Below are 72,089 nucleotides of genomic sequence, written 5' to 3'. Positions count from 1 at the left end.
GAAAATGTTTTACTTCTTTTAAAATCAGAAGAAAAAATAAACATAACCCTGCCTTTATTACATATATATATTATCTTTAGTTTTTAGTTTTTGGTATTTTTGAGCAGGAGCTCTGGCGCCCAGGCTGGAGTACAGTGGCACAATCATGGTTCACTGCAGCCTTGACCCCCTGGGCTCAGGCAGTCTTCCCACCTCAGCCTCCCGAGGAGCTGGGACCACAGGTACATGCCACCACTTCTGGCTAATTTTTATTTTTTTTAATTTTTTGTAGAGAAAGGGTCTTGCCATGTTGCCCAGGCTGTTCTTGAACTCTTGGGATGAAGTAATTCTCCCACCTTGGCCTCCCAAAGTGCTGGGATTTCAGGCATGAGCCACTGCACCAGGCCTTGTTATATTCATCCTTATACTAACACGGTCATAAAATATGATTTAAAACACTTTTTTCTTATGGAGGAAGGAACCCACCAAAAAAATCCATGTGACTGAGTGTGGTGCCGGGTGCCTGTAGTCCCAGCTACCAGGAGGCTGAGGCAGGAGAATCACTTGAACCTGGGAAGCGGAGGTTGCAGTGAGCCAAGATCATGCCACTGCACTTCAGCCTGGGTGACAAAGTAAGACTCTGTCTCAAAAAAAAAAAAAAAAAAAAAAAAGGCCAGCAGTGGCTCACACTTGTAATCCCAGCACTTTGGGAGACCAAGACGGGTGGACCACCTGAGGTCAGGAGTTCGAGACCAGCCTGGCCAACATGGTGAAACCCTGACTCTACTAAAAATACAAAAAATTAGCTGGGCATGGTGGCGGGTGCCTGTAATCCCAGCTACTCGGGAGGCTGAAGCAGGAAAAATCATTTGAACCCAGGAGGCGGAGGTTGTAGTGAACCAAGACTGTGCCACTGTACTCCAGCCTGGGCAATAAGAGCAAAACTCTGTCTCAAAAAGAAAAAAAAAAAGAAAAAAAAAATCATAATGTGGCCAAACCAGCAACCCTATGACATGGGTACTATTGCTATGCAGTTTATCCAAGGGAGGAAACTAAAGTCTGAGAAGTGATTTAGCCCAGGTCAGGTGGCTGGAAGGGGTGGGAACACGGACTTGAACCCAAGCCTAGTGACTCTAAAGCTCTTATGCTGGGCCACTCAGCTGAAGAGACTCCAGTCAGCACTTTCCTATGGAAGGGACGTGTTTGGTCACAACTGGGAAGTTGTACCCCACAAAAAGAAGGCTCTGGGGAAATGTGATACAGTCTTCACATATTTTAAGGGCTGTCATGTGGAAAAGGATTAGCTCTTTTGTGTTACTTCCCAGGGCTGAGCTAGGATAGGTGGGGTGTGTTGCAGGAAAGGTAGGGTGTGTGTGTGTGTGTGTGTGTGTGCGCGTGTGCGTGTGCGTGTGTGTGTGTCTCGCTCTGTTACCCAGACTGGAGTGCAGTGCAGTGATCACCACTCACTGCAACCTCCGCCTCCTGGGTTCAAGTGATTCTCCTGCCTCAGCCTCCCGAGTAGCTGGGACTACAGGCAGGCACTGCCACACCCAGCTAGTTTTTGTATTTATAGTAGAGATGGGGTTTTGCAATGTTGGCCAGGCTGGTCTCTGGCTCCTGACCTTAGGCGATCTGCCCTACTCAGCCTCCCAAAGTCCTGGGATCACAGGCGTGAGCCACCGGGCCCCACCAGGAAAGTAGATTTTGGCCCAGTGATATAACAAACTTACTGGATGTGATAAGCCCACTGTCAGTGGTGGTTTATTCTTAAGATCAAAGATGTGGAGTTTGACCCCAGTCACAGACAAGAGCATTGTAAACAAGGCTGTATTGCAGGGGATTGCTCCCTTGGGAGGGGAGTTGGACAAGAATTTGATGAATTTTTATGTCCCTTTCAACTCTAAGATTCTATGTTTGCAGGGCCCAGCACGGTGGCTCACGCCTGTAATCCCAGCACTTTGGGAAGCCAAGGCGGGCAGATCACCTGAGGTCGGGAATTCGAGACCATCTTGGCCAACATGGTGAAACCCCGTCTCTACTAAAAATACAAAATTAGCTGGGCATGGTGGCGTACTCCTGTAATCCCAGCTAGTCGGGAAGCTGAGGCAGGAGGATCACTTAAAGCCGGGAGGCAAGGGTTGCAGTGAGCCTGGATAGCGCCATTGCACTCCAGTCTGGGTGACAAAGCGAGACTCTGTCTCAGAATAAAAAAAAAAAAAAAAAAAACAAACTATGGTTGCAAATAGCAGCAGCTCAGCAGTGTAGAGTTGAATTCCCCACCAAACCAATTTTACCAATTGTTATTGAGCCTTTTTATGTACCATTGGTGGGAGTATGAATGGATACTCTTTGGGTACTCTTTTGAAAGTGTTATTTGGCAGTATTTATTAAAATTTAGACTGTTTGGGCCGGGCGCAGTGGCTCACGCCTGTGATCCCAGTACTTTGGGAGGCTGAGGCGGGCAGATCAACTAAGGTCAGGAGTTCGAGACCAGCCTGACCAACATGGTGAAACTCTGTCTCTACTAAAAACTACAAAAAGTAGAGCCAGGCGTGGTGGCTCACACCTGTAATTCCAGCACTTTGGGAGGCTGAGGCGGGCAGATCACCTGAGGTCGGTTGTTCGAGACCAGCCTGGCCAACATGGAGAAACCCCGTCTCTACTAAAAATACAAAATTAGCTGGGCGTGGTGGCACATACCTGTAATCCCAGCTATTCGGGAGGCTGAGGCAGGAGGATTACCTGAATCTGGGAAGCGGAGGTTGTGCTGAGCAGAGATGGCGCCATTGTACTACAGCCTGGGAAGCAAGAGCAAAACTCCGTCTCAAAAAGAAAAGAAAAAAAAAAAAAAACTACAAAATGTAGCCAGGCATGGTGGTGGGTGCCTATAATCCCAGCTACTTGGGAGGCTGAGGCAGGAGAATGGCTACAACCTGGGAGGCGGAGGTTGTAGTGGGCTGAGAATGTGCCATTGCATTCCAGCCTGGGCGACAGAGTGAAACTGTTAAAAAAAAAAAAAAATTTCGACTCTTCAGGCAGGGCACGGTGGTTCTTGCCTGTAGTCCCAGCACTTTGGGAGGCCAAGGCGGGCGGATCACGAGGTCAGAAGTTCGAGACCAGCCTGGCCAATATGGTGAAACCCTATCTATACTAAAAATACGAAAAGTTAGCTGGGCATGGTGGTATATGCCTGTAATCCCAGCTACTCGGGAGGCTGAGGCAGGAGAATCGCTTGAACCCAGGAGGCAGAGGTTGCAGTGAGCCGAAACCGTGCCATTGCACTTTAGCGTGGGCAACAGAGCAAGACTTTGTCTCAAAAAAAAGAAAATTTAAACTGTTTATACTTTTTGACTTAGCAATACTTTTTTTTTTTTTTTTGAAACAGAGTCTTGCTCTACCGCCCAGGCTGGAGTACGATGGTGCAATCTCAGCTCACTACAACCTTCCCTCCCAGGTTCAAGCAAATCCCCTGCCTCAGCCTCCTGAGTAGCTGGGACTACAGGCATGCACCACCACACCTGGCTAACTTTTTTGTATTTTTGTAAAGATGGGGTTTCGCCACGTTGGCCAGGCTGGTCTTGAACTCTTGACCTCAGGTGATCCACCTGCTTCAGCCTCCCAAAGTGCTGGGATTATAGGCATGAGCCACTGCACACGGCCTAACAAACATACTTAATAAGTAAATCATGGAGTGTGTAGCAGGTGAGAAAGGCAGTGACGAGAACTTGCGATGCGGGGTGGAGGTGAAGGAGGGTTGCAATTTTAAGCAGAGTGGTCAGGGTAGGCCTCACGGAGAAGGTGATATTTGAGCAAAGCATTAAAGATCATGAATAGGACACCTCCCACTCTTGTTCTAAGTTGGAAATTCACCAGGAGTTACTTTTTCCTTTTTCTTTGTTCTAGAGGCAGAGTTCTCACTATGTTGCCCAGGCTGGTCTTGATCTCCTGAGCTCAAGCGATCCACCCACCTCAGCCTCCCAAAGTGCTGGGATTACAGGTGTGAATCACTGCACCCAGCACTGGGAGACACTTGTGAGGGGCCTGGCATCCAGCAGGCTCTGAAGGACGGTCGCTATTATTGTTCATTTTAGTCCTGAAATGAACAGGAGCTCTCAAAGCGCTTACCTAAGGAAGATGTCTAAGAGCACTGCAGTTTGCAAATGAAGAGTGGGCAGGGTTTGGGTTATGGTAACTGTTTTATGTGCCTCCCCAGAAAGGAAACAAAGTATCTGGTCAGCGGGGAAGGTTTCCACCTGTGCATCCTGTTTGCCAGCGAGCCTGCCGGCCCCTGTGGCAATCCACCCATTGTGTTTCCATCAGCGTAACTGCATGTGGGAGGCTCCTCTGCACTCTCAGTCCTTGAAAAATCCCCCACAGGGCCTCCCCGATTAGGCAATGATAAAGCCATTGGTGTGGTCAGATCCGTCCTGGGACAGGATGTTAACAGCAGCTCCTGAACCATGGGAGCTGGTCCCTGTCAATGTCACAGAAACAGAACAAGAGGAGGCTTCAAAGAAATCAGTTGCCCGCACTCCCTGATTGCAACCAGGCCTTATCTAGTGCCTTTTAAAAATGGCCCTGACCCTTTCTTCTTATTTATTAAATTATTTATTTATTTATTTATTTTTGAGACAGGGTCTTGCTCTGTGGCCTAGGCTGGAGTGCAGTGACTCGATCTCTGCTCATTGCAACCTCCACCTCCCAGATTCAAGCGATTCTCCTGCCTCAGCTTCCCAGTAGCTGCGATTACAGGTGCCTGCCACCACACCCGGCTAATTTCTGTATTTTTAGTAGAGACAGGGTTTTGCCATATTGGCCAGGCTGGTCTCCAACTCTCTGGCCTCAAGTGATCTGGCCGCCTCAGCCTCCAAAAGTGCTGGGATTACAGGCCTGAGTTCCCGTGCTCGGTCTCTTATTACTTTTTAAAATGAGACAAGGCCCCACTCTGGTTTTGCCACGTTGCACAGGCTGGAGTGCAGTGGTGCGATCACGGCTCTCTGCAGCCTCAACTTCCTGGGCTCAGCTGATTCTCCCAACTCAACCTTTCAAGTAGCTGGTACTACAGGCACTCACCACCACGCCTGGCTAATTTTTGTATTTTTTGTAGAGTCGGGGGGCGGTGTCTTGCCATATTGCCCAAGCTGGGCTCAAACTCCTGGGCTCAAGCGATCCGCCCACCTCAACCTCCCCAAATGCTGGGATTACAGGCATGAGCCACCGTGCCTGGGCCCTGACCTCTTCTTCAGGGTAACAGATATCGGCTAGGATCTGCTGTGGCTTCTACGTTCCCTTAAGCAAAGAGACGTGCTTCTTCAAGGGGAGAGGAGAAAAAATAGATTTCAACCCAAAGCCAGTATAAGCACCCCAAGAGAGGTCAATAAAGTCTCAATTTGGAGGTGAGGAAAGCCTTTATTGGCGCCCAGGACATTGGTGTTGGGATTAGAGGACAGACTAGTGGGGTTTTGACACACACAAACGAAGGATGGTGTCTTAGGCACATGGCACAGCAAAGAAAAAGGCTTGCAGGCTGTAACTATGGGACATATTCAAGCTGTCCTAAGCAGTTCCTTTTGTCTGAAGTATCATGATAAAGAAAATAATACATAATAGTAATAACAAACATTCTTTATATGCCTGAGACCACTTTTATAAAAATCATAGTAATAAGGGTAATTTAACACAATTGGCTGGGCACGGTGGCTCACGCCTGTAATCTCAACACTTTGGGAGGCTGAGGCGGGCGGATCACTTGAGGTCAGGGGTTCAAGACCAACCTGGCCAACATGGTGAAACCCTGTCTCTACTAAAAATAGAAAAATAAGCCAAGCATGGTGGTGCACGCCTGTAGTCCCAGCTACTCCGGAGGCTGAGGCACTAGAATTGCTTGAACCATGGGGGCAGAGGCTGCAGTGAGCTGAGATCAAGCCACTGCACTCAAGCCTGGGCAACAGAGCGAGACTCTGTCTCAAAAATACAAATTTAATATTATTGACTCTATCTTGTTTTCACTATGCTAAATTGTTTTTCTTTATTTTTGTATAGAGGCCACAGTACTCTTTTTTTTTAGAAAATGAATTTTTTTGTTATTGTTTAATAATTAAAACCAGCCAGATGTGGTGGCTTAAGCCTGTAATTCCAACACTTTGGGAGGCTGAGGTATGAGGATCACTTGAGGCCAGGAGTTCAAGTCCTGCCTGGGCAACAAAGTGAGACACCATCTCTATAAAAAATTTTTAAAATTAGCTGGGCATGGTGGTGCATGCCTGTAGTCCCAGCAACTCAGGAGGCTGAAGTGAGAGGATCAGTTAAGCCCAGGAATTTGAGGCTACAGTGAGCTATGATTATACAATTGCATTCCAGTCTGGGTGACAGAGTGAGACCTTGTCTCTAATAAATTAATTAATTAATAAAAATTTTAAAATTGACAGAAAGTCTTACAAGTCTATAAGATCTACTTCTGTCTGTTATGTCTATGTTTATATGTGCCATGAATACATAATATTTCGCTACTGAAATATATTTTAAAAGCTCTAATCAGTTGACTTAACCACTTAAATTGAATATTTTATCAAAAAATAAAAACTTTAACTTAAATATCTTTTAGTTCACATGACTTTAATAATCTTTAGTAAATAAAGACAGTTTTTCAATTATTAGTAAAATTAAAACATCTTCAGAATGTGAACATTTGGTGTAAATTAGACAAGTCTGGTATTGTCTTTACTAAGACCTTTCAGGTCCTAAACTACTTTTATAAATTTTTTTCTTAGACTGGGACTCACTCTGTTGCCCAGGCTGGAGTACAGTGGCATGCTCACTGCAGCCTCAACCTCCCTGGGCTCAGGTGATCCTTCCACCTCAGCCTTCCAAGTAGTTGGGACTATAAGCACGTACCACCATGTCTGGCTCATTTGTGTATTTTTAGTGGAGATCGGGTTTTACCATGTTGGCCAGGCTGGTCTCTAACTCCTAGGTTCAAGGCATCCACCAGCCTCTGCTCCCAAAGTGCTAGAATTATAAGCATGAGCCACCGTGCCTGGCCCTTCTATAATATTTTAAATAATTGTTGGACTTGTCTATTTTAAAGCCCTTAGATTGTAGATAAGGCCTGGGGATGTGTAGAATTAACCATGTCCCCTGCCTATCCTAAAAAGCATCATATATTATTGACATATATTATTACTGTCCTAGACTCTGTACCTGGTACATAATTAAAATTGCCTACCTCCTTAGTTTTTCATTAAAAATAAAAGTTAGTAATGGCTGGGTGCAGTGGCTCACGCCTGTAATCCCAGCACTTTGGGAGGCCAAGGCAGACAGATCATCTGAGGTCAGCAGTTTGAGACCAGCCTGGCCAACATGGCGAAACCCTGTCTCTACAAAAAATACAAAAATTAGCTGGGCATGCATGGTGGTGCACACCTGTAGTCTGAGGTACTCGGGAGGCTGAGGCAAGAGAATTGCTTGAACCCGAGAGGCAGAGACTGCCTAAGAGTTAACATTATAATATATGTAATTAAAACTACTAAAGGAACAATTTTACATACAAAGGTAAAATTTAGTTTTTTAAACAAAATTTTCATGTAATATTAAAAAATAGTAAAAAAATTTTTCTTTGCAGGAGAGACAGATTCAGTTAGCCTCATACGGTCTTTATTGGGTCTTTTTTAAAACACTGAGTCTCACATCTGTTGAAAAATAAGTCTTTGCCTCTTGAAAATTTTTGAGTTATCGGCTAGGCGCAGTGGCTCACGCCTGTAATCCCAACACTTTGGGAGGCCAAGGCAGGTGGGTCCCTTGAGGTCGGGAGTTCGAGACCACCCTGGCCAACATAGTGAAACCCCATCTCTACTAAAAGTAAAATAATTTGCTGGGCATGGTTGTGGGCACCTGTAATTCCAGCTACTCAGGAGGCTGAGGCAGGAGGATTGCTTGAACCCAGGAGGTGGAGGTTGCAGTGAGACACGATCACGCCACTGTACTCCAGACTGAGCGACAGAGAGAGACCCTGTCTCAAAAAAAAAAAAAAAAGTTGAAATCATACAAAGTACTTTTGGCCGGGTGCGGTGGCTCACGCCTGTAATCCCAGCACTTTGGGAGGCCGAGGCAGGCGGATCACCTGAGGTCAGGAGTTTGAGACCAGCCTGGCCAACATGGTGAAACCCCATCTCTACTAAAAATACAAAAAGTAGCTGGGTGTGGTGGCGGCTGTCTATAATCCCAGCTACTTGGGAGACTGAGGCAGGAGAATTGCTTGAACCCGGGAGGCGGAGGTTGCAGTGAGCTGAGATCACACCATTGCACTCCAGCCTGGGCGACAGAGAGAGACCCCGCAAAAAAAAAAAAAAAAAAAAAAGGGAATTTCTTCAACCACAACGGAATAAAACTAGAAATCAACAAGAGAAAGAAAATTTTTAGATTCACAAAATACGATTATGTAGAAATTAACATAAACAATGAGTAAAATAAGACATCATAAAAAATTTTTTTAATATTTTGAGATGAATGAAAAAGCAGTACAACTTACCAAAACTTATGAGATGCAGCAAAGACAATGCTCAGAGGGAAATTTATAGCTGTGAACACCTACATCAAAAATGAAAGAGGGCGGGCGCGGTGGCTCACGCCTGTAATTCCAGCATTTTGGGAGGCTGTGGCGGGTGGATCACCTGAGGTCGGGAGTTCAAGACCAGCCTGACCAACATGGAGAAACCCCATCTCCACTAAAAAGACAAAATTAGCTGGGCATGGTGGCACATGCCTGTAGTCCTTGCTACTTAGGAGGCTGAGGCAGGTGGATCACTCGAACCCGTGAGGCGAAGGCTGTGGTGAGCTGAGATCGTGCCATTGCACTCCAGCCTAGGCAACAAGAGTGAAACTCCATCTCAAAAAAAAAAAATGAACACTTGAGGCCAGGAGTTTGAGACCAGCCTCAGTAATATAGCGAGACCTATCTGTATGAAAAATACAAATAAAAAATCTAGCCAGGCATCGTGGCACATGCCTGTGATCTCAGCTACTTGGGAGGCTGAGGCAGGAGGATCACTTGAGCCCAGGAGTTTGAGGCTACAGTGAGCCATGATTGCACCACTACACTCCAGGTTGGACAACAGAGCAAGACCTTGTCTCAAGCAAAAAAAAGAAAGACAGATCTCAAATAAATAATACATTCTTCCAACTTATAGGATTAGAAAAAGATCAAACTATGCCGAAAGCAAGCAGCAGCAAAAAAACAATAAAAATTACAGTGAAGATAAATAAAATATAGTATTCTATAAAAGCAATAGAGTCATCAAAACCAAAAACTGGTTCTTTTACAAATCAGCAAAATTGCTAAACTTTTGGAAATACCGATCCCCCCAAAAGAAGAATGGAGATGACCCAAACCACTAAAATCAGGAACCAAAGATTACTACAACCCTTACAAAAATAAAAGATTATAAGAGAATGCTATAAACAATGACATGTCAATTAATTGAATACACCTGGATGAAATGTAAAAATTTCTAGAAACACACAAATTATCAAGACTAACCCAAGAAAAACTAGGAAGTCAGAATAGATCTATAACAAGGAAAGAGATGGAATTGGTAACAATTTTTTAAAGTTCTGTAAGGAAAAGCTCAGGACCCGATGCCTCCATTGGTGAATTCTACCAGGTATTTGAATAATTAAGGCCAATTCTTATTAAAATCTTCCCAAAACTAGAAGAGGAGGCAACATTTCTGACCCACTCTATGAGGCCAGCATTACCCTGATACCAAAGCCACACAATGACATTACAGGAAAAGGAAACTATAGACCAATGTCCCTTATAAATATAGATGCAGAAATCCTAAAGAAAATACTAGCAAATCAAATCCAGCAGCATAGAAACATATTATACATATGTGTTAACAGATGAGACTTATCCCAAGAATGTAAGGGTGATTCATTATAAGAAAATCAGGGCAGGGCGCAGTGGCTCACAACTGTAGTCCCAGCTACTTGGCATGCTGAGGTGAGAGAATCGCTTGAGCTGGGGAGGTTGAGGCTGCGGTGAACCATGTTTGTGCCACTGCACCCCACCCTGGGTGACAAAGTGAGACCCTGTCTCAAAAAAGAAAAAACTCAGCCAGGCACGGTGGTGCACGCCTGTATTCCCAGCACTTTTGGCAGGCCGAGGCAGGTGGACCATTTGAGGTAAAGAGTTCAAGATCAGCCTGGCCAACACGGTGAAACCCCATCTCTACTAAAAATACAAAAAATAAAAATAAATTAGCTGGGCGTGGTGACACACGCCTGTAATGCCAGGTGTTAGGGAGGCTGAGGTAGGAAAATTGCTTGAACCCAGGAGATGGAGGTTGCAGTGAGCCACTGCCTGGGAGACTGAGTGAGTCTCCATCTCAAAATAAATAAATAAATAAATATTATTCACAACATTAATAGAATTAAGGGATAATGTAGAAAACAGCCTTTGACAAAACCCAACACCTTTTCAGGATTTAAAAACAAAACAAAACAAAACAACAACAACAACAACAACAAAGAATACTGAAATAATAAAGACCAGAAGAGAACTTCTTCAACAGGATAAAGGGCATATATAAAAAACTTACACCAGGCCAGGCATGGTGACTCACTCCTGTAACCCCAGTACTTTGGGAAGATTGCTTGAGCCTAGAAGTTTGAGACCAGCCTGGGCAACATAGTGGGATGCTGGCTCTATTTATTTATTTATTTTTATTTATTTATTTTTTGAGACAGAGTCTCGCTCTGTCGCTCAGGCTGGAGTGCGGTGGCATGATCTCGTCTCACTGCAAGCTCCGCCTTCTGGGTTCAGGCCATTCTCCTGCCTCAGCCTCCCGAGTATCTGGGACTACAGGCGCCCGCCACCACGCCCGGCTAATTTTTTTTTTGTATTTTAGTAGAGATGGGGCTTCACTGTGTTAACCAGGATGGTCTCTATCTCCTGACCTCATGATCCGCCTGCCTCGGCCTCCCAAAGTGCTGGGATTACAGGCTGAGCCAGCGTGCCCGGCCTGCTGTTTCTATTTATAGAAAGAAAGAAAAGAAAGAGAGAAAGAAGGAAGGAAGGAAGAAAGGAAGGAAGGAAGGAAGGAGAAAGAAAGGAAGAGACTCACACCATATGCAACAGTGAAAGGCTTACAAATTTAAACATTTCCCCACAAAGACGAGGAACAACACAAGGATGCCTGCTTTTACCACCTCTTGTCAACACTGCACTTTAATGTTTTATTGATTGATTGATCTATTTTTTATTGATATATGAATGGATTTTTTTTTCTTTTTTTATTATACTTTAACTTCTACGATACATTCGCACGACGTGCAGGTTTGTAACATAGGTATACATGTGCTATGTTGGTTTGCTGCACCCATCAACTCGACATTTACATTAGGTATTTGTCCTAATGCTCTCCCTCCCCGCCCCCACTACCCCCAACAGGCCCCAGTGTGTGAAGTTCCCTGCCCTGTGTCCATGTGTTTTCATTGTTCAGTTCCCACCTATGAGTGAAACATGTGGTGGTTGGTTTTCTGACCTTGTGATAGTTTGCTAAGAATGACGGTTTCCAGCTGCATCCATGTCCTTGCAAAGGACATGAACTCATCCTTTTTTATGGCTGCATAGTATTCCGTGGTGTAGATGTGCCACATTCTCTTAATCCAGTCTATCATTAATGGACATTTGGGTGGCTCCAAGTCTTTGCTATTGTGAATAGTGGCACAATAAACATATGTGTGCGTGTGTCTTTATAGTAGCATGATTTATAATCCTTTGGGTATATACCCAGTGAAGGGATTGCTGGGTCAAATGGTATTTCTGGTTCTAGATCCTTGAGGAATAGCCACACAGTGTGTGGCTATTGAGCAGAATGGTTGAACTAATTTACACTCCCACCAACAGTGTAAAAGCATCCTATTTCTCCACACCCTCTCCAGCATCTGTCGTTTCCTCACTTTTTAATGATCGCCGTGAACTGGCGTGAGATGGTATCTCATTGTGGTTTTGATATGCATTTCTCTGATGACCAGTGATGATGAGTATTTTTTCATGTGTCTGTTGGCTGCATAAATGTCTTCTTTTGAGAAGTGTCTGTTCATATCCTTTGCCCACTTTTTGATGGGGTTGTTTGTTTTTTTCTTGTAAATTTGTTTAAGTTCTTTGTAGATTCTGAATACTAGCCCTTTGTCAGATGGGCAGATTGCAAAAGTTTTCTCCCAATCTGTAGGTTGCCTGTTCAGTCTGATGATAGTTGCTGACCAGGATGCAGCATCACAGGTTGATCTTGGACTGCTTCGCTAGCAGTGACCAAGGCTCTGTGGGCGTGCGACCTGCCGAGCCAGGAACGGGAGAGAATCTCCTGGTCTGCCAGTTGCTAAGACCGTGGGAAAAGCACAGTATTTGGATGGAAGTGTACCATTCCTCCAGGTGCAGTCTGTCACTGCTTCCCTTGCCTAGGAAAGGGAAATCCCCTGAACCCTTGCACTTCCTGGGAGAGGCGACACCCTGCCCTGCTTCAGCTCACCTCTGTGGGCTGCACCCACTGTCCAACCAGTCCCAATGAGATGAACCAGGTACCTCAGTTGGAAATGCAGAAATCACCTGTCTTCTGTGTTGATCTCGCTGGGAGCTACAGACCGGAGCTGCTCCTATTTAGCCATCTTGGAAGTGACTCATCTATTTTTATTTATTTATTTTTGGAGACCGCTCCTCTTTCTGTCACCCAAGCTAGAATGCAGTGGCACGATCTTGGCTCACTGTGGCCTCTGCCTCCTGGGTTCAAGCAATTCTCCTGCCTCAGCCTCCCAAGTAGCTGGGACTACAGGTGTCGGCCACCATGCCCAGGTAATTTTTGTATTTTTAGTAGTCACAGGGTTTCACCATTTTGGCCAGGCTGGTCTCGAACTCCTCACCTCAGGTGATCTGTCCACCTCAGCTTCCCAAAGTGCTGAAATTACAGGCGTGAGCCACTGTGCCTGGCTGAACATTGCCCTTTAATGTTTTAAATTGTAGGTTTTATTATTATCTACCTATGCTGAGGCCAACAAATTAGGAGACAACTGTCATTGAAAAGGTAGTTTGCAGCTGGGCATGGTTGCTCATGCCTGTAATCCTAGCACCTTGGGAGGCCGACGTGGGTGGATCACTTGAGGTCATGAGTTCTAGACCAGCCTGGCCAACATGGTGAAAGCCCATCTCTAGTAAAAAATACAAAAATTAGCTGGGCGTGGTGGGGGCACCTGTAGTTCCAGGTACTTGGGAGGCTGAGGCAGGAGAATCACTTGAACCCAGGAGGTAGAGGTTGCTGTGAGCCAAGAGCATGCCACTGCACTCCAGCCTGGGTGACAGAGCAAGACTCCATCTCAAAAAAAAAAAAAAAAAAAAAAAGAAGATCAACGCACAAACATCAGCCACATTTCCATAAGCTAGCAATAAACAATCAGAAAGTAAAATTAAGAAAACAATTTCACTTCCAATAGAATAAAAATAAATAAATTTAACCAAGTAGGAGTAACACTAGTGCCCTGAAAACTACAAAACGTGGCTGAAAGCAATTACGAAGACCTAAATAAATAGAAAGCCGACGTCACATGTTGATATGGTTTGGCTCTTTGTCCCCACCCAAATCTCATCTTGAATTGTACTCCCATGATTCCCACGTGTTGTGGAAGGGACCCAGTGGGAGATAATTGAATCATGGGGGCAGTTTTTCCCGTACTGTTCTTGTGGTAGTGAATAAGTCTGACAAGATCTGATGGTTTTATAAGGAGAAACCCGTTTCACTTGGCTCTCATTCTCTCTCTTGCCACCGCCATGTAGAAAATGCCTTTCGCCTTCCACCATGATTGTGAGGCCTCCCTAGCCACGTGGAACTGTAAGACCATTAAACCACTTTCTTTTGTAAACTTCCCAGTCTTGGGTATGTCTTTATCAGCAGCATGAAAACAGACTAATACACGTGTTTATGAATTAGAAGACTTAATATTGTTAAGATGATAATACTATCCCAAAGTGATCTATGGACTTGATATAATCCCTATGAAAATCCCAACGTCCTTGTTTGCAGACCTGGAAAATTCAAACCTAATATTCACATGGTATTGCACCCAAGAGCCAATCTTGAAAAATGAGCAGAGTTGGAAGACTCACACTTGGTGATTTCAGAATTTACTACAAAGCCACAATAATCAAAAGGTGTGATACTGGTATGAGGATAGGCATATAGATTAGTGGAATAGAATTGAAAGTCTGGAAATGACCCATACATCTATAGTCAATTGATTTTTTCTTTTGAGACAGCATTTTCTCTGTTGCCCTGGCTGGAGTGCAGTGGCGCAATCACAGTTCATTGTAACCACTACCTCCTGGGCTCAAGCAATCCTCCCACCTCAGCCTCCCACATAGCTAGTAGCTGGGAGTATAGGCACGTGCCACCACACCTGGCTAATGTTTTTTGTTTTTAGTAGAGATGAAGACTCGCCATGTTGCTGAGGCTGGTCTCAAACTCCTGGGCTCAAGCAATCCTCTCACCTTGACCTCCCAAAGTGCTGGGATTACAGTCGTGACCCACTGCACCCAGTGTGGTCAGTTGGCTTTCTGTTGTTGTTTGTTCATTTGTTTGTTTTCGAGATGGAGTCTTGCTCTGTCACCCAGGCTGGAGTGCAGTGTCGAATTCTTGGCTCACTGCAACCTCCACTTCCTGGATTCAAGCAATTCTCCTGCTTCAGCCTCTCAAGTAGCTGGGACTACAGGCACCCACCACCACGCCTGGTTAAGTTTTGTATTTTTAGTACAGATGGGCTTTCACCCTGTTGGCCAGTCTGATCTTGAACTCCTGACCTCAGGTGATCCACCCACCTCGGCCTCTCAAAGTGCTGGGATTACAGGTGTGAGCCACCATGCCCAGCCAGTGAATTGGCTTTTGACAAGCATGCCACGGCCATTCAATAGGCGAAAGAACAGTTTCCCTCTCTCTCTTTTTTTTTTAAATTTCAATAGATTTTGGGGTACAAGTGGGTTTTGGTTACATAGATGAATTATATAGTGGTAAATTTTGAGATTTTAATGCACCCATCATGACCCAAGTAGTTACACATGTACCCAACATGTAGTCTTCATCCATACCCTCCTCTCATCCTCCCCCTTCTGAGACTCCAAAGTCCTTTATATCACTCTGTATGCCTTTGGGTACTCATAGCTTAGCTCCTACTTATAAGTGAGGACATACAATATTTGGTTTTCCATTCCTGAGTTACTTCACTTAGATTAATGGCCTCCAGCTCCATCCAAGTTGCTGAAAAAGACATATTTTTTTTTCTTTTTTTTGAGATGGAGTCTTGTTCTGTCATCCAGGCTGGAGTGCAGTGGCATAATCTTGGCGCACGCAACCTCCACCTCCCGGGTTCAGGCAATTCTCCTGTCTCGGCCTCCCAAGTAGCTGGGACTACAGGTGCACACCACCATGCCTGGCTAATTTTTACACTTTTAATAGAGACAGGGTCTCGCCATGTTGGCCAGGCTGGTCTTGAACTCCTGACTTCTGGTGATCCACCCACCTTGGCCTCCCAAAGTGCTAGGATTACAGGCATGAGCCATCGTGCCCAGCCTAAAAGACATAATTTCATAGAACAGTCTCTTCAACAAATGACCCTGGGACCATGAGATATCCACATGCAAAAAAATGAAATTGGACTTTGAACTCATACCATAATATTAACATCTAAATTATAAAAGTTAAAACTATAAAATACTTAAAAGAGAGCCTAGAGGGAAATCTTCATTATCTTTGGCTTGGCAATGGTTTCTTAAATATGACACCAAAAACACAAGTGACAACAGCAAAGGTTGAGAAACTAGACTTCATCAAAATTAAAACCTTTTATGCATCAAAGAACAGTATCGAAGGACAGAAAAGGCAGTTCACAGAATGAGAGAAAATATTTGCAAATCACATATTTGATAAGGCTCTACTATCTGGAATATGTAAAGAACTTTACAACTCAACAACAAAAAAAACAAAGCACCCAGTTTTAAAAATGGGCCCCAGATTTGAAGACATTTCTCCAAAGAAGATATACAAATGGCCAACAAGCACGTGAATAGATGCTCAACGTCATTCGTTATTAGGGAAATGCAAATAAAAACCACAAAGAGATGCCACTTCACACACAATAGAATGGTTATAATTTTTAAAAATGGAAAATTACAGCCAGGCGCCATGGCTCACGAGGTCAGGAGTTCAAGACAAGCCTGGCCAAGATGGTGAAACCCCATCTCTACTACAAATACAAAAAAATCATCCAGGCACAGTGGCAGGCCCCTGTAATCCCAGCTACTCAGGAGGCTGAGGCAGGAGAATCGCTTGAACCCGGGGGGCAGAGGTTGCAATGAGCCGAGATCACGCCACTGCACTCCAGCCTGGGCGACAGAGTGAGACTCTGTGTCAAAAAAAAAAAAAAAAAAAAAAAAAAAAAGGAAAATTACAAGCCTGATGGGGATATGGAGAAACTGGAAGCCTTGTACATTGCTGCTAGGAATGTAAAATGGTACAGCCTCTATGGAAAACAGTTTGGCAGTTCCTCAAAAAGTTGAACATAGAATTACAATATGACCCAGCAATTTAATGCCTGGGTGTATACTAGTATACAGGTGTTCAAACATTAACTGGCACACAAATGCTCATAGCAGCACTATTCGTAACGGTCCATAAAGTGGAAACAAATCAAATGCCCATCAATTAACGACTGGATAAATAATATTTAGTTTATCTATGCAATGGAATATCATTCAGACATGAAAAGGAAGAAAATACTGATGCATGCTACAACTGGGATGAACCTTGAAAACATCATGCTACAAAAAAGAACCCCAGTCAGGCGCAGTGGCTCATACCGGTAATCCTAGCACTTTGGGAGGCCGAGTTGGGCAGATTGCTTGAGCTCAGGAGTTCCAGACCAGCCCAGGCACCATGGCAACAGCACGTTTCTACAAAAAAAATACAAAAATTAGCCAGGGGTGCTGGTGCACACCTGTAGTCCCAGCTACTTGGGAGGCTGAGGTGGCAGGATCTCTTCAACCTGGGAGGTCAAGGCTGTAGTGAGCCATGATATGAAAGAAAAGAGGAAAGAAAAAGAAAAGGAAAGGAAGAAAGAAAAGAAAGTAGAAAGAAAGAAAGAAAAAGAAAGAAAGAAAGAAAGAAAGAAAGAAAGAAAGAAAGAAAGAAAGGGAGAGGAAGGAAACAGACACAGACACAAAAGACCACATATTTTATGAATATATTTATATGGGATGAAACACACGGAATAAGCAAAGCCGGAGAGACAGGAAGTAGATTGTGGTTCTCAGGGCCTAGGAGGAGGGGCGGAATGGAGAATGTTTGCTTAATGATTATGGTTTTTTGTTTTTTGTTTTGCTTTTTGTTTTTTTCTTTTGTTTTGCTGTGGTAAAAATGTTCTAGATAGTGATGATAGCTGTGGAACATTGTGAATGTGACAAAAAACAGTGAACTATTCATTTTAAATGGTGATTTTTTTTTTTTTTTGAGACAGGGTATCACTCTGTCACCCACGCTGAAGTACAGTGATCATAGCGCACTTCAGCCTCCTGGGCCCAAGTGATCCTCCTGCCTCAGCCTCCCTAGTGGCTGGAACTACAGGCACACATCACCATGCCTGGCCCCAAAGGGTGATTTTTAAAAATGTTTTGTGAATCTTACCTCAAAAAAAGAAAGAAGGCCGGGCGCGGTGGCTCATGCCTGTAATCCCAACACTTTCGGAGGCCGAGGTAGGCGGATCGCCTAAGGTCAGGGGTTCAAGACCAGCCTGGCCAAAATGGTAAAACCCCATCTCTACTAAAAAATACAAAAATCAGCCAGGCGTGGTGATGGGTGCCTGTAATCCCAGCTACTTAGGAGGCTGAGGCAGGGAAAATTGCTTGAACCCAGAGGCGGAGGTTGCAGTGAGCCAAGATCGTGTCACTGCACTCCAGCCTGAACGACAATGCTAGACCCTGTCTCAAAAAAAAAGAAAAAAAAAAGAAGGAAGGAAAGAAAAAAGAAAGAGAGAGAGAAAGAAAGAAAGAAAGAAAGAAAAAGAAAAAAGAAAGAAAAGAAAGGAAATGTAACTCAAATCAGGCTAATGAGATACGAGGAGAGTTTTGTTAAATGTTTCCGAGGAAGTTCTTCCTGGCGCTCTGGCAGAGATCCTGGAAGTCGTTCTATTTTCTCCTCTGAACATTGTAATCCTTGAATATAAGGCCTCAAACAGTGGTGATCATCCCACCAACCCTTAAAAAAATGGTGCCTGTCTGTGGTCCTCACGAAATGGGCACTTGCCCAAAATTGTGCCCTGTGCTATGGAAGTGCCGAGTAGATGATTGGGGGCTGACATTCAGCCCGTATGTGTGGTTGTATCTTCCCGAAAAAGGAGATTTTTTTTGTTTGTTTTTAAGGAAATTGTCTGCTGCCCAGAGGAATCTCTCTCTCTCTCTCATCCATCTGTCCTCTCATCCGTCCATGGCCCATCCATCTGACCATCTATCCTTCCACCCATCACCCATCCACTTGTCAATCTATTCATTCATTCATTCATTCAGTTGTCCATCCATTCATCCACCACCCATCCATCCATTCATCCACCTGTCCATCCATCCATCCTTCCATAACCCATTCAACTCATCCATCTATCAATTCATTCATCTGTCCATCCATCCATCCACCCATCCATCTCTTTATTCCTCGTTCATTCAATACTAGAATATTCAAAGTCCCATGTCAGGTTTTTTGTTTTTTGTTTTTTAAGACAGGTTGGCTCTGTTGCCCAGGCTGGGGTGCAGTGGTCCCATCTTGGCTCACTACAACCTCTGCCTTCTGGGATCCACCTCAGCCTCTCGGGTAGCTGTGACTACAGGCATGCACAATCATGCCCAGCTAATTTTTGTATTTTTTGTAGAGACGAGGTCTTGTTATGTTGCCCAGGCTGATCTCAAACTCCTGGGCTCAAGAGACCTACCCACCTTGGTCTCCCAAAGTGCTGGGACTACAGGCGTGAGCCATCACATCAACTGGAATACCTTTTTCTAATTTGGTTAAGATGACCATATATTACAAGTGGCCAGCCTGGGGTAAGCCATGAGAATATAAAGAAAGATAGCCACAGTCACAGGCATAAGTCAACCCTTAAACCTGCCAAACTGACCAGGCATGGTGGCCAACGCCTGTAATCCCAGAACTTTAGGAGGCCAGGTGCTGGATCACTTGAGGCCAGGAGTTCAAGACCAGCCTGGGCAACATGGTGAAACCTGGTCTCTACTAAAAATACAAAACTTAGCCAGGCAGGTAGTCCCAGCTACTCAGGAGGCTGAGATGGGAGGGTGTCTTGAACCCACAGGTGGAGGTTGCGGTGACCCAAGAGATCACGCCACTGCACTCCAGCCTGGGCAACAGAGCTAGACCTTGTCTCAATAAATAAATAAACCTGTCAAACATCTAGACTTCTGGTTATGTTTAAGATTAATCTTTTTTTTTGGCCAGGCGTGGTGACTCATGCCTGTAGTCCCAGCGCTTTGGGAGGCCAAGGTGGGCGGATCACTTCAGGTCAGGAGTTCGAGACCAGCCTGGCCAACATAGTGAAACCCCCTCTGTAAAAAAATACAAAAATTAGCCAGGCGTGGTGGCGCGCGCCTATAGTCCTAGCTACTCAGGAGGCTGAGAATCGCTTGAACCCAGGAGGTAAAAGATGCAGTGAGCCAAGATCATGCTACTGCACTCCAGCCTGTGCAACAGAGAGTGACTTCATCTTAAAAAAAGAAAAAGAAAAAGAAAAAAAATAGGCTAGGCACGGTGGCTCACGCCTGTAATCCCAGCACTTTGGGAGGCCAAGGTGGGCAGATCACAAGATCAGAAGTTCGAGACAAGCCTGGCCAACATGGTGAAACCCTGTCTCTACTAAAAATACAAAAATTAGCTAGGTGTGGTGGCACATGCCTCTAGTCCCAGCTACTCAGGAGCCTGAAGCAGGAGAATCGCTTGAACCCGGGAGGCGGAGGTGGCAGTGAGCCAAGACCATGCCATTGCACTCCAGCCTGGGTCACAGAGTGAGACTCCGTCTCAAAAAAAAAAAGAAACAGAAAAAGAAAAGAAATTGATATTTTAAAACCAGTAAGAGAGTTTGATTTGCAACCAAAAAAAAAAAGTTTAACCAATAGGAGGTTATTTTGTTTTAAGAGCAGAAAAAATAGGATGAAAATAAATCAGATAGGTAGCTACCTATTTGACACATTCCTCCAGCTTACCCTGAATAAACCTGCCCAAGTATGTCCACTATCCATCCATCCCCTGAAAGGGACTGAGGAAGATCTATTATCTAGACAAATTCTTCTGGGACATAATATTTGGACATTTTAAACTTCCCCATAATCTGTCATGCATTTTCTGTTTGATTCATCATTGATCGACAAGCCAATTACTGTTCTTACCTACCATTTTATATTCAGGGACATTTAGTTCTTTTTTTCTTTTTTTTTCTTTTTTTTTTTTTGGTGAGACGAAGTGTCAATCTGTCACCCAGGCTGGAGTGCAGTGGCGCGATCTCGGCTCACTGCAACCTCCACCTCCCAAGTTCTCATAAATGTTTTCTAGAGTTTTTTGGAACCCCAAATTTAATATGACATTCAGACCAAGATGCAATAAACAAACATTTATTGATCACAAAAAAAAGAGAGAAGGCTAGGTGCAGTGGCTCACACCTGTAATCCCAGCACTTTGGGAGGCCGAGGTAGGTGGATCACTTGATCTGCCACAAGTTTGGGGCCAGAAGTTTGGGACCAGCCTGGGCAACATGGCAAAAACCAGTCTCTACTAAAAATACAAAAAGTTAGCTTGGAGTGGTGGTGTGTGCCTGTAATCCCAGCTACTCAGGAGGCTGAGGCTGGAGGATCACTTGAGCCTTGGAGGTGGAGGTTGCAGTGAGCCAAGATTGCACCACTGCGCTCCAGCCTGGGTGACAGATCGAGACTCTGTCTCAAAAAAATAAGAAATGAGAGAGAGAAGGAAGAGAGGCCAGATGAAGTGCTGGAGGCTTCTGAAGTGGTACGTAAGAACCAGGAATGGAGAATGTGTAGTTAGGGACAGGAAGAGAAAAATCCTAACCATAGTGTCTTTATTTATTTATTTATTTGTTTGTTTGTTTGTTTTTTGAGATGGAGTCTCACTCTGTTGCCCAGGCTGGAGTGCAGTGGCACAATCATGGCTCACTGCAACCTCTGCCTCCCAGGTTCAAGCCATCCTCCTGCCTCAGACCCTCTAGTAGCTGGGATTACAGGCACGTGCCACCATGCCCGGCTATTTTCTGTATTTTTAGTAGAGATGGAGTTTCGCCATTTTGGCCAAGGTGGTCTCAAACTCCTGACCTCGGGTGATCCACCCGCCTCGGCCTCCCAAAGTGCTGGGATTACAGGCATGAGCCACTGCGCCCACCGATGGTGCCTTTAAACAGTACTCTTGATTCCAGGTGACAGAAATTCAAATTAGCTTAAACCATCATGTATTGGCCCATGAATCTAAAATGTCCAGTGGCAGAGCTGGCTTTGGTCATAGTCCAGGAGCTCAATGGTCTGTGTCACTTCGTTCTACTTTCTCTTTGTTGGTGTCATTTCAACAGGTTATTCTCTGGCAGAGGCAAAGGTGACACCCAACACTCCTGCCTCTATCCTACCTAGCAACCCCAAGGCAATACACTCTGTCTTGTCCAATAGCTGCAGCAGATGTCTTGGGTTTGAGCCTCATTGGCCCTTCTGAGTGTCACATGACCACACCCGAACCAATCAGTGAGACTGGCGAGGCTGGGTGAACTGTCTTGAATGGCTAGACCTGGGTCTTAACACCCACCCCTGCAGCCAGCCCCACTGAGAGGGCTGAGGGCGGGTGAGTCAATGGTTCCCCAAAGGGAATTTAGGGTACTGTTTCTGAAAAAATGGACAATGAAGGCTGAGTGGAAACAGCAGTCATGGAAAGCACACAACAGACAAGTGCCTTTCTCTCTGCCTCTGCCACTCAAGGCCGCCTTAAGTTCCTCCAGTGTGCTAATTGTTCCCCCGGGTCTTTTGAACATGTTGTTCTGTGTTTTTTGAATGCTCTTCCATACCTGTGCCTAAGTAACACCTGCTTATCCTTCAGCTGTCAGCCCCAACATCATCTTCTCAGGGAAGCTGTAGCACTTGTATTTTCCAAAAGTGGCCACAATTATTCATTCATGAGTAGATGCTCAATAATATCTTTTGAATGAACGCATGCATGAATAAAAGGTTAAAATGTAAACAAAGTGATCTTACACTCTTATTGAGAAGGGTGGCCTGTGTTCCCTTCCGTTGAATCCAGATGAGCTTGAGGCTACTGTGGAACTGACATGGTGTGACTTTTTTTTTTTTTTTTTTTTTTTGAGATGGAGTTTCACTCTTGTCACCCAGGCTGGAATGCAATGACGCAATCTCGGCTCACTGCAACCTCCACTTCCCGGGTTCAAGCGATTTTCCTGCCTCAGCCTCCCAAGTAGCTGGGATTACAGGCGCATGCCACTACACCCAGCTAATTTTTGTATTTTTAGTAGAGACGGGGTTTCACCATGTTGGCCAGGCTGGTCTCTAACTCCAGGCCTCAGGTGATCCATCCGCCTCAGCCTCCCAAGGTGCTGTGATTATAGGTTTGAGCCACTGCACCTGGCCAATAATATCTTTTGAATGAATGAATGCATTAATGAAAGGTTAAAACGCAAACAAGGTGACTTTGACACTCCTATTGTGAAGGGTGGTCTGTGTTCCCTTCCCTTGAATCCAGACGAGCTTGAGGCTACTGTGGAAGTGACATGGTGTGACTTCTGAAACTGGTCATAAAAGGTGAAAACCTGGCCGGACATCGTGGCTCACACCTGTAATCTCAGCATTTTGGAAAGATGAGGCAGGAGGATCACTTGAGACCAGGAGTTCAAGACCATGGAGGAGTGGAGTGGACTGGGCTGTGACCTGCCAAGGGCAACAAGCAAGACCCTGTCTCTCTCTCTCTCTCTTTTTTTTTTAATGAAGATGCCAGCCTGGCCAACATGGCAAACCTAGCCTCTACTGAAAATACAATAATTAGCCAGGCTTGGTGGTGCTCACTTGTAGTCCCAGCTACTCAGGAGGCTGAGGCACAAGAATCACTTGAACCCAGGAGGTGGAGGTGGCAGTGAGCCAAGATCATGCCACTGCACACCAGCCTGGGTGACAGTGAGACTTTGTCTCAATTGAAAAAAAAAAAAAGATATGAAAAGCTCCCACTTGGCTCTCTTAGGATGCTCCATCTTGGAACCCAACCACCATGCCATAAGGAAGCTCAAGCAGCCCGTGGAGGGGGCCCCCATAGAGAAGAACTGGGATCCCTGCCCACAGCCCTGGCTGAGTTCCCACCTGACAGCAAATACAAAATTGCCAGCCATGTGACTGAGCCATCCACAAAGTGAACCCACAAAGTGGGTCTTCCAGAATCTTGATAACATTGTACTCAGTGACAGAAGCCAGACACAATAGGCCACGTAGTGTATATTCCATTTGAAGTGTCTAGAACAGACAGATCTATAAAGACAGAAGATAGATGAGTGTTTCCAGGGACTAGGGGAAGAGGGAATAGAAGAGACTGCTAATGGTATATGTTCTGTTGTTGTTGTTCTTGTCGTTGTTGTTTAGAAACAGGGTCTCATTCTGTCACCCAGGCTGGAGTGCAATGGTGCGATCATAGCTCACTGCAGCCTGGAACTCTTGGGCTCAATTGATCCCCCTGCCTCAGCCTCCCGAGTAGCTGGGACCACAGATGTGCGCCACCACATCCAGATAAGTATAGGATTTCTTTTTAGGGAAAAGGAAATATCGTGGAATTAGATAGCAATAGTTGTACAATCCTGTGAATATACTAAAAAACATGGAATTGTATGGTTTCACATGGTGAAATTTATGGCATGTGAATTATATCTCAGAGACAACCAAAAAAAAGTGGGTCCTCTGGCCCCTGTCAAGCTGCCCCATGTTGAGCATGGCATGTGGAACACAGACTTGCTGTCCAGGCCACATCCTGCCCAAATTGCAGATTTGGGGGTGAAATCAATGATTGTTGTTATTTTAAGCCACTAAGTTTTAGGACAGTTTGTTGCATAGAAACACATGCTGTCCAACCTGGCTAACTTTGTGAAACCTCATCTCTACTAAAAACACAAAAATTAGCCAGGTGTGGTGGCACACGCCTGTAATCCCAGCTGCTTGGGAGGCTGAGGCATGAGAATCGCTTGAACCTGGGAGGCAGAAGTTGCAGTGAGCCGAGATGGTTCCACTGCACTCCACTAAAAATACAAAAATTAGCCAGGTGTGTTGGCACATGCCTGTAACCTCAGCTACTTGGGAGGCTGAGGCATGAGAATTGCTTGAACCTGGGAGGTGGAAGTTGCAGTGAGATGAGACGGTGCCACTGCACTCCAACCTGGGCAACAGAGCAAGACGTCATCTCAAAAAAAAAAAAAAAAAAAAAGGAAAGAAAAAAGAAAAAGAAAGAAAGAAACACATGCTGATATGGAAGCCTTCCATAACCACCAACCTAGGCTAGGTTATGGCCCCTGTCTGTCTCAGAATCTCTGCATTTTTCATTATAGTATTTATCTGAGTTTGTAAATAAGTATTTGATGAATTGCTGCCCTTTCTCTTGGCCAGTGAGCTCTGTGTGAATAGGGACCATGTTTACTTTTTTGAGACAAAGTCTTGCTCTGTTGCACAGGCTAGAGTGCAGTGGTGTGATCTCAGCTCACTGCAACCTCCACTTCCTGGGTTCAAGCGATTCTCCTGCCTCAGCCTCCCAAGTTGCTAGGATTACAGGCATGTGCCACCACCATGCCCAGATAATTTTTGTTTTGTTACTAGAGACGGGTTTTGTCATGTTGGCCAGGCTGGTCTCGAACTACTGACCTCAAGCGATCCACCCACCTTTACCTCCGAAAGTGCTGAGATTACAGGCATGAGCCACCTCACCCAGCCAGGATCCTGTTTATTATATTTACTCTAGTATCCTTAGTGCCTGGTACATAGTAGATGCTCAATAATATCTTTCGAATGAATGAATTCATGAATGAAAGGTTAAAATGCAAAGAGATTTAGGGTCCAAGTGGAGGGTTCCTAGGGTCTTCCTAGTTGAGTAGGAGACAGAGTGACCAAAGAGCAGGTGGAAGATGGAGGTGAGGTAGAGGATTTGCGGAGAATGGAGAACATCTGGGAAGGGGAGAGGAAGGATGAGGAATTTGACAAGAGAAAACTGGAGCATAAATATGTTCTTACACACCTAATCCAGGCCGTCTGGTGTCGAGGCGACAAGAATGGAGACCATGGAGGAGTGGAGTGGACTGGGCTGTGACCTGCCAAGGGGGGAATGGTGAGGAAATAGCCACTTTTGTGTGTGTGTGTGTGTGTGACAGGGTCTAGCTTTGTCCCCCAGGCTGGAGTGTAGTGGCATGATCTCGGCTCACAGCAACCTTAGTCTCCTGGGCTCAAGTGATCCTCCCACCTCAGCCTCCCAAGTAGCTGGAACTACAGGTGGGTATCACCATGGTCAGCTAATTTTTGTAATTTTTGTACAGATGGGGTTTCGCCATGTTGCCCAGGGTGGTCTTGAACTCCTGAGCTCAGGTGATCTGCCCGCCTCAGCCTCCCAGAGTGCTCAGATTACAAGCATGAGCCACTACGCCCAGCCCACTTGTCGAGTACCTATTATGTCCTAGGCACTGTGCTAAGTTGTTGCATGCATTAGTTCATTTTATTTATTTATTTATTTATTTTATTTTATTTAACTTTTTAAAATTTTATTTATTTATTTAACTTAACTAAGTGCTCTTCATGCATTAGTTCATTTTATTTATTTATTTATTTAATTTTTTTGAGACAGAGTTTCACTCCTGTTTCCCAGGCTGGAGTGCAATGGCGCCATCTTGGCTCACTTCAACCTCCCAGGTTCAAGTGATTCTCCTGCCTCAGCCTCCCAAGTAGCTGGGATTACAGGCACCCGCCACCACACCTGGCTAATTTTTGTATTTTTAGTAGAGATTTAGTAGAGTAAAGTGCTGGGATTATAGGCGTGAGCCACCGCGCCCGGCCCATCTTATTATTATTATTATTATCATTATTATTATTATTATTAGTTTTTGAGATGGAGTCTAGCTCTATCACTCAGGCTGGAGTGCAGTGGCACAATCTCAGCTCACTGCAACCTCCACCTCCTGGGTTCAAGCGATTCTCTTGCCCCAGACTCCCGAGTAGCTGGGACTACAGGTGCAAGCCACCACACCCGGCTAATTTTTGTATTTTTAGTAGAGACGGGCTTTCGCCATGTTGGCCAGGCTGATCTTGAACTCCTGACCTCAGGTAATCCACCCGCCTCGGCCTCCGAAAGTACTGGGATTACAGATGTGAGCCACCGCACTTGGCTCATTAGTTCATTTTAGCCACGATAATATCCCAGGAGTTAGGTACTATTATGGCCTCCTTTTAATAGCTGTAGAAATGGAGGCTCAAGGACGTGTGTGGTGGCTCACACCTGTAATCCCAGCACTTTGGGAGGCCAAAATGGGCGTATTACTTGAGGTCAGAAATTTGAGACCAGCCTGGCCAACATGGCAAAACCCCATCTCTACAAAAATACAAACATTAGCTGGCATGGTGGTGCATGCCTGTAATCCCAGCTGGTCGGGGGGCCAAGGCAGGAGAATCGCTTGAAACCAGGAGGCAGAGGTTGTAGCAAGCCAAGATTGCGCCACTGCACTCCAGCCTGCACAACAGACGGAGACTCCAACAAAGAAAGAAAGAGAGAGAGAGAGAGAGAGGGAGAGAGAGAGAGAGAGAAAGAGAGAGAGAGAGAGAAGGGGAGGGGAGGGGAGGGGAGGAGAGGGGAAAGGGAAAGAAAGAATGAAAGAAATGGAAGCTCAGAGAGGTGCTTTTTTTTTTTTTTTTTTTTTTTTTTTTTTGCCCAAGGCCACACAGGTACCCAGGATTCACCATCCAGTTCAGTGTAACAACAGAGCTTGCGCAGATAACCAGGATGCTGCAGTGGGGCTCTAGGTGGAAAATCAAAGCTTCAAGATCAGGGACATGTGTGTAAGAATCTTCTCACGAACCAGTGCAGCAGGGAGGGTCCAGTCATGGAACCAGGTGCCACCTCACCTGGCTGAGTTCAAGATTGGCTCTAACCCAAATCACCTGCAAGACCTTGAGCAACATACTTAACCCTTCTCTGCTTCAATTTTATTTTTGTTACATTGATCGAAAGTCAGAAAGGAAAGGAAGTCCTCATTGGTACAGAGGTTAGGAAAATTGGAAGAGATTTTGGAGAGGGTATCAGGTTTATCCTACATTCTTTATCAGTATGAAAAAGTCCTCCTTTGGGCTTTTTGTTTGTTTTGATTTTTGTTTTTTGTTTTTGGGGTTTTTTTGAGACAGAGTCTTGCTCTGTCGTCCAGGCTGGAGTGCAGTGGTGTGATCTCGGCTCACTGCAGCCTCCGCCTCCCAGGTTCCAGCAATTCTCCTGCCTCAGCCTCCTGAGTAGCTCGGACTACAGGCGCCCACCACCATGCCCAGCTAATTTTTGTATTTTTAGTAGAGACAGGGTTTTGCCATGTTGGCCGTGCTGGTGTTGAACTCCTGACCTCAGGTGATCCACCCGCCTCGGCCTCCCAAAGTGCTGGAATTACAGGGTTGAGCTAGCCAAAAAAGTCTTCACTTGGTTAAGCACAGTGGTTCACACCTGTAATCTCAGAACTTTGGGAGGACAAGGTGGGAGGATCACTTGAGGCCAGGAGTTCAATACCGCCTTGGGTAACATAACAAGAATTTGTCTCTACAAAACATTAAAAAATAAAAAAAAATTAGCCAGGTGTTGTAATGGTATGCACCTGTAGTCCCAGCCACTCAGGGAGGTTGAGGTGGGAGAATCGCTTGAGCCCAGGAATTCAAGGCTACAGTGAGCTATGATTGTACCACTGCACTCTAGCCTGGGCGACAGAGCAAGACCCTGTCTAAAAAAAAAAAAAAAAAAAAGGCCAGGCACAGTGGCTCACGCCTGTAATCCCAGCACTTTGAGAGGCTGAGGCGGGTGGATCACTTGAGGTCAGGAGTTTGAGACCAGCCTGGCCAACATAGTGAAACCCCATCTCTACTAAAAATACAAAAAATTAGCCGGGCGTGGTGGTGGGTGCCTGTAGTCCCAGCTACTCAGGAGACTGAGGCAGGAGAATCACTTGTACCCGGAAGGTGGAGGTTGCAGTGAGCCAAGATCACGCCATTGCACTCCAGCCTAGGCAAGAAGAGCGAAACTGCATCTAAACAAAACAAAACAAAAAACTCTTCACGCTAGGATCTGTGAGTTCATAGAACAACTACACATCATAGATTTGTCTAGTCCAGCCCAAGTATCAAATACTCTGTCTACTTGCTGGACAGATGAAACTAAAGGACCTTGAACCGGGCATCAGACTGTTTTTGCATCTGGCCAAGTCTCTTTCCAGCTGTTTGACCTTGGGCAGTTCCCTTTAACTCCCTAAGGCTTGCTTTCTTCATCTTAAAATCAGGATGACAGTAGCATCTACCTCTTGAGATCGCGTGAGGAATAAATGCAATGATGCATGAATAATGTTTCATACTGTAGTATAGGGTGAGTACTTCTTCAAAAATAACAGTCACACCTTTTCCTAGGATTGCATGCAATGCAATAATATTGCAAATAAAGGCGGTTGTTGTTTTCTTCCTTAATAAATCAGGAGAGAATTAGGATTCTTTTGGGATTCAGACTAATCTCTTTGAACCAGCAGTTTGGATTTGGTTGCCATAGTGTCCTGGGCCATGAATGGCTGATAGAGAGACATGTCATATTTTCAACAGTTGCCTTGACTTGTCTGATGAGATGCTGTTTCTATTAAGTAGCTGTCTCCAATTTGTCAAATTCCATCTGTGGCTTTCCCTAACCCTTATTTTCCAACAGCCTCTCACTCCAGATCCTAAGAAAAGGCATATCTACCTGGAAGAAAAGAACTAAATCTTGGTAAAAGACATTTACCTTTTCTGAACTCAACCTTTAGTTTTTGTTCAACTGAGTTCCCCTGACAAAATGCATTTCAGCAAGATTTACTTCCAGAATTTCTTTATTTCTAATGCTTTTAGTAAAGAAGGCATTGAATGAATTTATTGCTCATCCCTCTGAAAGTGACCTGAGAATGTCAATGTACCTGTAGGATTTATTTTACTTCCTCTAAAGGACTGACAGTAATATCCAGCACCTTCCCCCCACTAAAAACATTCCACTTTGAGGCCAGGTGCAGTGGCTCATGCCTGTAAGCCCAGCAATTTGGGATGCCAAGGCGGGAGGATCGCTTGAGCTCAGGAGTTTGAGACCAGTCTGGGCAACATAGCGAGACCCCATCTCGATTAAAGAAAAAAAGTCCACTTTGAAACCTCTGGGCAGAGTGCAGTGGTTCACACCTACAATCCCAACAATTTGGTAGGCTGAGGCAGGATGATCGCTTGAGGTCAGGAGCTTGAGACCAGCCTGGACAACATAGTGAGACCTTGTCTCTACAAAAAAAAAAAAAAAAAAAAAAAATTTTAATGAAACTTCTCACGTGACAATTTTAATCATGAGAACTATGTACATGCCACAGTCTGGAACTTGGGATCTCAAATGGTCATGGATTCCGTGTTCTCAGTCCCCATACAGAAAGGAGGAGGGCTGGCCTTTGGACTCCCCCAAATCTGGGTTTGAATCCCAGCTCCACCACTTTAAGTCTGGTTGCTCTGGGCCAGTTATTTAATGTTCTCTAAACATCAGTTTCGTCTGTGAGATGAGCCACCTTGCAGGACTTCATTCGGTCCTTCTACAAATATTTGTTCTACCGGAGCAGAGCGGGATAACAAGGCATCTGTCCTGTAAAGCAGTCCATTGGGCACCCAATGTGAAACAGAGCCTCAGCCCCACATAGGCTGCAATGCCACAGTGTGGTCCAGGGTCAGGGAATTCTGGGGAGCTCTGAGGGTGCCTACATTCCTGCTGTGCTCCTGGCACACATTGAGGAGAACGCCCTCTGCTCTGAACTTACTGAGTGATGAGTCACTCTTGAGCACCTGAGGAAGTGGAGCAAGTAGACCACAGGCAGCCCGGACCTGCCCCTGGTTTCTAGGATTGAGTCACAGCCTCCCTGGAAGACTTGAAAGAGAGATCAATTTGATCAAGGCTCCTGGGCTGGATCAAAGCCTAGGAAGTGGGGGAAAGGGAGGAGGAAGTTGGGCTTCTCCACGGTCCCAGCAAAGGCCTCAGCCTACAAATATTCTACAGATATTTGAAGAAGGACTGAATGAAGTCCCGCGAGGTAGCTTATCTCACGGATGTAACTGACATTTAGAGAACGTTAAGTAACTGGTCCAGAGCAACCAGACCTGCAGTGGTGGAGCTGGGATTCGAACCCAGATTTGGGGGAGTCCAAAGGCCAGCCCTCCTCCCTTCTGTATGGGGACTGAGAACAAGGAATCCAAGATTATGTGAGATCCCAGGTTCCAGACTGTGGCATGTACATAGTTCTCATGTTTAAAATTGTCATGGGGAAGCCGGGCGCTGTGGCTCATGGCTGTAATCCCAGCACTTTGGGAGGCAGAGATGAGCGGATCACTTGAAGTCAGGAGTTCAAGACCAGCCTGGCCAACATGGCGAGACCCCATCTCTACTAAAATATATAAAAATTAGCCAGGCGTGGTGGTGGGCACCTGTAATCTCAGCTACTCGAGAGGCTGAGATGAGAATCACTTGAACCTGGGAGGCGGAAGTGGCAGTGAGCTGAGATCGCACCATTGCACTCCAGCCTGGGTGACAGAGTGAGACTCCATCTCAAAAAAAAAAATTGTCATGTGGAAAGTTTCATTTTTTAAAAAAATGTTTTCATAGAAACAAGGTCCTACTATGATGCTCAGGCTGGTCTCAAACTTGCGGCCTACAAAGGCCTCAGCTTACTCCCTCAGCAAGCTCTGCCATTGAGGCGATCCTACAGAATTGTCCCAAACTGGGGTGAGAGGGCTGGAACTTGATACCCCAGCATGGACCAGGCATCGGAAGCGGCCTCCCCTCGAGCCAGGGGTATGACCTCGGACCTGGGAGAAGGGCATTGATGATGCACCTCTGTTGGAAGCTTCCTTTATCTCTATGCCCCTCCCTCTTCTCAGACCTTCCACCCCCCAAGATACATTTGAGAAGAAGAATCGAATTAGCCAGGAAAGCTTTAGGAAGAAATGACATTTAAACAGACCTGGAGACCAGGCACGGTGGCTCATGCCTGTAATCCCAGCACTTTGGGAGGCTGAGGCAAGTGGATCGCTTGAGCCCAGGAGTTTGAGACCAGCCTGGCCAACATGGTGAAACCGCATCTCCACTAAAAATACGAAAAATTAGCCAGGTGCAGTGGCGCACACCTGTAGTCCCAGCTACTCGGGAGGCTGAGGCAGGAGAATGGCGTGAACCTGGGAGGCGGGGCTTGCGGTGAGCCGAGATCGCACTCCAGCCTGGGCAACAGAGCGAGACTCCGTCTCAACAACAACAACAACGACAACAAAAAGGTAGACTGAGACCTGGAGAATGAGCAGAAATTAACCAGAACAGGAGGAAGTTTCCAGGCTGGGGGATGGGCACATGCAAAGGCCCAGTAGAGAGGGGGTTGGGGGAGAGAAAAGAAGAGAGGAGGGCGAGGGAGAAGAAAGAGGAGGAGGGGAAGGAGATAGAAGGGGAGGAGGTTGAAGAGGAGGAGGAGGAGGGCTGGGAGGAGGAGAGAGGAGGAGGAGGGCTGGGTGGAGGAAGGAGGAGGAGGAAGAAGATGAAAGAGGAGGAGGGGGATTGGGGAGCAGAAGAAGAGAAAGGAGGAGAAGGAAGAGAGAGAGTTTGGGGGAGAGAAGGAGGGCAGGGGGAGAACAGAGAAGTGTCTGCAGTGAAACTGAAACAACCAAAAACGGCTGAGCAACGTTGGGTGAGTGGAGCAGAACTGGGGTCAAGTTGCACTGACTCAGCCATTTACTCAGAAGCAACTTCAACCCTCCAAACCTCAGTTTCCATCTGTAAAACAGGCATGATCACACCTGTCTCTCAGCTGTCTTCAGGATGCCATGAAACGACACACACACAATAAGGGCACCATCAATGTGAGTTGCTCTTTTTTATTATTATTGGCTATAGCTGAAAAAAAATAATGGTTAATCTGTTAATAATATACCTGTGGCCTAGAAAAAGTATGAAAAAGAATTCAAGAGTGGACAAATGTTTTCTTCAAGTGCCGGGTAAAATATTTTAAGTGAGTTCTGTTGCAGCTTCTCAATTCCTCTGTTGCCGTGTAAAAGTGCCCATAGACAATGCATTCAGAAACAGGCAGGCGGCCAGATGCGGTGGCTCACGCCTGTAATTAATCCCAGCACTTTGGGAGGCTGAGGTGGGCAGAATGTTTGAATCTAGGAGTTCAAGACCAGTCTGAGCAACATGGCGAAACCCTATCTCTACAAAAAATACAAAAAAAATTAGCTGGGCATGGTGGCATGCACAAGTAGTCCCAGCTACTTGGGAGGATGAGATGGGAGGATTGCCTGAGCCAGGGGAGGTTGAAGCTGCAGTGACCCCTTATCAGGCCACTGCACTCCAGCCTGGGTGAGAGTGAGAACCTGTCTCAAAAATAAAAAAAAAAAAGTGGGGGGCATGGCTGTATTCTAATAAGATTACAGGCTGGGCATAGTGGCTCATGCCTGTAATCCCAGCACTTTGGGAGGCTGAGGTGGGAGAATTTGTTTGAGACCAGGAGTTCAAGACTAGCCTGGGCAACATAGCGAGACTCTGCTTCTACAGAAAATAAAAGAAGTAGCCAGGTGTGATGACACACACCTGTAGTCCCAGCTACTCAGGAGGCTGAGGTGGGAGGATCCCTTAGACTGGGATGTTGAGGCTGCAGTGAGCTGTGACTGCACCACTGCAGCCCAACTTGGGCGACAGAGTTAACCCCTGTCTGGAAAAATAAAAAAAAATAGAAAAACAAAAGATTTTACATTTCTACAAACATTTTATATTTCTACGGAAAAAAAAAGAGAGAGAGAAAAAAATGTGCACCTCTCGCATGTCACACATGGATTACCACTCGCTCCCACTATTTGTTGGTCCAGCCACATTTCCAGAATTGTGTGGGTGCCTGAAGGGTCAAAAGGACTCCTATAGGCAGCCTATGGAGCATGGCGCTAGACGGGCCCTCAACAACAAGCAAGAGATACTCAAGACAGTGAAGAGGAGGGGCTATTGGGCTGTACTTGCCCACAGCTGGTTGTGCACAGTAATGCATGTACATAGTTAAAATTTAAAATTAGGCTGGGCACGGTGGCTCACACCTGTAATCCCAGCACTTTGGGAGGCCGAGACAGGAGGATCACTTGAGGTCAGGAGTTCGAAACCAGCCTGGCCAACATGGTGAAACCCTGTCTCTACTAAAAATACAAAAATTAGCCAGGCATGATGGTGTGCACCTGTAATCCCAGCTGCTCAGGAGGCTGAGGCACTAGAATTGCTTGAACCTGGGAGGCAGAGGTTGCAATGAGCCCAGATTGTGCCACTGCACTCAAGCCTGGGCAATAGAGCAAGACTCAGTCTCAAATAAATAAATTAATTAATAAATTAAAATAAGTCTATGGACAAAAGTAAGGCTGGGTGTGGTGTTTTATGCCCGCAACCCCAGCCCTTTGGGAGTTCAAGGCAGGAGGATTGCTTGAGCCCAAGAATTTGAGATCAGCTTGAGCAACATGGTGAGACCCCATCTCTACAAAAAATAAAAATAGCTGGGCGTGGCGGCACGTGCCTGTGGTCCCAGCTACTCGGGAGGCTGAAGGATCAGTTGAGCCTGGAGGTCGAGGCTGTAGTGAGCTATGATGGTGCTATTGCATTCCAGCCTGGGCAACAGAGACTGTCTCAAAAAGAAAAAAAAAAGTAAGTCTCCATTGAACACCGACCCTCAATCACCAAGTCCTCACCAGAGGACATTTTTTATTTTTTTGAAACACAGTTTCACTATGTTGCCCAGACTGGAGTGCAGTGGTGTGATCACTACTCACTGCAACCTGGACCTCCCAGGCTCTGCAGGTCTTCTCACCTTAGCCTCTGGAGTAGCTGGGACTACATGTTCACTCCTACATGCCTGTCTAATTTTTGTAATTTTTTTTTTTTTTTTTGTAGAGATGGGGTTTCACCATGTTGCCCAGGCCGGTCTCAAACTTCTGGGTTCAAGCGTTCATCCCGCTTTGGCCTCATAAACTGTGGGGATTATAGGCATAAGCCACTTCCTGGCTACAAGTTCTTTTTTTTTTTTTTGTGAGATGGACTTTAGCTCTTGTTGCCCAGGCTGGAGTGCAGTGAAACGATCTCGGCTCACTGCAACCTCTGCTGCCCGGGTTCAAGTGATTCTCCTGCCTCAGCCTCCTGGGTAGCTGGGATTACAGGCAGGTGCCACCACACCTGGCTAATTTTCCTGGGTAGCTGGGATTATAGGCATGCTCCATCATGCCTGGCTAATTTTTATATTTTTAGTAGAGACGGGGTTTCACCATGTTGCTCAGGCTGATCTCAAACTCCTGACCTCAAATGATCCATGCTCCTCGGCCCCCCAAAGTGCTGGGATTACAGACGTGAGCCACCGCGCCCGGTCTACAAGTTTTTACTTCACTTGGGCAAACACCTAGTTTTGGGATTACTGGGCCAAGTGTACCTATGACTTAATAAGCAATTGCCAAACTGCTTTCCAAAGTGACTATACCACTTTGACTTCCCACCAGCAGTACATGTGTGTTTGCCAACAGTATTGTCAGTAGTCTTTATTTTAGCCTTTCTGAAAGGTGTGCATAGTTTTTTCTACTATCAACAGTGAATGAATATTCTTATACTTATATCCTTTGTAAGTAGGTGTGATTATATCTGTAAGATACATTCTTAGAAGTAGATTTGATGAGTCAAAGGGTGTGAAAATCTGATTAGATATTGACAAACTGCCTTCTGGATGGTGCTGTTGATTGCCTACCTACCAATTATGTATGGCAGTGCCTGTTTTGACATATCCCCAGCAATTCAGTGTGTTACTCAATGTCAGTGCATGTTTTTAATGTATGTATAAAGGTATTTATTTTTTCAGAGATGGGGTCTTGCTCTGCTGCCCAGGCTGGAGTCCACTGGTGCAGTCATAGCTCACTACAGCCTTGAACTCCTGGACTCAAGCAATCCACCTGCCTAAGCCTCCTGAGCAGCTAGGAACACAGGCGTGTGCCACCATGCCCAGCTACTTTTTTTTTTTTTTTTAAGACATGGGTTCTTGATTTGTTGGCTTGGCTGGTCTCAAACTCCTGGCTTCAACTGATCCTGTCGCTTCAGCCTCTCAAAGTGCTGGGATTACAGGCATGAAGTGCTGTGCCTGGTCATTAGTACATGTTTTTTGTTTGTTTGTGAGACAGAGTCTTTCTCTATCGCCCAGGTTGGAGTGCAGTGGCGCATTCTCAGCTCACTGAAACCTCTGCCTCCCGGGTTCAAGTGATTCTCATGCCACAGCCTCCCAAGTAGCTGGGATTACAGGTGTGTGCCACCACACCCAAATAATTTTTTGTATTTTTAGTAGAGACAGGGTTTCACTATGTTGACCAAGCTGGTCTTGAACTCCTCCTGGCCTCAAGCAATCCGCCTGTCTCAGCCTCCCAAAGTGCTGGGATGACAGCCATGAGCCACCACACCTGGCCAGTATGTTTTTAAATACAATTTTACTTGAGACAATTGCATGTAAGTATCCATCTCATAGGGTTGTTGGTGAATACTTAATGTAAAGCTTTTAGAGCAGTCTTTGCCATACAGAGAGTATAATGAATGTTAGCTACCGTATGATTACCACTGCCAATCAGTCAATCACATTATTATTTGCCTCTCTCTCTGAGTTCCTCATCAACATATTCAGGAGTTTTTTGGATATAAACTTTCTCAAACCGTGTTTTTGCTCTGCTCGCACATCAACACACCAATAATCAACACAGAATACTTCTGTGGACCCCAGAAATGTGTGGGGAAATCCCCCCACCAGCAAGCATACAATTTTTTTTTTAGGTTTAGCCTCACTCTGTCACCCATAGCATGATCTCTGCTCACTGCAACCTCTGCTTCCCAGGTTCAAGCGATTCTCCTGGCTCAGCCTCTTGAGTAGCTGGGATTATAGGTGCATGCCACCACACCCAGCTATTTTTTGTATTTTTAGTGGAGACAAGGTTTCACCATGTCACCAGGCTAGTGTGGAACTCTTGACCTCAAGTGATCCACCCACCTTTGCCTCCCAAAATGCTGGGATTACAGACTTGAGCCGTTGTGCCTGGCCAGCAAACAATCATTTCTGCAGCTGATGCCAGCTGGGTGTCCTTCAATTTAAGTCTGACATCTTCGACCTGAAAATAGTGTCATTTCCCACAGGGTGAGAGCTCAGTCCCCAAGACTGCCCTCCTTCAGACACCAGTCGCAAGTCTGTCTGGGCCTCCGAAACTTCTGATGGACTGCCTTCAAGTTGGAGCTTCCACAACCCCCATTTTGGGTTCCATTAATTTGCTGGAGTGGCTCGAAGAATTCAGGGAAACTTAATTTTGTCTATACAGATGAAGTGACACATAGGGCAAAGTATAGGGGAAGGGGTGTGGAGCTTCCATGCTTTCCCTGAATGCAACACCCTTCAAGAACCTCCATGTGTTCTTCTATCCAGAAGTTCTCCCAACCCAGTTCTCTTGGGTTTTTATGGGACATTTTATTACATAGGTGTGATTGAACACCGTATAGAAATGTGATTGGACAGGCCAGGCGTGGTGGCTCACGCCTGTATTCCCAGCACTTTGGGAGGCCGAGGTGGGTGGATCACCTGAGGTTGGGAGTTCAACACCAGCCTGACCAACATGGAGAAACCCCATCTCTACTAAAAATACAAAATTAGCTGGGTGTGGTTGTACTTGCCTGTAATCTCAGCTACTTGGGAGGCTGAGGCAGGAGAATTGCTTGAGCCCGGGAGGCAGAGGTTGCGGTGAACCGAGATCGTGCCATTGCACTCCAACCTGGGCAACAAGAGTGGAACTCTGAAAAAAAAAAAAAATTAGCCAGGCATGGTGGTGCACACCTGTAATCCCAGCTACTTGGGTGGTTGAGACAGGAGAATCGCTTGAACCCAGGAGGGAGAGGTTGCAGTGAACGGAGACTGTACCACTGCACTCCAGCCTGGGCGACAGAGCAAGACTCCGTCTCAAAAAAAGAAAAAAAAAGAAAGAAATCTGATTGGACAGAAAGTGCATGATCTGAACCCAGCAAAGCCTGTCTGCTCAGACTTTTCTTGGGCTCTCTGTGCAGCATTTCTTCCTTGAGGGTAGCGGGCAGAACCCTTTCTGGAATGAGGGTGTTTTGACCCACAGTCAGATTAGAGTCCTGCTTGGGGCAGGTCAGAGGTGGACAGGAGAAGATCAGAGAGGGAGATTCTGTTTCCTGAGGGCTAAAGTGCCTCAACATTATAATGAGGTGAATGGGAGTTAGATGCCAGGAATCGTGGAGATGAAAATCAATACCTATATCATAACACCACAGGAGTGCTTTTTCTGAGGGACTTAAAAATACCACCTATGGAATTTAGTTAATCCCCAAAAATCTCTTGAAATGCTGGCCAGATATTCAGTCACTGTGGTTTTACAGAGTAGAGAAACAAGATAGGACCGTTTCAAGGTTACAGAACAGATATGTGTCCCATAATCAAAAATTAATCCAGTCAAAAATTAATCTAGTTTGGAATAGGAAGAGATTCCTCTAGGTTACAATCACTTTCAACCTTTTCTGATGGCTGATCACTTTAAGAAATACAACAGGTACCAGAACACACATGTGTACCTGAAAGGAAAGTTCTAGAAAACCATACTTCTGTGTTTTCTATTTGTTACATTCCATTTCGCTGAAAATGTACTCATGGGGATCTACTAATAAATAGATTTCAAAACCTACTATTTGGTTAACCAACAGTTTAAAGAGCATTATCCTAGACTCTAGGTCAAGATACTCTGCCTGGCCCCCCTTTTTTTTTAAGTCTCAGGAAAAAGAAAGAGAGAAAGAGGAAAGAGAGAGAGACAGAAAGAAAGAAAGAAAGAAAGAAGGAAAGAAAGAAAGAAAGAAAGAGAGAAAGAGGGAGGGAGGGAGGGAAGGAAGGAAGGAAAGGGAAGGGGGGGAGGAAGGAAGGAAGGAGAGAGAGAGGAGGGAGGAAAGGAAGGAAGGAAAGAAGGAAGGAAGGAAGGAAGGGAAAGAAAAGGCATCTCCCCTTGTCACCAGGCTAGAAATGCAGTGGTATGGTCGTGGCTCACTGTAGCCTCCACCTCCTAGGCTCAAGCAATCCTCCTGCCTCAGCCTCCCGAGTAGCTTGGACTACAGGGACACATGCCAGGCTAATTTTTTGTTTTGTTTGCTCGTTTTTTTTGTTTGTTTGTTCGTTTTGGGGTTTTTTGACACGGAGTTTCACTCTTGTCACCCAGGCTGGAGCACAGCGGCGTGATCTCGGCTCACTGCAACCTCCACCTCCCAGGTTCAAACGATTCTCCTGCCTCAGCCTCCCGAGTAGCTGGGATTACAGATGCCTGCCACCATGCCCAGCTAATTTTTGTATTTTTGGTAGAAATGGGGTTTCACCATGTCGGCCAGGCTGGTCTCAAACTCCTGACCTCAGGTGATCTGCCCTCCTCGGCCTCCCAAAGTGCTGGGATTACAAGCGTGAGCCACCGTGCCTGGCTGTTTGCTCTTTTGTTTTGTTTTGTTTTGTTTTGAGTCGGAGTCTTACTCTGTTCCCCAGGCTGGAGTGCAACCTCTGCACCCCTGGCTCACTGCAAACTCTGCCTCCTGGGTTCAAGCAATTTTCCTGCCTCAGCCTCGCGAATAGCTGGGATTACAGGCCTCTGCCACCACGCCCGGCTAATTTTTGTATTTTTAGTAGAGATGGGGTTTCACTGTGTTGGCCAGGCTGGTCTCGAATTCCTGACCTTGTGATCTGCCCGCCTCAGGCCTCCCAAAGTGCTGGGATTACAAGCGTGAACCACCGCACCCGGCCTTGTTTGCTCGTTTTTAAAGACAGGTTCTCCCTATGCTGCCCAGGCTGTTCCCCCTCCCTTTAAAAAAAATAGTTAACAATTATTGATTGTATATTTCAAAATAACTAGAATACTTGTAATGCTTCCAACACAAAGAATGTTTGAGGTGATGTTTATCCCAATTGCCTTGACTTGATAATTACACATTGTATATGTGTATCAAAATATCATGTCCCTCCCCATAATTGTGATATATCAATTTTTCTTTCTCTCTTTTCTTTTCTTTTCTTTCTTTTCTTTTTTTTTTTTTGAGAAAGGGACTCACTCTGTCGCCCAGAGTGGAGTGCAGTGGTACAATCAGCCATCCAGGCTCAAGTGATCCTCTCTCCTCAGCCTCTCGAGTAGCTGGCATGCACCATCATATCTGGCTAATTTTTTTTTTTTTTTTTGTAGAAATGCGTCTCATGTTGCCCAGCTTGGTCTAGAACTCCTGAGCTCAAGCAATCCTCTATCCTCGGCCTCTGGAGTAACTGGGACTACAGGCATGCACCACCATGCCCGGCTAATTTTTTGTATTTATTTTGGAGAGATGGGGTCTTGCATTGCCCAGGCTGATCTCAAACTCCCGAGCTTAAGCAATCCTCCCTCCTCGGCCTCCCAAAGTGCTGGGATTACAGGGATGAGCCACCGCACCTGGCCAATGTATCAGTTTTAAAAACAATAGGCATGGAACCAAAAGTATGCTGGAAGTTCCTCGGAAAGAGGTTTCCTTGCTCTTAGGTGGGTTTTTTTTTTTTTTTTTTTTTTGAGGCGGTGTCTCGCTCTGTCGTCCAGGTTGGAGTGCAGTAGCGCGATCACAGCTCACTGCAGCTTCGAACTCCGGGACTCCAGCTATCCTCCCACCTCAGCTTCCAGAGCAGGTGGGAATACAGGGGCTCTTCACCACGCCCGGCTAATTTTTCTATTTTTTGTAGACACGGGGTCTTACTGTCGAACTCCTGGTCTCAAGCTATCCTCCTGCCTTGGCCCCCTCAAAGTGCTGGGATTACAGGTGTGAGCGCCTGGCCCCTTTTTCGTCGGAAGAAACTAGAGGCAAAAAGTTTGCTGGCCTGGCCATTCTCCTGTCTTTTCAGGAAAAGATACTCTAAGCTAGTTATGTGTGAGTCATTAATGACATTTGTACACTGTTTACTTTGAAGCAAATGTCCAGACAAGTAATAGTAATAATAGTTATCATTGAGCCTCATGTGTCAGGCACTACTCAACTCAGCCTGTGTGTTACCTGATTGTAACAACCCTATGCCCATTTCATAGATTGGGAAACGAGGTACTGAGAAGTGAAATAGCTCAAAGTGATTTCACTGGAAAGAGACACAGCATGGGAACCTAGTTGTGACGCACTGGAGCGCCAGGTCTTAATCACTGAGCAAGACTGCTGTCCAATAAATAAAACCAGTTCCACTTTGCAGGGAACCCAGGGTTTAAACTAGCAATTCTTAGAGATTTTAGGGAGGAGACATGTATAAAAGTGTGTATTTGGGGACAGGGCTGGTGAACGATCATAAAACAGAACAGGCATGCATCTGTCCACAAGAACAGACTTCACATGAGTCTACAGATCCTGTTCCCAGGGAAATACACATCACATGTAATATTGCATACATTTTCAGAGGATTTAAAGGTACACTTGGAATGGGCCAAGCACAGTGGCTCATGCCTGTAATCCTAACACTTTGGGAGGATCGCTTGAGCCCAGAAGTTTAAGACCAGCCTGGCCAACATAGTGAGACCCCATCTTTATTTAAAAAATAAAAATTAAAAAAAGAGCCGGGCATAGTGGCCTGTGCCTGTAGTTCCAGCTACCCCACAGGCTGAAACAGGAAGATCGCTTGAGCCCAGGAGATAGAGGTGACAATGAGCTACAGTGGTGCCACTGCACTCCAGCCTGGGCAACAAAATGAGACCTTGTCTCAAAAAAAAAACAAATTAAAAAATAAAATAAAAAAGGTACTCTTGAAATATAAGCGAGATTAAGACCTTTCCGAAGAAGTTTTGATGGCCCAGTGTTCTAAGCATAATAGAGGGAAAGGTAAAATGCTATGGACCTCCAAAAGAAACCTGGTGAAAACTTGTTTGCCAGCCAGTTACCTTACATTTTATGGGCTTTTACCTTTTTTAAGCACGATCACGTTTTTCCTTCTTACTTGGTTCTATCTCTGAGAGGTAGAGCTCATTATTTTAGAGAAGGCAACTGAGGCATGGGTTGGTAATCCACCACTGAGGTGCTGATGAGACATGCTAGCTTTCCTCATTCCACTGTCACTAATTCTCATTTCTCTGTCCAGTTTGAGGCTGTCCTGTGTGCAATACAGAGTAATTGGGACAGGATCCTTGCCAGTGACAAAATCTCTCCATCCAATTTCCAAAGATGGAATTAGAGAATAGGGGTTCAGTTATGATTCTAAGAGTACAATAAGGCTGTACCTTCCTTTTATGGGCCTGTTACAAACTCTGATCGGGTGATAACTGTACTTAACCTATCTGCAAGAAGGTTGAAGGGATGCTTTAAAAATGAGGGGAAAGAAAGGTCAAAAGTCAGTGAAGATTCTATCTCTTTAGTCATATGATCCAGGGTTATTGTTGACGTTATTTATTGAAGCTTAGAAAGATCTTATGTCCATACTGACTTGGATAAGCTCCTGGGCTCTCTTTATGGATTTTTGTTATTGTGGTGTACTTACTTGGTGCCTTTGGCAGGGTGCAGAACAGTGTTAAACTACATTGATTTCCCAGTAGTGTACAGCAATGTATTATAATCCTTCTAGGTGACACCTACTGAGCTCTTGCTCTGTTCTTGACTCTGTGGATGAGATGTGTTCATTCTCTGAAGTTGTCATTTAGCCAGTAGGAACTGTTTGAAAATAAAAGTTGCAGATCACTACAAGGGATGGTGCCAATTCAGTCCTAAGATCCCCATTATCTATACTAAGTATGTACAGCCAAATCCCATGATCATAACTGCTTTGTCATGGTGACTCTGGCTAATCAGTAAGTTAGATTTCCATTCTGCATACACATCCCTGACTCCTTAAGATGGCATTCATACAGTCACGTGCTAGATTTCTAACTAGGCTTAAAATTTCAGAATCCTACTGTTCTAAGGAATTAACTCATAGTTGTCTTTAAAACAATGAGGCCAGTGGGCGCAGTGGCTCATGCCTGTAATCCCAGTACTTTGGGAGGCTGAGGCGGGTGGATCACGAGGTCAGGAGATGGAGACCATCCTGGCCAACATAGTGAAACCCTGTCTCTACTAAAAATACAAAAATTAGCCAGTCGTGGTGTCGCACACCTGTAATCCCAGCTATTCGGGAGGCTGAGGCAGGAGAATTGCTTGAACCAGGGAACCTGGAGATTGCAGTGAGCCGAGATCGTGCCACTGCACTCCAACCTGGCGACAGAGCGAGATTGTTTCAAAATAACAACAATGAAAAACCCAACACCTTTTCACTCCATAAAGGGTTGTGGATTATCAAAGGTTTGTGTTTTTTTTTTTGGTTGGTTGGTTGGTTGGTTGGTTGTTTTAAACAGAGGCTCACTCTTTCGCCCAGGCTAGAGTGCAGTGGCACCATCTCAGCTCACTGCACCCTCCACCTCCCAGGTTCAAGTAATTCTTGTGCCTCAGCCTCCCAAGTTGCCTGGACTACAGGTGCGTGCCACCACACCCGGCTAATTTTTTGTATTTTTTTAGTAGAGAGGGGGATTTCACCTTGTTAGCCAGAATGGTCTCGATCTGCTGATCTCGTGATCCGCCCGCCTCAGCCTCCCAAAGTGCTGGGTTACAGGCATGAGCCACCATGCCCTGCCATCAAGGTTTTTACACAGTAACCCAACAGACTTCTTTTATGGAATGTAGTTGTTTTCTTTAATCATCTTTCTAGACCAGAGGTTGTTAGTGACAAGCAGAACCTGTGTGCAGTGGCAGACACTCTTGAAAATATATGAGAGACTGGGGCTTAAGTTCAGGTCTCAGTAAGCAACTATAATCCTATCCCCTGCCTTTTCCCCTCACTAAAGAATTATGTATTGGCCGGGCACGGTGGCTGACACCTGTAATCCCAACACTTTGGGAGGCTGAGGTGGGTGGATCACGAGGTCAGGAGATTGAGACCATCCTGGCCAACACAGTGAAACCCCGTCTCTACTAAAAATACAAAAAAGAATTAGTTGGGCGTGGTGGCACGTGCCTGTAGTCCCAACTACCCTGGAGGCTGAGGCAGGAGAATTGCTTGAACCTGGGAGGCAGAGGTTGCAGTGAGCTGAGATCGTGCCACTGCACTCCAGCCTGGGTGAAAGAGCGAGACTGTGTCTCAAAAAAAAAATAAATAAATAAAATAAAAAAGAATATGTATTAGACTACAGCCCCTGACAGTGCTGATGATGTAGGAATAAACTTGAATTTGCTCAAATATATTAAGACTAAATCACCGCAACATGAGAACTACATGTTTTAGTATAAACATGGCTGGTGGTAGTGTAATTGTTTAATAATTTGTCACAATGTTTAGATTAAGAGCTGCTTGAGAGCTGTTTTTGTACCATTTACCTTTTCAACATTTCTTTTCAAAGTATGCCTAAGAATGACAAATTTACTCCGTAACTGAAGCCTTAATATTTTATATCGAACAGTTTTAAAGGACACCTTGGAAGAAAAGGGGGTATTAGGGCATTTAAAAGCAAGGATCTGAGCTGAAGTTTTCAATGTCCTAGATGATGACCGTGAACCCCGACCATCATTGTCTCATGAAAACCTTCTAATTAATGAATTAATTCGAGAGTATTTAGAATTCAACAAATATAAGTATACAGCATCTGTCCTCATAGCAGGTAAGTGGTTATTATTTATCACATAAAATCTGTTTCTCCCCTTTCCCCAATTCTCAGAAACTGTTTATCCTAGAAATCTAATTCCCTTACCAGATAGTGCCATCTGGGTGACTGGGATACAAAAATCACATGGGTTCTTTCTGTAGCTTAAACAGATTCTTACAAGAGAAAATACATAACTAAATAATGACTTAAACTAGGCATATACTTGGAAAAATCATCTATAATTCCTGTAACCGAGAATAAACAATTGTTGACGTTTTGTCCTGTTTGCCACCAGTTTTTTCCTGTGTATTAAGCTTTAAAAATATACCCTGATTAAGTATATTATTTGTTAAAAAATAGGCTGGGTAGGTGGCTCACACCTGTAATCTCAGTGCTTTGGGAGGCCGAGGCAAGATTACTTGGGCCCAGGAGTTCGCGACCAGCCTGGGCAACACAGGGAGACCCCATCTCTGGAAAAGAGTTTTTAAAATTAGCCATGCATGGTGGCACGTGTCTGTTGTCCTAGCTGAGGCTGAGCAGGGGTCGGGGAGGGGGTGATCATGTGAGCCCATGTGCTCTGGGCTTTAGTGAGCCATGATCACATCACTGCACTCCAGTCTGGGCAACAGAGAGAGACCCTGTCTCTTTTTTCTTTTTCCAGAGACAGAATCTCGCTCTGTTGCAAAGGCTGGACTGCAGTGGTGCGATCATGGCTTATTGCAACTTTCACCTCCTGGGCTCAAGCAGTCTTCCTGCGTCAGTCTCCCGAGTAGCTGGGACCACAGGTGCATGCCTCCATGCCCAGCTAAATTTTTTTATTATTTATAGAGATGAGCTCTCACTATGTTGCCCAGCCTGGTATTGAACTCCTGGGCTCAGGTGATCCACCTATCTCACACTCCCCAAATGCTGGGATTACAGGCATGAGCCACTGCACCCAACCCCTGTCTCTTTTTTTTTCTTTCTTTTTTTTTGAGACGGAGTCTCACTCTATTGTGATCTCAGCTCACTGCATCCTCCGCCTCCCGGGTTCAAGCAGTTCTCCTGCTTCAGCCTCCCGAGTACCTGGAACTACAGGTGTGTGCTACCAGGCCCGGCGAATTTTTGTATTTTTTAGTAGAGACGGAGTTTCACCATATTGGACAGGCTGGTCCAACTCCTGTCTCTTAAAAAAAAAAAACTGTCCCTGTCTATATATAGATATGTAGATATATGTCTATTTGTGTGTGTGTGTGTGTGTGTGTATCTATATAGATAGATAGATAGATAGATAGATAGAGATAGATAGATAGAGATAAAACTTTGAAATATTACTACTATGTAGTGCTTAGGTACATTTACAAATGTATGTATCTAAAAGCATGGTATTTATAAAGGACTAGGCTGGTATATTAGGTTGTTTTTGGATTGCTATAAATAAACACCTGAGACTGGGTAATTTATGAAGAAAAGAGGTTTTTTTGTTTGTTTGTTTGTTTGTTTTGAGACAGAGTCTTGCTCTGTCACCCAGGCTGGAGTGTGGATTGATCTCGGCTCACTGCAACGTCTACCTCCTGGGTTCAAGTGATTCTCCTGCCTCAGCCTCCCAAGTAGCTGGGACTACAGGCCATGCCCGGCTAATTTTTTGTATTTTTAGTAGAGACGGGGTTTCACCGTTAGCCAGGATGGTCTCAGTCTCCTGACCTCGTGATCCACCCGCCTCGGCCTCCCAAAATGTTGGGATTACAGGCGTGAGCCACCGCACCCGGTTGAAGAAAAGAGGTTTACTTGGCTCACGGTTCTGCAGATTGTACAAGCATGGCACTGGCATCTGCTTAGCTTCTGGGAGGCCTCAGGGAGCTTTTGCTCACTGCGGCAAGCACATTACATGGTGAAAGCAGGGGCCAAGGGTGGGGAAGGTTAGTGCCACACACTTATAAATGACCAGTTCTCATGAGAACCCACTCACTGTGGTAAGGACAGCACCAGGCCATGAGGGATCCACCCCCATGACCCAAACAACTCCCGCCAGGTCCCACTTCCAACACTGGGGAGTGCATTGCAACATGAGATTTGGGCGGAGACAAATATCCAGACTCTAGCAGCGGGAAACTCCAAACTCATCCTAGTGATAGGAGGCAGAGAATGATATTGGGGGTTGGGGGTGGGGAGATAAAGATAAATTCCCTTTATCTGTTGAATTTTATTTCTTGAGAAATAAATTTGCTCTTCAAGTGTAACAGTTATTGAGTGGTGAGAATATTTTTAATATCTTCTGCTGACTTTTTAAATGTCTTCTTTCAAAAAAGTGAGGAGAGACTGGATGGATATAAATAAGTCAGAATCCTGGTTACCCCTGGACTTGGTGGGGTGGGGGATGCAGCTAGGGGTTGGTCTGAGGCACCCTGAATGTGTGTCATCGGATTCCCTCGTTTCAGGTTCCATCTCTGCTTTGACTACTTCATGCCTCAGCAAAGAAGCGAGGCCAGGAAGTAGATTTTGCGAGAGAGAATGAATTCTTTGTGAAGTTAGAATTTTTCATTACAGATCCTTTATTTAATATTAAACATACGTCTGAACTACATAAAGACTCATGTTTTTATGGTTTAAGGATCTTTGATATCAGCATCTCTGCTTTCCTTTGTTTGTTATAGATGGCTGTATGATACCAGTTACACCCAGAAAAGAAGAAATTATGAAAATAGCGGGGACTTGGGCTTCACTAGAATGAAATATAGTGACAGTAGTCAAGTTTTCATATTAAATGGTTTGGCTTTTTTAAAAAAACTGGGATATAATTTACATACAATAAAATTTACCTTTTAAACTGTACAGTTCTATACTTTAGTCAAATGCCTGCAGTTGTGTAATGACTACCAGATCACAATCAAGATATCACCAGCCTTTTTGGCACCAGGGACCGGTTTCGTGGAAGACAATTTTTCCATGGACCTGGGAGGATGGTTCGGGATGATTCAAGCATACTCCATTTATTGTGCATTTTATTTCTATGATTATGTTGTAATATATAATGAAATAATTATAACTCACCATAATGTAGAATCAGTGGGAGCCCTAAGCCTGTTTTCCTGCAACTAGATGGTCCCATCTGGGGGTGATGGGAGGCAGTGAGAGATCATCAGGCCTTAGATTCTCATAAGGAGTGCACAGCCCAGATCCCTCGCATGCGCAGTTCACAATAGGGTTCACGCTTCTATGAGAATCTAATTCTGCCAACAGGAGGCAGAGCTCAGGCAGTGATGCTAGTGATGGGCAGCAGCTGTAAACACAGATCAAGCTTCCCTCACTTGCTTGCCCACTCCTCACCTCCTGCTGTGTGGCCCAGTTTCTAATCTGTGGCCCGGGGGTTGGGGACCCCTGCTGTAGATGGAACTGTACATGATGTAGCCTTTTGAGTCTGCCTTTTTTCACTTAGTGTAATACGTTCAAGATTCAGCCATGTTTGTTTTTCCTTTGAACACTGTTCTATTGTGTGGCTGTGCTAGTTTGCTCATCTATGACCAGTTGATGGGCATTGAGTTGTTTCTAGTTTTAGCAGTTTGGAATCAAGCTGCCATAAACATTTACATACAGGTTTTTGTGAGAACATAAGTTTTCATTAATCTTGGGTAGAAAGCTAAGAGTGAGATTGCTGGGTTGTGTGGTTAAGTGCACGCTCACCTTTATAAGAAAACTGCTCAACTGTTTTCCAAAGTGCCTGTACCATTGTGCTTTCCCACCAGCAAAGTGTGAAAGTTCCAGCTGCCCCACACTTTAGGTTAACTTTAATTTTTATTTATAAGTATTGTCACCAAGTGGATATTCTTTTCAAAAATAAGTTATTGATAAACAGACTTCTAAAATTTAGTATTATAATTTGGATATAGAAATGGTATTTTTCCAACCAAACACTGGGGAATTTAAAAAGTGAATTTATGTTAAACTGTATTAAGACATGCATTTAACAAAAGAGATATTTTGAAAGTCATAAAATCACAGGCAATTTGATCTGTCTTGGTGTGTGTTGTCATCATTCTTCCAAAATCTAAAAAGTGTATGTCTGGTAAATGTGATTCTTTTCAAAATCTTATTTGCTTTTTAGTTTAATAGACTCAGTGTTCTCATGAATTTATTTCTCCCAGAATCTGGTCAACCTGTAGTTCCATTGGACAGACAGTTTCTCATCCATGAACTAAATGCATTTGAAGAATCAAAGGATAATACAATGTAAGAATTTTTTTTAAAGAAGTTTCCACATATTGTATTGAGTCATAATTGCACCATGGTGGTTTTACTTCATTTTAATTCAAGTATTTATTCAGATCTAGTGTGTGTCAAGCATTGTCCTAAATCCAGGGTGTGCAGCAGTGAATAAGTCAGATGAGATCTGTGTTTGCTGAAGCTAAAATTACATGGCTTCAGAGTGACTAAGCATCTTCTTTCTGGAGTTAGCTCCTTTTGACTTCTTGATCCTTTGTCCTTCTAAGGCTTTGTTTGTTTTTTTTTTAATTTATAATTTCAACTTTTATTTGTATTTTCAAATTATTTTTGTAGAGGCAAGGCCTCGCTTTGTTGCCCAGGCTGGTCTCGAACTCCTGACCTCAAGTGATCTTCCTGCCTTGGCCTCCCAAAGTGCTAGGGTTGCAGGTGTGAGCCCCCCATGCCTGGCCTCTGAGACTTTGCCTTGTCAGTTGTTTTCTTCATATTTAACTCTTCCTTCACTCCAACTTAGGAATGTACTCAGATCTCTCCTCTCCTAAAAAAAAACAAAAACAAAAACTATGAACTTCCAACCCCAAGCTTCTGCTTGAATACCTTTTTCTACCAAGATTACTGAATCAGCCCACTGCTTTCGTTACTATTACTCTGTCCTTTGCCCTCTGTGTACCTCCTCTCATCAACTATGCTCTTGCAAAGGAGGATGGCCACTTTCTAGTTTTCTTAGTTTTTTTCTATTTCAGTGTTTCTTAAACTTTTTCTGGAGAGTCCCTGTATAGCCAGAAAAAAAAAAAAAGTACATAGGAGACCTGAGAACATAGCTTAAAGCAGCCTTTTTTTAAATCTAGAACTTTCTTTGAAGCCTTACGTTTTCTCATCTTAAAAGTTCTTAAGGCCAAGTGAGGTAACTCGTGCCTGTAATGCCAGCACTTTGGAAGGCTGAAGTGGATGGATCACTTGAGCTCAGGAGTTCAAGACCAGCCTGGACAACATGGGGAAACCCCATCTCTAGCCAGATGCGGTGGCTCATGCCTGTAGTCCCAGCACTTCAGAGGCTGAGGCAAGCAGATCACCTGAGGTCAGGAGTTTGAGACCAGCCTGGTCAACATGGCGAAACCCCATCTCTACTAAAAATAACAAAAAGATTAGCAAGGCATGGTGGCGTGTGCCTGTAGTCCCAGCTGCTAGGGAGGCTCAGGCATGAGAATCGCTTTAACCTGGGCAGCGGAGGTTGCAGTGAGCCAAGATCACACCACTGCACTCTAGCCTAGGTGACAGAATCAGACCCTGTCTCAAAAAAAAAAAAAAGTTCTGAAAGTTGTTTGCTTTACTATATAAATGTTTTAAATGACATTCCAGTTAAATCTAACTCTCCCACAAATCCTTGTGTAAAATTAATGTTCCAGGATCATATACTACCTTTGTCATTGTGTGTATAGTGAAGTCCCTACTGCTTAGCGTAGCACTTTACACCTCTTTCTACCCGTCTGTTGTTGTATCTGCTCACACCTGATTTCTGATTGTGCCTGGAAGACACTTTGCAACTTTATGCTGCTTTGCCTTGTAAACCATTCCCTTATCCTAGAAGCCCTACATCACCTTTCTCCCTCTTAACTTCTATTGGAGCATCTTAACTTCTATTGGAGCATCTTTCCTTTCTGTTGGCCCTGTTCAGATAGTAACTCCTTTATGGCATTTTCCTCTTTCTCTTCCTCTCATCTTCCCGTGTTTCTTTTTTTTTTCTTCTTTTTTCCTTTTTGTGAGATAGGGTCTCGCTCTGTCGCCCATGCTGGAGTGCAGTGGCCCCATCTCAGCTCACCACAATCTCCTCCTGGGTTCAACTGATTCTGCCTCAGCCTCCTGAGTAGCTGGGATTACAGGTGTGCACCACCATGCCCAGCTAATTTTTTTTCTTATTTTTTTGTAGAGATGGGGTTTCACCATGTTGGCCAGGCCGGTCTCGAACTCCTGGCCTCAAGTGATCTGCCCACCTCCACCTCCCAAAGTGCTGTGAGGTTTTTTTGTTTGTTTTTTCAAGGCAGGGTTTCACTCTGTTGCCCAGGTCTCTAGAGTGCAGCGGCTTGATCATGGCTCACTGCAGCCTCGAACTCCTGGGCTCAAGCGATTCTCCCACCTCAGCCTCCCATGTAGCTGGAATTACAGGCATATGCTGGCATGCACCATCATGCCTGGCCAATTTTTGTATTTTTTTTAGAAATGGTGTTTTACCATGTTAGCCAGGCTGGTCTCCAATTCCTCAGCTCAAGTTATCCACCTACCTTGGCCTTCCAAAGTGTTGGGATTACAGGCATGAGCCACTGCACCTGGTAACAAGTGTTTTGAAAAGTATAAAAATTGTATAATTGAGAACAGTGGGAAAAATAATTGGGGGAATCTAAGCGTGACTTAGGATGAGCAGTGAGTTATTACATCATTTAATACAAGACATCATTTTACATTTAGCAGTTGATGGAAATAAGCAATGACTATACTCCTACTGGCTTCTTGGTAGCTTTTGAGATACCTACTTCAGATGAAAGTATTAAGAAGTTTGTGCTCACTTTAACAGCACATAAACTAAAATTGGAGCGGTACAGAGATTAGCATGGCCCCGGCAAAGGGATGACACGCAAATTCGTGAAATGTTTCATATTTTTTTAAAAAAGAAGGCCGGGCGCATTGGCTCACGCCTGTAATCTCAGCACTTTGGGAGGCCAAGGCGGGCGGATCACGAGGTCAGGAAATGGAGACCATCCTGGCTAACACGGTGAAACCCCGTCTCTGCTAAACATACAAAAAATTAGCCGGGCAAGGTGGCGGATGCCTGTAGTCCCAGCTACTTGGGAGGCCGAGGCAGGAGAATGGGCATCAAACGGGGAGGTGGAGCTTGCAGTGAGCCGAGATCATGCCACTGCACTCAGCCTGGGCGACAGAAGCGAGACTCCGTTTCAAAAAAAAAAAAAAAAAAAAAAAAAGAAGTTTGAGAGAGGATGAGGAAGCAAAAAAAAAAAAAAAAAGTTGCTAAAACGGCTTTATTTTTTAAAAGTTAGGTAACTTCTTTAAGCCCTTGTTTCTCACACTTCAGTGATTGGCATTCACAGAGTTTGCCATAGTCACATATTACTCACATTATTTACTTACAGATCTGCAGTGCTGCATCTGAAACCACTGAGGCCAGATACATGTTTGAAAATCCAAATGCTTTCAGGTTTTAAAATGACATGCCTGTAGTCCTAGCTACTTAGGAGGGTGAGGCAAGAAGATTACTTAAATCCAGGAGATTGAGGCTGCAGTGAACCATGATCTTGCTGCTGCACTCCAGTGTGGGCCACACAGCGAGAGTTCTTTTTTTTTTTTTTCAAGACAGAGTCTTGCTCTGTCGTCCAGGCTGGAGTGCAGTGGCGTGATCTCGGCTCACGGCAATTGCCGCCTCCCAGGTTCAAGCGATTCTCCTGCCTCAGCCTCCCAAGTAGCTGGGATTATAGGCACACACCACCATGCCTGGCTAATTTTTGTATTTTTGGTAGAGACAGGGTTTCACCGTGTTAGCCAGGATGGTCTCGATCTCCTGACCTCATGATCCTCCTGCCTCGGCCTCCCAAAGTGCTAGGATTACAGGTGTGAGCCATCGGCCCGAGACTTCAATTCTTTAAAAAAAAAAAAAAAGGCAATATGGTACATCTACCAAATACTACATGTATGTGCCAGGGAGTCCTAAAGTAGTATTCCACAATCACATTAATATTTTCTTTCTCTTTTTTTTTTTTTTTTGAGTGCAATGACATGATCTCAGCTCACTGCAACCTCTGCCTCTTGGGTTCAAGTGACTCTTCTGCCTCAGCCTCCTGAGTAGCTGGGATTACAGGAGCATGCCACCACACCCGGCTAATTTTGTATTTTTAGTAGATACGGGGTTTCTCCATGTTGGTCAGGCTGGTCTTGAACTCCCGACCTCAGGTGATCCTCCTGCCTTGGCCTCCCAAAGTGCTGGGATTACAGGCTTGAGCCACCACACCCAGCACATTAATGTTTTCACACAAAGTAAGATAAAGTCTGTAATAGCCTTGTTAGGTCAACCCTTGCCATCTGATGATTTTTTGCCAGATATATGAAGAGAATCCAGTTTTCAGAATTTTGCATTTCAGAATTACAGGCAAGTTATTGTGAGGCCGCACTTTTCTTTATCTTTTTGAAACTTATTTTAAAAGATAAACCTTAATCCATGAATTTGCAAGTTGCCTCTCCCTTCTGCACTCAAGCGATCCTCTCACCTCAGCCTCCCGAGTAGCTGGGACCACAGGTGCATATTACCTTCTGTGGCTAATTTAAAATAAAATTGCTGTAGAGCTAGGGGACTCGCTATGTTGTTCAGGCTGTCTCAAACTCCTGTTTGAGGCCAGGCTGGCCCCCTAAAGTCCTGGGATTACAGGCCTGAGCCCCCATGTCCAACCCAAAATTTTAATCACAAGTAAATTTTTTTGAATATTTATTTAAAAAATAAAACTTTTAACATTTAAAAATCATCTTGAACCAGTTAACACTTTGGGGAAGATTAAAGTAAACAAAGAGACCTGTTTTATATTACTAGGTGACGCTTTCATAAGAGTTGCGGCATCTTATTAAATAAAGAAACTTACTTTCCTGGTTTCCCTGTGGCATGGAAAAATTAGTGTGATATTATTCCAGAATTTGGTAGCTTAAAACAACAACATAGATTATTTGTGGAATATTCGGGGATTTGGGATTGGCTTAGTCACGTAAGTCTAGCTCAGGCTCCCCCTTGAGGTTGGAGTCAAGATGCCAGCCAGGGTTGTAGTCGGAAGCCTTGAATGTGGCTGAACTATCTGCTTCCAAACTCATAATGATATTGACAGGCGGCCTCAATTCCTTAGTGCATGTAACTTTCCAGGGCTGCTGAAGTGTCCTGAGGCGTCTGACTTCTCCCAAAGGCAGCAATCCAAGAGAGAAAGCAAGGAGGAAGCTGCAGGGCCATTACCACGTGGCCTCTGAAGTCAGCTTTGTGCCAGTTAGAAGTGAGTTCAGCTCACACTCAGAGGGCAATGAGATTCCATCTTTGGAAGGGAGTGTCGTACTGTAAACCATTATACCAGCTAGTAAATAGATACATATCTCAAAAAATAAATCCTCCCCACAAATATATACACCTACTATGTACCCACAAAAATTAAAAATAAAGATTAAATCCTTTTAATTGTGTTTTCAAACTTGAGATTGGAAACAAAGGAAAACATTTCCATTGTACCACTCTTGATTGTCAGCAGAGCAGCTTTCCTTGATGCAAGAGTACTAATATAAATTCCCAGGCAGCACACTGTAAGGAAAACAATATGGGATTTGGGGTTCAAGTGTAAACTTTGTTTACTATCTGGGGGAATCTCTAGCAAATCTCCTGGCTGTGGTTTTCTCCTTTATAAATTGCGGTTGATGATCTTCACATTACACGATGAGGATTAGATGAGAAGAGGTATATGTTCTGTAAACTATAAAGAAGATTTTAAAATATTAGGTAATATAAATATTAATCTAAGTAAATGTTAGCTACCCAGGAGCTAACATTTATATACCATTTCATATGTGCCAGGCACAGTAAAAAACACTTGACATTTATTAACTCATTTAGTGCATAACAGCCCTATAAGGGAGGGACGGTGCTTATCCTAATTTATAAAGGAAGAAACATTTATGAGGCTGGAAAGGTTAAGAATCTTACACAGAGTCCCACAGCTAGCAAATGGCAAAGCCAGGATTTGAACTCAGGTCACCTGGCTCTCAGGACCTAAGACTTTTTCAGAGCAAGGACTTATTAATCAAGAGGTGTTTATTGAATACCTGTTGTGTATTAGATGGGGTTAGGTATTGGGAAATACTCTACTGGACTTTGGAGTTTAAAAGATAGATTCCTGTGGATTGATAGAAATGATATTTCAGTGTAGATGAGGTTTAAGTTGTTAACATGTTTTCTCTGGGTTTTAAAATTGTCGTGAATTTAAGTGGTACTCTTAAATTTAAAAGTATGAACAATTTGCATTTTGGATAATCATGCAGCTTTTTAAAGTCTAGTGAATCACTTGGTCTTTTTGATGTCAGAGGTTACCTTTTAAAGAATAAATGTTTTAAGCTTTTCCGGTTTATGCAGATTTATTAGCTTTTGGTTTTGTTTTGTTTTCTTCCTGCTATAGACCTCTTTTATATGGGATTTTAGCCCATTTCTTGCGTGGAACTAAGGATGGCATCCAGAATGCATTTCTGAAAGGGCCTTCACTTCAGCCTTCAGACCCAAGTCTTGGCAGACAACCTAGTAGAAGAAAGCCAATGGGTATGAGTTTTCCAAGATTCATCATTTAGCTGTCAGCAAATATGTTTTCTTCCTATATATTTTTCTTTTGGAGTCTTTACTGAGCTTTTGAGTCATAGTTTAATTCTGCTTATATCTAATATGGCTAGCCTATGTTACTCCAAGAAACAGAATGCTTTTTGTAAAGAATCTTGGACAGGGAAGGGTGGGAGGCATAACTGGGCAGAATTCTTAGATGTAATTTCTTTATAGAAGTATTTAAAACTCTGGGCCAGGCACAGTGGCTCATGCCTGTAATCCCAGCAGTTTGGGAGGCCGAGGCAGGTGGATCGCTTGAGGCCAGGAGTTTGAGACTAGCCTAAGTGACATGGTGAAACCCCATCTCTATTTTTTTTAATTAAAAAATTATATTAATTAAATTAAAAAAAAATTAAAAATACTGAAAACTCCAATTTTCATGTAAATTGTAAGTATTTGGAGCAGCTTAGATCCTTGGTATACTGAATAAATAGCTTTTTATCAAGTGATTATTTTTTTTCCTCTCCATGACTGCAAAATAAAAGGTAAGATTGCTAAATACAGATAGAGAAGTCATTTGCATTTTTAGGATATTGTTTATGTTACAGTGGAAGTTACCTACAAGTTACAGATTGTCAGGAGAATCGCCCACATTTCTTTCAGATTGCCTGTTTTTTAAATGAGCTTTTGGTAGCTTTTAAATTTTTATGTATTTTTTTGAGACATAAAAATACATAAATTTTTATGTATTTTTTCTAGTCACTCTGTCGCCTGACTAGAGTGCAGTGGTGCTATTACAGCTCACCGTAACCTTGAACTGCCAGGCTCAAGCAATCCTCTCACCTTCTTGCCTCAGCTTCCCAAGTAGCTAGGACTTCAGGCACCACACCCAGCTAATTTTTTAATTTTTGTGGACATGGAAGTCTCAACCGTGTTCAGTAGGCTGGTCTTGAACTCGGTCTTAAGTGATTTCCCACCTTGGCCTCTCAGAGTGTGGGGGTTACAGGCACGAGCCTGTACCTGGCCCTGACTTATTTTGATTATCCCAGCAATGGGATCCCATTTTCACCATTTGAATTGAGTGGGTTATAGCTCAGTGTTTGCAGTTGTGGTAGAGAGCTGATCAATTTTTTTTTTTTTTTTTTGAGACAGAGTCTCGCTCTGTCACCCAGGCTAGAGTGTAGTGGTGTGATCTCGTCTCACTGTAAGCTCTGCCTCCTGGGTTCATGCCATTCCCCTGCCTCAGCCTCCCAAGTAGCTGGGACTACAGGTGCCCATCACCACACTCAGCTAATTTTTTGTATCTTTAGTGGAGACAGGGTTTCCCTGTGTTAGCCAGGATGGTCTTGATCTCCTGACCTCATGATCCGCCCACCTTGGCCTCCCAAAGTGCTGGGATTACAGGCTTGAGCCACCGCGCCCAGCCAAGAGCTGGTCAATTTTTAAGGACAGTTAAAGGTGGGGTTTAGGCTGCCAATTATCAGAACAAATGTAAATCTTGAATGTTGACACAAACTTTTAGGAAACGCCTAAAATGTGGATTGCCTTTGTAGTTTCCTAAACTGCTATGACCATTAGTGACCATGTTAGATGCTTGGTGTCTCTTGAGGTCTGAAAGTAAACAGTGAATCAGGATAACCTATTTTGGAGGTGGTTTCTGACTGCACTAGGAGATATCTTTCTATATATGTTAGAATGCTGAACTGGATGGAACGTTGGAAAATAAGTCATTCCCACCTACTTATTTCATAGTTGAGAAAACTTTAAGAAGGTTCCAATACTAAGAGGTTAAGTAACTCATCTAAGGCCTGTAGCAGATAATTAGTAGCAGAATCAGCACATTTGATTGCTGTTCCTGTATACCTTTCCACATATAGATTATGGAGAAGTTTTCCAAATTCTCTTTTTAGGGATTGATAAGGAACTGACATTACTGCCTACTAATTGGCAAGTACTTAACGAGCAAAATAAAACATTAATAGTGCAAGTACATGAGTAAATCTCTAAATTTTTTAAATAGTAAAACGTTCCCTTTAACTTTCTTTTCTTCCTTCTTGCCTCTCCCTAACTCCTCAATTCTTCTCCCTTTTTATAGAAGGTGTCCCTGTTAGCAGTTTGCAGGGTATTCTTTGGGACTCATTTCTATTTTATTTTATTTATTTTATTTTATTTTATTATTATTATTTAAATTTTAGATGGACTGTCACTCTGTCACCCAGGCTGGAGTGCAATGGCACAATCTCACCTCACTGCAACCTCCGCCTCCCAGGTTCAAGTGATTCTCCTGCCTCCCAACTAGCTGGAGCTGCAGGCATGTGCTACCACACCCGCCTAATTTTTGTATTTTTAGTAGAGATAAGGTTTCACTGTGTTGGCCAGGCTGGTCTCCAACTCATGACCTCAGGCAATCCACCCCCCTTGGCCTCCCAAAGTGCTGGGATTACAGGTGTGAGCCACTGCATCTGGCCATGCCCAGCCCCTTCGGGACTCATTTCTGTGTATTTAAATATATACATTGTTATGGTGCACGTTATCCTGCAATTTGCTTTTTTTCACTTGTTGATACGTGTAGATCTCGTTTTTAACTTTGTTTCATATTCCAGAGTATTATTACAATCATCCTTTTTTTAATTTTAGAGATGAGGTCTTACTCTGTCATCCAGGTTGGAGTGCAGTGGCACAATCATAGCTCACTGTAGCCTCAAACTCCTGGGGTCAGTCTTTCCACATCAGCATCCCAAGTAGCCGGGACTATAGGGGTGCACCACTGCACCTCGCTTATTTTTTAATTTTTTGCAGTCAGGCTCTTGTCCTGTTGCCCAGGCTAGTCTCCCACCTTATAATCACTCTTATTTAGTTTTAAATATTTTGCTTTTACGGTATTGTGATGTAACATTGTATCTTTGTCCACACATTACAGTATTGTGATGTAACATTGTATCTTTGTCTACACGTTTCTCTTGCGTGGATGCCTAAAGTAGAGTTGTTGGTTCACAGGATATGCATATTTAAAAATGTAGTAGATATTGTCTAATTCCCCTCCAAAAAGGCTTTATCAGTCTATACACTTACCAAGAATATATGACAATATGGGTTTCTGAGTTCAGTTGTCACCAGTGGATATTGTACACCTTAACACTTCTTAACACAGCAACCCCAAGTCATTGATACTATCAGTCCCATAAAGAAAAATAACCGCTTGAGAAATAACTTTCTGGTTTGTAAGTTTCATAATCAGCCTTGTTAATACTCACGGCTCATGACTAGTAAGAAAGTTATAAGGAACACTATTTCCTAACCAATTTCTGTTCTTCTGAGATGAAAGCGGTAGATTACGCATACACCATAGAGAGAAAGGTATTTATGGAGGGAGGGAGGGAAAGAGACACCTAGACACACGACCCCTACACCACTAAAGTGCCAGGAACATCAGAATCGAGTTCAAGTCAGTAAAGCCACCTTGGGTGCCTGTTCTGTGGAAAGCTCTGCAGACAGCTCAGAAATGAGGATGACTGCTGAATGAATCGGGGAAGAACAGTGATTTTGCAAATTATTTTCTTGGTCATCAAAAATTTTATTGACACAACCTCTTTGTGTAGTGCCTTGAAAGTTGTCAGCCAGAATTGCATCATGTTTCAGTAACACACTTAAGCTTTCCATTTACTTCCTCAACTCTAGCTCACTGTCTCCGTAACTCTTATTTGACAGCATTGAAAAGGTTATGAAGATACTAAAATCCTTATTCTCCACATCACAGCACGTTGTCTCCACAGAAGCTCATTCAACAGAAATATCAAACCCTGAAACTAAATTGGCTTTTACTTGAAAATAAGTTCAGGCCAGGCCACGGCAGCTCACCCCTGTAATCCCAGCACCTTGGGAGGCCTAGGTGGGCAGATCACCTGAGGTCAGGAGTTCGAGACCAGCCTAGCCAACATGGTGAAACCCTGTCTCTACTGAAAATACAAAAATTAGCTGGGCGTGGTGGTGTACGCCTGTAGTCCCAGCTACTCGGGAGGCCGAGGCAGGAAAATCGCTTGAACCCAGGAGGTGGAGGTTGCAGTGAGCCGAGATTGCGCCACTACACTCCAGCCTGGGCGACAGAGCGAGACTCTGTCTCAAAAAAAAAAAAAAAAAAAAGGAAAGAAAGAAGTAAGTCCAAAGCCTGCCAAGATGAAAAAGTGCTTCTCTCATCCAAGTTTTCAGTGCTGAAAAAAAATGAAGAGGGTTTATGTAGGCACACCCACCTTTGAAATGACAGCCAGTGCATTTGTACTGCTGCTGTTAGTGCTTGTAATCTTGAAGGCAAAGTAGTTTTTGCTATTCAACGTTATATATACATACACACACACGCTTTTTTTTTTCTTTATTTTTTTGTTTTTAAGAGATAGGGTCTCACTCTGTCTCCCAGGCTGGAGTGCAGTGACACAATCATGGCTCTCTGCAGCCTTGACCTCACAGGCCCAGGTGATCCTCCCACCTCAGCCTCCCAAGTAGCTGGGACTACAGCTGGGACTACATTCCTGGCGAAGATTTTTATTGTAAATGAAAGACCAGATTTTTATAATAGGGACAGTCATCAGCTTAACTTTATTGCACATCTATGAAGCATACGAGACTTCATTTTTTATAACATTTTTCTAGAAGACCTAAAATTGTTGCCTTCTGAGGAAATTGTTAATTTTTTTCTGTCCAGCAAAGTTACCTAAAATAAAGGTAGAGAGATTTCCATCTGTTTTCCAGACCCTTAAAGTAGTATTGGCACTGAGAATAAGCAGCTGAGAACTAATAAAGCGTGTGTATAATCACATTGTAGAATTAGAAAACCCAGTGATAAAACTGCATTTTCTAGCAGCTTATCTAAATTTATGTATATATTTTTTCCTATTATCAAAATTGTTGCAAGAAAGATGTTTTGTCAGTTGTAGAAAGTGTTTGGGGTTCATATATTCTCAAGAATCTAGTTTTTGCATTACATTTTTGTTGCATTAGGATATTAAGTCTCTAGGTTCTTTTTTTTTCTTCTCGAGACAAGAGTCTTGCTCTGTCGCCCAGGCTGGAGTGCAGTGGCATGATCTCGGCTCACTGCAACCTCCACTTCTGAGTTCAAGCGATTCTCCTGCCCTCAGCCTCCCAAGTAGCTGGGATTGTAGGTGCCCGCCACCACGCCTGGCTAATTTTTATATTTTTAGTAGAGACAGAGTCTCTATCTCCTGACCTCAGGTGATCCTATTTGAAGTGGTTTTCATTGTGTTGTAATTGAAGAGCTTTGGCAACCCTCAAAATGCTGATTGAACACCTTGTCCTTTCTTGCAAATTTCATTCCTTACATGTAAGAGAGAGGTTTGTAACTACTTATGCATGGGTTTACTGCAGGTTGTACTCTACTCAAAAAAAAAAGTCAAGAAACTCTTTTGAATAATTAGAGTCCCTAATGCCAGACATTTCTGATTTCTTTCTTTCTTTCTTTCTTTTTTTTTTTTGAGACCGAGTTTCACTCTTGTTGCCCAGGCTGGAGTGAAATGGCACGATCCTGGCTCACTGCAACTTCTGCCTCCCGGGTTCAAGCAATTCTCCTGCCTCAACCTCCCGAGTAGCTGGGATTACAGGCGCCTGCCACCACGCCCGGCTAATTTTTGTATTTTGAGGAGACATGGGGTTTCACCATGTTGGCCAGACTAGTCTATAACTCTTGACCTCAGGTGATCCACCCACCTCGGCCTCCCAAAGTACTGGGATTACAGGCGTGAGCCACCACACTTGGCCTCTGATTTCTTCAATAGTGTTTAAAAAATAATGGGTTTTTTTCATTGTCCTAAACCATCTAAAGTACTCATAGAATATTAAATATGTAACATCCTAAGATATTTGTAGCTATGTCTACCTATCTGTGTGTTTTGACTTGGGATAAGTATTAACATTGGTTTCTGTGCATTTCAGATGACCACCTAAGAAAGGAGGAGCAGAAAAGTACTAACATTGAAGATCTTCATGTTTCTCAGGCAGTCAACAGATAATGCTTTGTTTGGGGTATCTTTTGTCTTAAAATTGTATTATTAATTAAATAACTTATTTATTGTCCCAATGTTACCAAAATGCACCACTAATGTTTGTAGAAATTTGAGTTTCTACAAAACACCCCTCATGTTTAACTACATTTGTGAATAAAAGCTAACTCTTGTCATCTAGCTTATTGGATTTGACTTGAAAAAAAAAGTATTGTTTTTACGAAGTATTTTTTGTTTTTTTGAGATGGAGTCTCGCTCTGTCACCCAGACTGGAGTGCAGTGGCACGATCTCGGCTCACTGCAATCTCCGCCTCCCGGATTCAAGTGATTCTCCTGCCTCAGCCTCCCAAGTAGCTGGGAAAACAGGCCTGTGCCACCACACCGGAGTAGTTTTTGTATTTTTAGTAGAGATGGGGTTTCACCATGCTGGCCAGGCTGGTCTTGAACTCCTGACCTCAGGTGATCTGTGTGCCCCAGCCTCCCAAAGCGCTGGGATTACAGGTGTGAGCCACCGAGCCCAGCCATTTAGGAAGTATTATAAAGGCCCTTAAAGTTTGTAAGGAAATGAAAGGGCTTTGTATTACCTTTTCAATAGGCAACAATGTACTTTTTCTTTCCTTAGACTTTGGCTTACTGGAAGATTTAATTAAAAGGTAGAGGAGAAGTAAATTTGCTGTAATAATTTTGCTGTAAATAAAACAAAGAGTTTATTTTATTAGATAAAGAATGTGAAGTAAGCATGAAGAGACAGGCTTTGGGAGAAATACCAGAAAGGGATTTTTCAAAGATGGCATTGTTTAATCTCCATGTGGCCCTCGGTTGTGCAATCACAGATGAGCCAGAAGAGGGCCAGCCCCTTACTTGTTTGGGCTCCGAAACTCTTATCAAACATCAATTTTTATTCTTGGGATAGAAAAATAGTATGTGCTATCTCTAATACGCTACTTCGATATTTATTAAAGAAGTATTTTTAATGTAGTGTCCACAGGCTCATTTCATTGAAAACAACTGACTATGATGATAGACAGCTCCTGATTGGCAAAAGTTCAATGGTATATTCAGAATTAAATTTTGCCTGCGCACCTAAACACTGACAACATTTAGCTTAAAGGTTTTCCATGGAGAAGAGTGGTAAGAGCTGTAGTTAGCAAAATTGGCATCCTCTTTAGGGTGTCGATTCTGTGCTGCTTTGCAAATTGTTGAAACTTTTGATTTTCTATTTGGCAATGCTAGTCAGTGTTCACTTCTTACAGATTAGCCAAGAATTTTTATCTAAATGCAGAAACTTATTAATGAAATCCATTTAAACTATACTTACACAACATTTCGGGAGGCCCTGCTGGTAAAATTATATATGGATGCAGAAGTATTGCAAGAGTCCATTTTCCATTTTTAAATCTGCAATATCTGATTACATTGATGAATTCCGTTGTATTGTATGTGTGAATATAAATATCTGAATTCTCCCGGGGGACTTGGTTTTCGTCCAAGGATGTTGGCAGTGGACACTTAGTTTACCTCAGGAATTGCAATCATGTAAGACTATATTCGGAAAAAATGCTGGAGTATATAATTTTGGATACTGATATAAAATCATCAAGATGGAAGTTAAACAGAATTGTCACGTGTAGTCCATAGTGCTTTTATATGCATTATTCTGTAATTTGTTTGTACTGCGGCAACTTTTTATACTTTCAATGTATCATTTAATAAAAAAAATAAGCAAGTCACTTTGGTGCAAAGGGTGTTCATATCACTGTTCTCTCATCAAAAGCCACACATCAAAAACAGAAGAATGATTGGAGATGGCTGCCAGGCCTTCCGTCGGGATCTTCAGAAGCTTCGCTGTCGAGGGGTGGAGGCGGGGAGACTTTCCTGCCATCTGCACATGTTTATAGGAAGGAAGGAAAAGCACAGAGGACAAGCCAACCCTTCTCATAAATGTGTTATGTTAAGTACCTTACTCGTGGGTTTCTTGGAATTGTCGGGAGAACTTATCTTCTAGAGATGCTACAGAAGTTTTAGGAGAAAACTTGGATTTACACAAAAACAGGATGGGAATGGGAACTGAAGAGGGATTTAGGAAATGTACAACTTGGGTGATCTAAAACCTCATAGCAGGAGCAGAGGTGGCTTTTGAAGAAGATAAATGGAAGCTTAGAGTATATGCTTGCACAGAACAAACTAATAGCCGTATAATGATGTGCAAGAACACATTTGTGTATCACTCACATACCTTTATGATGATGTAAAATTTGATGTGTTCTTTTAAAGCCAAGTGTACATGAAAGATGAACATTTGTGAGAATATGCCTTTAAAGGCATTTGGGACAATGCTTCCCAGGCACTTGGTACTTGATTTTTTGGTAACAACCACGATTCGAGGATTGTGTGGTGTTCAGGAATCTTATTAAAATAAAAGTGAAATAAAACTGCTGGCCGGGCTTGGTGACTCAGGCCTGTAATCCCAGCACTTTGGGAGGCCGAAGCGGGCGGATCACCTGAGGTCAAGAGTTTTGAAACTAGCCTGACCAATGTGATGAAACCCCATCTCTACTAAAAATTAAAAAATTAGCCAGGCGCGGTGGCATGCGCCTGTAATCCCAGTTACTCAGGAGGCTGAGACAGGAGAATCACTTGAACCGTGGAGGCGGGGGTTGCAGTGAGCCAAGATCGAGCCATTGCACTCCAGCCTGGGCAACGAGTGAAATTCCGTCTCAAAAAATAAAAAATAAAAAATAAAAGCTACCTTTAGGCTGGGCATGGTGGCTCACGCCTGTAATCCCGGCACTTTGGGAGGCCAAGGCGGGCGTATCACCTGAGGTCAGGAGTTCAAGAGCAGCCTGGCAAACATCGCAAAACCCTATTTCTACAAAAAATAGAAAAATTAGCCAGGCGTGGTGGCACGTGCCTGTAATCCCAGCTACTGGGGAGGCTGAGACAGGAGAATCGCTTGAACCCAGGAGACAGAGGTTGCAGTGAGCTGAGATCACGCCATTGCACTCCAGCCTGGGTGACAGAGTGAGACTATTCTCTGGGAAAAAAAAAAAAAAAAAAAACTACTTTTATAAAAGTAGACTTTCATTTTTTAGAGCAGTTTTAGGTTCATGGCTAAATGGACTGGAAGCACAGAGCTCCTGACTGCCCCCTGCAGCCATGCATATCTAGCTTCTCCCACTGTCAAGATCTGGCATCGAGTGGCACATGTATTCCAATGGGTGGATCTATTTTGACACATTATTATCACAAAAAGTCCATAGTTACATTAGGGTTCACTCTTGGTATTGTACAGATGCTCTTTGACTCATGGGATTACATCTCAAAACTATCACAAGTTGAAAATAAGTCAAAATGCATTTATTTATTTATTGGATAGGGTCTCACTCTAGCACCCAGGCTGCAGTGCAGTTGTGCGATCTGGGCTCACTGCAACCTCCGCCTCCAAGGCTCAAGTGATCCTTCACCTCAGTCTCCTGAATAGCTGGGACTATAGGCACATGCCACCACACCTGGTGGATTTTTGTATTTTTTGTAGAGACAGGATCTCACTATGTTGCCCAGGCTGGTCTCGAACTCCTGAATCCAAGTGATCTGCCCATCTTAGCCTCACAAAGTACTGGGATTACAGATGTGAGCCACCATGCCCAGCCCAAAATGTATTTAATACACCTCACCTACCGAACATCATGGCTTAGCCTAGCCTACTTAACATGTTCAGGTCACTTAGATTAGCCTACCATTGGGCAAAATTATCAAACACAAATCCTATTTTATAATAAAGTGTTGACCATCTCATGTAATTTATTGAATACTGTATTGAAAGTGAAAAAACATGGTTTTGTCGGTATTCAAAGTACGGTTTCACTGAATGCACCATTTTCCCACCTTCATAAAGTTGAAAAATCGTTAAGTTTAACCATTATAAGTTGGGGACTGCCGGCACATTCCATGGTTTTGGACAGATGTCTAGTGACATGTATTCACCATTTTAGTATCACGCAGAGGAGTGTCACTGCCCTAAAAAATCCTCTCTACTCCACCTATTCCTGTCTTTTCCAGAATGTTGTATAGTTGGAATCATACAGTACGTGGCCTTTTCAGATTAGCATCTTTCATTCAGTAACAAGCATTTAAGTTTTCTTCCTGTCTTTTTTTTTTTTTTTTTTTTAGACAGAGTCTCGCTCTGTCACCCAGGCTGGAGTGCAGTGGTATGATCTCGGCTCACGGCAACCTCCATCTCCCTGATTCAAGCGATTCTCCTGCCTCAGCCTCCTGAGTAGCTCAGATTACAGGTGCCCACCACCACACCTGGTTAATTTTTGTATTTTTAGCAGAGACAGGGTTTCACCATGTTGGCCAGGCTGAACTCAAACTCCTGACCTCAGCTGATCCATCTGCCTTGACCTCCCAAAGTGCTGGGATTACAGGCATGAGCCACAATGCCCAGCTGTAATTTTCCTTCGTCTTTTCATGCCTTGATAGCTCATTTGTTTTTAGCACTGAATAATATTCCATTGTTATGTATCCATTCACCTGCTGAGGGACATCTTGGCTTCTTCCAAGTTTTGGCGATAGTGAGTAAAGCCGTTATAAACTTCATGTGTGTGCAGGGTTTTGTATGGACAAAAGTTTTCAACTCTTTTGGGCAAATCCTAAGAAGAATTTTCTGGATTATATGGTAAGAGCGTGTTTGTTTTTGTTTCTGTTTGTTTGTTTGTTTTTGTTTTTTTTATTGAGACGGAGTTTCACTTTTGTCGCCCAGGCTAGAGTGCAATGGCATGATCTTGGCTCACTGTGACCTCTGCCTCTCAGGTTCAAGCGATTCTCCCGCCTCAGCCTCCTGAGTAGCTGGGATTACAGGCGCCCGCCACCACGCCTGGCTAATTTTTGTACTTTTAGTACAGATGGGGTTTCACCATGTTGGCCAGGCTGGTCTCGAACTCCTGACCTCAGGAGATCCACCTGCCTCAGCCTCCCAAAGTGCTGGGATTATAGGCGTGAGCAACCGTGCCCTGTGTGTTTCATTTTTAAAAAAACTGTAGAACTACTTTTATTGAGAGTTTTAGGACCCTTCCTGATAGACATAGAGAATCTATCAGGAATGTCATGAACCAAATCGTGACATCAGAATTGGAAACTGATGATGAAGGAAAGAGCATTGCAGGTTACTATGCAATGCAGTCTAGTATCGGGAGAAGTGTGAGGTCCATCATGGGGGCCACCATGAGTGAAACAAAAGTGCTTTTGTGCAAGAGTTGGAGCATGGCCCTGCTTGTGGTCAGGAACGATGTTCCTTTATTCACAGATCTTGGGCCAGATCTACCTGACTCTATATGAGTCAAGTAGATCAAGGCTGATAACACTTTAAAATTATTAAATCTTCTTTTTTTTTTTTTTGAGATGGAGCCTCTCTCTCTAGCCTAGGCTAGAGTGCAATTGTGTGATCTTGGCTCACTGCAACCTCCACCTCCCATGTTCAAGGGATTCTCCTGTCTCAGCCTCCCAAGTAGCTGGGACTACAGGCGTGCACAACCACACCCGACTAGTTTTTGTATTTTTAGTAGTGACAGGGTTTTACCATGTTGGCCAGGCTGGTCTCGAACTCCTGACCTCAAGTGTTCCCTCCACCTTGGCCTCCCAAAGTGCTGGGATTACAGGTGTGAGCCACTGTGCCCGGCCAAAAAATATTAAATCTTGAGGCACATGCAGGAGTAAGCCATGCTCAGACCCAATCTTCGATGTTACTAAAAATTGGAGGGGATCACACTTCATGGTTTTGTTTTGTTTTGTTTTTTTGAGACAGGGTCTTGCTCTGTTGCCCAGGCTGGAGTGCACTGGTACGATCACAGTTCACTGCAGCCTCAAACTCTGGGGCTCAAACAATCCTCCTACTTCACTCTCTAGTTGGGACTACAGGCACACACTGCTGTGCTCGACTAATTATTATTATTGTTATTATTATTATTATTATTATTATTATTATTTTGTAGAGACAGGGATCTTGCTATGTTGCCTAGGCTGTTCTTGAACTCCTGGGCTCAAGCGATCCTTCCGCTGCAGCCTCTCAAAGTGCTAGGATTACAGGCATGCCCAGCCACTTTGGGGCTTTTTTAAGCCAACAGCAAAAAAAGACTATAAGAGAGAAATTTCCCCTTGGCCGTCTTGTTTCATGGATTCGTGGAAACTCCCATTAAACAGCCCGTCACAGAAAAAGATATGCCAAGGAAAATTACTGGACAGCCTTCAGTTAAAGTGACATTTTAAAAAGAGACTATTGCCTCCTCCATCTTAAAAGAACTGACCTTTTGAGCCATGAGAAATGAAACAGAGGCATCTGATCGAATGATAACAATGCACTTCTGAAGATTCAAACATCGGAACTTCATGCATTGGACACATATCTATTGAATGACTCTTAAGTGAACATACTGTCCCTGCCTGCTTCCAGAGGGTACTAGAGAGGTCGGAGATGGTTCATAAAGGCCTTCACATGTGCTGTCATATTTAACAATCAGAAAGGTACTTGAGGCAAAGAATCTGATCATCTTTGTTTTTCCTTGAGAAAATGCGCTCAGAGAGGTTTACCGACAATCCCAAAGGTGCTTGGTTGGTGCTTAAGAGATCTGGGTTTAAAACATCAGACTTCTGTCTACTATGGCCTGTGTCAGAAAGACTGGGGTTGGAATTCCTGTTCCACCACTGCTGTGTTATTTAACCTCTCCAAACCTAGATTCTCAACAATAAAATGGGGGTAGGGAGGGAATTAAAGTACGTACCTTATTTTTTACAGACAGCATCTTGCTCTGTCGCCCAGGCTAGAGTGCACTGGTGCAATCATAGTTCACTGCAGTCTCAACCTTCCAAGCTCAAGAGATCCTCCTACCTCAGCCTCCCTAGTAGCTGGAACTTCAGGCTACACTACGCCCAGCTGCTATTTATTTATTTATTTATTTATTTATTTATTTATTTATTTAGATTGGATCTCACCATGTTGCCCAGGCTGGCTACTTAAAAAAAATTTTTTTTTTCAAGACAGGGTCTCACTCTGCCACCCAGGCTGGAGTACAGTGACACAGTCTCAACTCACTGCAACCTCTGCCTCCCAGGCTCAAGTGATCTTCCCACCTCAGCCTCCCAAGGAGCTGGGATTACAGGTGCCCACCACCACACATGGCTAACTTTTTATTTTTTGTAGAGACAGGGTCTTGCTATGTTGCCCAGGCTGGTCTCAAACTCCTGAGCTCAAGCAATCCTCCTGCCTTGGCCTCCCAAAGTGCTAGGATTACAGGTGTGAGCCACCATGCCTGGCCTTGGCTACTTTAGTTTTGCTTTTTTTTTTTTTTTTTTTTGAGTTGGAGTCTTGCTCTGTCATCCAGGCTCCCAGGCTGGAGTGCAGTGACACAATCTCAGCTCACTGCAACCTCTGCCTCCTGGGTTCAAGCAATTATCCTGCCTCAGCCTCCCAAGTAGCTGGGACCACAGGTGTGCACCACCATGCCCAGCTAATTTTTGTATTTTTAGTAGAAATGGGGGTTTCACCATGCTGGCTAGGCTGGTCTTGAACTTTTGACTTCAAGTGATCCGCCTACTTTGGCCTCCCAAAGTGCTGGGATTACAGACAAGAGCCACTGTGCCCGGCTGCCTACTTTAATTTTTAATAAAGGGTTGTTATATAAGGGATAGGTGAGAGAATGAAGTAAAATTGAGTGTTACAGTCTCCAATTGTTAATCACATTATAATTATTCTCTTTAAAAAGTTACCAACAAGTTATTTAAAGAATCGAATGGAACCCTTTGGAAATACAGTGTTCATGCCTCTAGTATTAATGCCACTTTTTACTTCGAGGCCAGCAAGCTAGATTCCGATGGCCTTCCCTTTCCAGGATGGGAAGGGGATGATTGACTTCAATTTTCCCCCTTCCGTTACTTCTCTGCTCCACATCATTTCTGTGCTGATGCAGGGACGATTTCCACTCCTTTTACAGCGTAGATGTTAAAAGCCTGTGCGGAGCAGCTCATTCATCATTTTCCGCAGAGCTTTACCCCTCACTTCCCCAGCCAGCTAAATGCAGGCTGTTCTTGACTCTCTGACCTAGGCCCATTGCAGGGCGAGGGCCAGGCTCAGGAGTTTCCAGGGTGAAAACCAGGTAAGCTTGATGTTGGAAGGATGAAAAAGGACCCAAGAGGGTCTGAGATGCAGAGCTCTCCAGAGGGGCCTGGGAGCCTGCAGGGAAAGAGGACTCTCTTTACATCCTGGAGGCCTGGTGCAACTCTAGTTGGTTTCATGTTTGTTGCCAGTAACAGCAGCTCACATGAAGCGGTGCACCATGTTCATTTTACATGGATCATCTCAAGGACTGCTTACAAAAAGGCCAGGAAGTAGCTGATGTTCTTCCCATCTTACAGGTAGGGAAATTGAGGCATGGAGAGGCAAAGTTACTTGCCCATGGTCAAACAGGTAGAAAGCAGCACTGGCAGATTCAAAGCCAGACATCTACTCTCAGATACACGCCCTGGGCCTCAAGGCCAGTTTGCCTGGGCATTTCCCTTTAATGTCTCCTCTCTGGAAGTGAATGGTGTCATCAGAAAGGTTCCAGTGCCAGCACCAATCAATGACTGTCCCAGTGAGAGCTTGGGCAAATCCCTTTACCCCTGCAGGGACTCAATTTTCTCACCTGCAACATGGGGGTATTAATAAAGCCACCCCCCGCACCCCCGGCCCCCAGCCCCTCCACCTGGTTGCAAGAGGAGTGGTTGTAGACTAAGGGCCTGCGTCAAGTACAGAACCCAGGAGGGGTCTGCCCAACTTTAACCCTCTCTCCAAATCCTCTGGCCTGAAGCAGCAGAAACCCACGTGGGACTGGGGGCTGCCCCCTTCCGGGCCTGCCCCAGGCAGAGGGGTCCCCATCTAGCCCCGCGGGGCGACGGCGGCCGGTGGCTGCGTGAAGGGCCCCCTCCCCCGACGCCGGGGAGCAGGAAGGCCACTCGGCACCATATTTAGTCAGGGGGAGCCGGCAGCCCAGAGCTGGTATGCGGCGCTGGGAATTCCTGCAGGAAGGAGTCCGCGCCTGCCCTTTTTGGGTTGTCTCCCGCCCGCCGCTCCCGCCGCGCCCGGGGAGGGGGACCGGCCCGGCCCGGGAACCTCGGAGGAGCTGGTGCCGCGTGGGGAGCGGAGCGCCCGGGCTGCCCGCGGGTCCCCGGCCTGGCGCGGGGCCAGCCCACCGCCTCGACTTCCTTTTATGGCCTGTGTGTGCGTGCGTGGACAGGAGCGGGGAGGGAGGAACGGGGAGAAGACGGAGAGCCTGGGGAACAGAGAGAGAGAAAGCGCAGAGATAGGAGTGAGACACGCGGGAGAGATGGAGAGCAAGAGACATAGAGACCAGAGATAAAGTGAGACACGAGGGAGAGACAGATACATCGACAGATCTAGAGAAGCGAGAGAGACAGAGACAAAAGATGGAGTGAGAGACAGCAATGATCAGAGTGACAGACATGCAGAGACAGTGGCAGAGACAGAGCGAGAGAGCCTGTGATGGAGAGAGACAGGGAATGCAATTTTAGGCGAGGAATCCTTGGGGAAGGGAAGTTGTTGAAGGGAACTCGCAGACTCTGGGGGCACACCCACTTTCTCCTTGGATCTTGACACTTGCATCTTGTAAATTACGTAATTATCACCGCCACCGCCTTCCCCCATTTTGCAGCTGTGGACACCAAAGCTCAGAGAAGTGAAGTGACTTGCCCAAGGTCACGCAGCTGGCGAGTGGCGCACAGGGGAGGGGGACAGCTGAAATAATCACAGTGGGCTTAATTTTAATTTTTATTTGTATTTTGGTCGTGGTGATGCGGGTGGAGGTGGAGATGGCAAGTTGGGAAAAGTAAAAACTTCCCCTTCCTGCACGGTTCCCAGCAAGGGTGGGGGCCTCCTGTCTTGCACTTTGCAAAGTTCAAGAAATCCCCTTTCCCTACCCTTCACGCTGCACAGCCGGCCCTCTTTCCAGACAGTGCGATGCCAATAAAATGGGAAGTGGGGTGGGAGATGTCAAGTCAGATCCACCACAGCCCCAACACGGGGAGGAAGAGGTTAAAGCCTGTGCGGCTGGAACCGACTCAGGGAAGACGTTCTCAAGCATCCCGCACAGACACTGCCTGCTCGACCCCCTTTCTCTAGGGATCCGGAGCGTCTGCGACCGCCTCTGGCCGGGGGTGAGACTCCCGTCCCTGTGCGCACCTGTTCCGTGCGCCCTTGTGCGATGAGCACCTGTTCGGTGCGCCCTTGTCCCGGGCGCCCCAGCTCCTTGCGCTCCCGCGGGGGGTGCGCCCTGCAGGGGGCGCGGCGAGGGGGCCGCGAGGGACCCTCCCCAACTCCACCCCTTCGGCCTCCTCCCCTTTCCCAGCCGCGGGCAGCTCCGGGTCTATAAAGAGAGGCGTCCGAGACGCGCAGGGAGATTTGGACGCTCCGGCCTGGGAGGTGCGTCAGATCCGAGCTCGCCATCCAGTTTCCTCTCCACTAGTCCCCCCAGTTGGAGATCTGTAAGTAGTAGTTGTCCTTCTGGGGGCAGATTGCAGGGGAGGGGGGTGTTAAAAGTCCTATAGGGTATTCTATAGGGGCTGGGGTGCACTTAGGGGTCCCTGTTGTCAACCTCGTAAGGGCCATGGTGGGGGCAGAGTTGTGATTTGGATTTCTCTCTGCCCTATCGTCTTAGATTATCCTAGACTTTCCCCAAACAGCATTTCTCAAGATTGCCAGTGAGAAGTACCATTTTGGGGGTGCTTGTTAACGATATCAATGCCTGGACCCAACTCCATTTCCCAACTCTAGAATCCCCAGAAAAACTGCCTTAAAAAAAAAATTAGTCCCGAGTGATTCTTGTTAAGAGGCTAATCCAGGAGATATGCTCCCTTGGAAATCTCAGAGGTCCGGTGCAGACAATCAGGCATCTCACTTTTATTCTAGGCACCAAAAAATGTACAGCTGAACTTCACTGAAAAGTCACTTGCTATCACACAGACAGGCAAAGTGAGGCTCCTTGTGGATTTGACCGTATTGCACGGTTGTGTTGATAATGCATTAAATCAGTTAAAAACACATGGGCATAGGCTTAGCAGAAAGGAGAGTGTTTTTTTTTTTTTTTAAATCAGTTTAGGGGAGGTTCTTCTATGTTGAGAACCCCTGGGAGATAAGGCTGGTTGTGATCTAGTTTGTTACAGCCCACTTTTTCCTCTTCTCCAAATTAAAAAAAAAAAAAAAACTCACCCAGGTTGACCCCAAAGGGCCCCCAGATACCCAGGTGGGCTCCAAAGTCTCCATTTGCTTCCACGATCTGCAGGTGCATTAGGTAACATTACACTAGAATTTCCCGCAGAGCCACCTGTGTCAATGCCACTCTCGTGCCCAACCAAATGGGTTAAATGAGAGAAAGTGTGGCTACTGCCTGTTGTAAGTTTTCTTCCAGCACAGGGTCTGGTAGAGATTTTGCCACTTGAGAAAAGGTACCATCCAAAGCCATGCTTGTCAAGAAGTAAAAGAAAA

General features: G+C 44.6%; 1 non-coding gene and 1 pseudogene across 1 annotated transcript; both read left to right on the top strand.

The window, feature by feature from the left end:
- The first annotated feature begins 43,669 nt into the window (after window positions 1-43,669).
- On the top strand, window positions 43,670-62,289 carry LOC129137295 (centrosomal protein 20-like; annotated as a pseudogene).
- On the top strand, window positions 50,771-50,874 carry LOC129137506 (U6 spliceosomal RNA). The gene has a single exon (XR_008540104.1). It is a non-coding gene; the product is annotated as a U6 spliceosomal RNA (small nuclear RNA).
- Window positions 62,290-72,089: the final 9,800 nt, after the last annotated feature.

This window comes from Pan troglodytes, chromosome 18 (assembly GCF_028858775.2).
Source record: "Pan troglodytes isolate AG18354 chromosome 18, NHGRI_mPanTro3-v2.0_pri, whole genome shotgun sequence".
Classification (NCBI taxonomy): Eukaryota; Metazoa; Chordata; class Mammalia; order Primates; family Hominidae; genus Pan; species Pan troglodytes.
This window is presented reverse-complemented; position numbering and strand designations above follow the sequence as displayed.